Source organism: Suncus etruscus, chromosome 7, assembly GCF_024139225.1.
Source record: "Suncus etruscus isolate mSunEtr1 chromosome 7, mSunEtr1.pri.cur, whole genome shotgun sequence".
NCBI lineage: Eukaryota > Metazoa > Chordata > Mammalia > Eulipotyphla > Soricidae > Suncus > Suncus etruscus.
The window spans coordinates 50,826,712-50,898,800 of record NC_064854.1 but is presented as its reverse complement, the minus strand read 5'-3'; the positions used below and the strand labels follow the sequence as shown (position 1 = coordinate 50,898,800).

The 72,089-nt window shown below is 42.3% G+C and overlaps 1 protein-coding gene and 1 non-coding gene across 2 annotated transcripts; one reads left to right on the top strand and one right to left on the bottom strand.

Annotated features, from left to right (window-relative positions):
* The first annotated feature begins 12,471 nt into the window (after positions 1-12,471).
* Positions 12,472-70,240, top strand: URB2 (URB2 ribosome biogenesis homolog). Its single transcript, XM_049776396.1, is given in 12 exon segments — positions 12,472-12,537; positions 16,015-16,153; positions 21,195-21,371; positions 37,966-41,260; positions 45,279-45,439; positions 47,625-47,735; positions 51,481-51,723; positions 57,362-57,449; positions 63,226-63,365; positions 69,793-69,838; positions 69,841-69,912; positions 69,915-70,240. Coding segments are annotated over 11 exon segments (4,533 nt in total). The 5' UTR covers positions 12,472-12,537; positions 16,015-16,027; the 3' UTR covers positions 69,989-70,240.
* Positions 21,936-22,145, bottom strand: LOC126014950 (small nucleolar RNA U3). The gene has a single exon (XR_007497876.1). It is a non-coding gene; the product is annotated as a small nucleolar RNA U3 (small nucleolar RNA).
* Positions 70,241-72,089: the final 1,849 nt, after the last annotated feature.

The following is a 72,089-nucleotide window of genomic DNA, read 5'->3' as shown; positions in this document are numbered from 1 at the left end:
TCATATCCAGTGTTATTCAGACCTACTCAGGACTCATACAAAACTTTAGTTCTTTTTGTTTTATTTTTGGGTCACACCCGGCAGTGCTCAGGGATTACTCCTGGCTCTGCACTCAGAAATCACTCCTAGCAGGCTCAGGGGACCATATGGGGTGCCAGGATTCAAACTATCTGTCCTGGATTGGCTGAGTGCAAGGTGCCTTACCGCTGTGCTATCTCTCTGGCCCCAGAACTTCAGTTCTTTAATGTGAATCCTAGGATAACTCTGAATTGTTTTTTGTCTATTTCCTTACCTACTTTTCATCTGGCATATGAATGAAATAATCTAATACGTATATTTCTCTCTCTTTTTTTAATTTTTAATTTTTTTTGGGGGGCACACCTGGCAGCGCTCAGGGGTTACTCCAGGCTCTACACTCAGAAATCACTTCTGCAGGCTTAGAGGACCATATGGGATGTTGGGATTCGAACCACCAACCTTCTGCATGCAAGGCAAACGCCCTACCTCCATGCTATCTCTCTGGCTCCTTATATTTCTCTTTAAGGTTAATTTTGCTTAGCATGACACCCTTCAATCCTATTCATGTTGTTGAAAATCATAAGATTTCTGGGGCCAAAGAGATAGCATGGAGGTAAAGCATTTGCCTTGCATGCAGGTCAGTGGTTCGAATCCCAGCAACCCCTATGGTACACTGAGCCTGCCAGGAGCAATTTCTGAGTGTAGAGCCAGGAGTAACCCCTGAGCGCTGTCGGGTGTGACCCCCCCAAAAAAAACAAACAAACAAAAAAAGAAAATCACAAGATTTCATCTTTTCTTCATTTTTTATTTAAGGGCCACACCCAGCAGTGCTCATGACTTTTTTTCTGGCAGGTTAGGGGGCCATATGGGTTGCTGGTGATTGAAACCAGGTGGGCTGTGTGCAAGGCAAGTGTCCTTGAACTGTGGCTCTGACTTTCTCTGTAAACATTTTTTTAAAAGTTCATTTGTATTTATCTACCTGTGATTTTATTCTACATTTTTATAAGGGTCTCCCCTGATAATGATCAGGTCCAGGTCCAGTGGTGCTAAGACATCAGTAGTATACCTGTTAGTATTGGGTGTGGGAAATAGGTAAACCAGTGCCAAGGATTGAACTTGAAGCTTTTTTTTTTTCACTCAGGGGTTGCTATTTTTAGGCTCGGGGGATCATATGGGATGCTGGGTATTGCACCCAGGGTCAACCAAGTGCAAGGCAAACGCTCTATCCACTGCACCATCCCTCTATTCCCTGAAGCATTTTCTTTTTCATAGAATTGAAACATTTCAATTCTATGTGTTATGATGCATGGTTAATAACCAAATATTTTTAAATAGCTGCTTTGTCTAACAATGTGCCCTAAAGTCATTTCCAAATACTCTGTCACTTCTAGATTGATTTCTGGCAGCCCTTTGGCAATAAATCTTAGGGTTGAGGATGTGACTCAAGTGGTAGAGCACAAGAATCCAATCCCCAGTGCTACAACAAATATACCGTATACACTCAAGTATAAGCTGGCCCTTTAATTTTTACCCTAAAAACAGGAAAAATTTAGTGACTCAAGTTAAGCTGAGGTGGAAATGCAGCAGTCACTGGTAAATTTCAAAAATAAAAATATATACCCAAAACAATTACAATAATCGAGGAATCAGTAGGCTAAATGTTTTTCAATATTTATTGCTAAAGAAAAACTGTAAACTAGCAACAATAACTTTAAATAAAGTGCAGAAAACCATAGCTTAACAGGTAATCAAGGGCCCAGATAGATAGCACAGCGGCGTTTGCCTTGCAAGCAGCCGATCCAGGACCAAAGGTGGTTGGTTCGAATCCCGGTGTCCCATATGGTCCCCCGTGCCTGCCAAGAGCTATTTCTGAGCAGACAGCCAGGAGTAACCCCTAAGCACCGCCAGGTGTGGCCCCAAAACCAAAAAAACAAAAAACAAAAAACAAAAAGACAAAAAAACAAAACAAAACAAAACAGGTAATCAAACTAAATCACAAAGGTTAAAATCCTTCAAAACTACATCCCACCTCCTCCCTCAGCTGTATCTGATGTGAAGGCATCAGCACAGACATTGTCATCATTCCTGAGTTCGCAGATATCATCATCACTGCTGTCGGTCTCATACAAAGCACAGAACATTGTGGGTTAAATAGTTCAATGGCATATAGTTCAGTTGAACTGCCAACCTCTTCAGCTCAGCAGGGCCTTGTGGACTGAGCTGAAGCACCTCCCCCTCCAGCAGATGGCAGAAGATGACTGGAGACTGTGCATTTGATTCGGTGTGTGCTACCAGAATATAAACCAAGTTCGGGTTTTTGGCACAAAATTTGTGTCGAAAATTCAGCTTATAATCGAGTATATACGGTAATTCAGGTGGCTGGAGTCCTTCACACTACTGCTTCTGAAGTCCAAGGAATACAAGCCACCCAGGGCCACTAATTCAATACCAGGAAAGTTAGTATAGTTGCACAACACAGAAGTAACACAGAGAATGCAGAACAAGTCCAAATAATGGTTATAAAAATGGTCATTCATTGAAACTGGGAGAATAGATTAGAAAGTTTTAAAGAAATGCAAAATGGAGGGCTGGGGAGATAGCTCAGCAGTAAAGGGTCATGGGAACTGACTTCAAACTCTAATGCCACATGGCCCAAGCAGCTTGATAATAAGAGCCCAACGATTCAGGAACTGCCTGGGAGTTTTGCATCCTTGGTTCTTGTGTCCAGCTGCCTAAGTTGACAGGCTGCTGAGTTATCATTGGAAGTGCCCTAGGGCTTCTCAGAAAGTTTTGGGAGATTCCACACCTTCCCCATGTCATCCACTACAAAATACTATAACAAAATAGACAACAAAGGGGTTCAACAGTAGGCCAAATAAAAACAACAACAGTAAATTATGCAAATTGAAAAACAATGCAATAAAGTTGAACCAGAGTAGCAAAAGAGAAAAAAATAATTAAAACAACATCCAAAACTACCTTGAAAACTCTGGTATACCAAGAGAAATAATATTCTTACTATATGAAACACAGAAGAGTTTTGGACAAAACAAGTATTTGAGAAAACGATAGAAAACTTTGCAAATTTGGAAACAGAAAAAGACATTAAGGTAAAAAGAAGTTCAACGAGTTCCAAATAAAGACACATAAAGGTTAGGGGTCAGAGAACTAGCATAGTGGGAAAGGTACTACTTGCCTTTCATGTACCTGACCTAGTTCAATCACCTGCTATGGTCCCCTGAACTGTGCCAAAATGATCTCTGAGTGCAGAGCCAAGAGTAACCTTGAAAACTTTCAGGCATTTCCCCCCCCCCAAAAAAAAAGAAAAGAAAAGAAGGAGTGGAGCAAAAGTTAAAAAGATATATAAAGGAGGAACTGGAGTGGTTGTGCAATCGATAAGGCATCTGCCTTGTCCGAGCTAGCCTAGGACGAACCAAGGTTTGATCCCCTTTTGTCCCATAAGGTTCCCCAACCTTATTCTTTTTCAACAAAAATTGTAGTGGCTAGAAAGGAAAAATCTTCAACCAAGAATGCTGCCATTTAGTTGGGTTGAAAAATTTTTTGTGTGTGTTTTTGGCCACATATGGCGATGCTCAGGGGGTAACTCCCAGCAGTGTTTGAGAGAACATATAGGCTGCCGAGGTTCAAACCCATGTCAACCTTGAGCAGAGCAAGCACCTTACCCACTGCTTCTGCTCCTGACTGGGTTTACATTAAGAATTAAAGACTAAGAATTTCCCAGATAGGTGCCAGTGAGATAGCATGGAGGTAAGGCGTTTGTCTTCCATGCAGAAGGACGAAGGTTCGAATCCCGGAATCCCGTATGGTCCCATGCCTGCCAGGGGCGATTTCTGAGTGTGGAGCCAGGAGTAACCCCTGAGTGCTGCCGGTGTGACTCAAAAACAAAAACAAAAACAGACAAACAAAAAAAAGAATTTACCAGATAAATAAAAGCCAAAAGAATTAATGACTAAAATAGATCTTGTGAGGGAGTTTCTCTACACTAAAAAGAAATAGTCCTAATATCCAGAAGCCATACATAAAAATAGGTTTCTCTGGAAAAGATGAATGAAGATATAGTAAAGGATCATTAGTTTGAAATAAGGATGTGAAGTTCAACAGTGAAAACAAAGTGGTAATAGCGCAAAATGTAACGTTTGGAATGTGATCAAATAAAGTATTAACTTGATAGAGAACATGAATATGGTAACAAAGCATATATAACAATAATAATTAGTCAACTATTGAAAAAGGAATGAGATCTTTTAATTTTTGGTTAATATGCATAGAAAAAAACAGCAAAATAAGTCACGTGAAGAGGACAAATATCATACATGCTTTTATTCATGTGAAAGATAAGGAAAGCTAAACATCTGAATGATGAAAATAAAACAAAACAAAACAAAAGCAAACCCTTAGATTCAGAACTATAGTTACCAGAGGAGAAGTGGAATAACCAGTGTAAAATGGGTAAAAATCTACTGAATGGTGCTGAAAGGTTGCTTTCTTTGGTGTTATGGTCTACAAAGATGTAATATTATAAGGCAGTAGACCTGAAACTTAAAGCCCATCATTTTTGTAATCACTAATAAGCATTTTTATTGCTCAAGCTTTTCAAGCTATTGTCTATAGTTCTCTAATGTGGCTCTATGTAAGAATTACCTGAATGTGTCTATAAACAACCTAGTCCTAGAGATCCTGATTCAGTGTTAAATTTAGACAAATATAATAAATTGGCTGAACAATGTATCAATATTACTTGAGTATTTTATTTATTTTGGTTTTTGGGCCATACCTGGTGATGCTCTGGGGTTACTCCTGATTTGCACTCAGAAATTGCTCCTGGCTTGGGGGACCATATGAGGCACTGGGGATCAAACTCAGATCAGTTCTGGATCAGCTGCATGCAAGGCAAACGCCCTGTCGCTGTCCCATCGCTCTGGTCCCTTGCAGTATTTTAAATGGATACAGTGATGTGACAGTACTATACCTATCAAATATGGCCCAATGTCAGGACCAGTCAACCTTTCCTTCTTCTTGCCCAAAGTGGGAGTGCTGGAATGATGGAGCGAAAGGTGGTAGCCTGTTGCAAGTGGGGGTGGTGCTATTTACTGGCCTTAAAAAGGGCCATACTGTCTTGGTGTGAGTGTACTGAGTGATTCTTTTTCTAAAAGGGGTAGCAGGCAAATAAGTATGGGAAACTTTGCAAAGAGCACACTAAATTTGCATTAATCTAAACTTCAGAAGCTCCTGCTCTCCAAACTCCTCAACAAAACCAATTCCTCATTTTTCAGCTCAGACTACAACTTTTCCGGATTTTGTACTGCTATGGAAACTGCATGCATTTATCAACCAGTGTCCTTTAATATTCCAAACTAGGGCTGGAGTGATAGTACAGTGGGGTGAGCTTGGCGCTTGTCTTGCATGTGGCCGACCCGGGCTCGATTTTCTGAACCATCCCATATGATCCCCCATGCCCTGCTAGGAGTGATTCCTAAGCTGAGAGCCAAGAGTAACCCCTGAGCACTGCTGGGTATGCAAAAAAATTCCAAACTAAATTGCATAAAATGAGAACACAAATAGTAAAACCTGGATTCCTAGAAACAAGCTGTTCACATTGATTCAATATAGTTGTGATAAGGAATCCTCTCTAATAGAAAGTGAACCAACGAGTGAGCCAAGAATCAAGGGCAGGAATGCAGGCTTATACTCTCAGAATTATACTCGATGCAAACACCAGATAGGATCCAATTGACTTGACTAGATTTGATTCCAACACATACATATTTCAAGCAAAATAATTAACCACAAGTTATGCAGTGAAATCAGTTCTCTTTCCCAAAGAATCTTTCTAGTACTAATATCTATAAATGAACATAGAAAAGAACTTTAAATATGTTTTGGGGGACAGAGTGATAGCACAGTGGTAGGGCATTAGCCTTGCATGCAGCCGATCCAGGACGAACCTTGATTCGATCTCCAGCATCCCATATAGTCGTCGTCCCCCCCCCCCCCCCCGAGCCTAGGAGCAATTTCTGAGCGTATGTGTAGCAGGGGCGTAACCCCTGAGTGTCATAAGGTTGTGGCCCCAAAAGCAAAAAAACAAAAAAACAAAAACAACAAAACTTGTTTTTGGGACACACACGGACTAAGACTTGATGTCCAAGCTACCTGTAGCATTACCCATTTCCTATAACTACAAAAATCTTCAAAATCTCAACCTAGTCTGATTATCCATTAGTTGAAATTTCAGAATTTGTCATAGATTTGTCATATATTTTAATTTTATGTAACCTCTTTGTTTGGTCTGGGTTACCCTGGTTCTGCACTCAAGAATCACTTCTGGTGGGCTCTAAGGGACCATATATATGGATCAAACTCAGTTGCACTTGTACCTGCTGTAATATCTAGCTAGGCCCAACAACATATAAATTTTTGGGTTTTGTTTTTGGGTCATATCCAGTGATATTTGGGGCAAGAGAGTGTTCTAGTCCTTTGAGCTACTTCCCAGTCTCAATATAACTTTTTATTTTTTGGTTTTGGAGACACAACCAACAGTGCTCAGGGATCACTCCAAGCAGGTCTTTAGGACCATATGGAGTGTTGGGTACCTGAACCTGGGTTAGCCACGTGCCAGGCATTTCACCCTACCTATAGACCCAGCTCCCCAGTGTAATAATTTTAAAGTTGAGAATAGAGCACGTATAAGGCCAGTGTCAGTGGGCATGTGGTAGAATGCTTGCCTTGCATGATGCCCATCATGAATTCACATCTCTGGCTTTTCCATATGTTCCTGCAAGCAGTAGTTCTTAGTACAGAGCCAGGAGTAACCCCAGCACCACTTTGTGTGGCCTATTCCCCTCCCCACCACAGATCACCAAACTTTTTCCCTTCAGACACTCATAGTATTTCTGGAAATTAACAAGAGAACTGATATACTTAAGATGCAATTTGCACAAATCAGTAGCTGCCAAGTATTCTATTAAGACTTCAACAAATTTTCTTCATAAAATCAGGATGTGATCTGGCTTGTCTCAAAGTAACAAATTTGCAGGAAAAAGGACACTGTTATACTCTTTTAACATTTAAGTACAGAAATATGGGAAAGCCTGAGAGATGGTAGGCTATCTCTCAAGGATGCTCACTTTGCATAGGGTTGATTCAAGAAACCCACTGGGAGATCCCTGAGCAAAGAGCCAGGAGTAGTACTACTGGACGTGGTCCCCAAAATATAAACCAAACAAGAAAAAATGGTGTGGCGTGCTGGTGTGTGTGTGTGTGTGTGTGTGTGTGTGTGTGTGTGTGTGTGTGTGTGTGGTGTGTGATGTGTGTGTGTGTGGTGACAGGAAGCAAAGATAAATGAAATCCAGGGAAACTCTAATGATAATATAGATAATATAGGTCTCCAACTGAGTAAAACGCCTTATTAGTTACCAATTGCATTCTAACTTATTATCATCCTTGATCCCTCATCAAGTAAACTGAGTGAATATATGGGGTTTGTTTCTTTTACAGTAAATATATTTTTCCAGTTATAAATTTAGGCTTAAATATAAGTATCCACTTTCTTTATCTGCAATTGATTTTTTTTTAGTAAAGCAAGATAATTTCGGGGGGGGGGTGTTTTGGGCCACACTAGTGGTACTCAGGAGTTACTCCTGGCTCTGCACTCAGAAATCGCTCCTGACAGGCTGGAGGAGACCATACATGGAATGCCAGGAACCGAACCTGGGCTGGTCCTGAGTTGGCTGCATGCAAGGCAAAAAAACCTACCACTGTGCTATTGCTCTGGCTCAGCAACAATAGATTTTATTAAAATAAATTTATTTAGAACGATCTGAGGGGAGGAGGAAGAAAGGAAATATGTTTTCAATAGAACACAAGCTTCTCCAAAATGGAAACAAGCCTTTGAGATTCAAGGGAGAACAGGGGTAAGTCCTTTACTTGCATTAGTACATATAAATGGCAATACTACTATCAAAAGATTGTTTTAGTATCTAAAATTTCATCTTTTGCATAACAATGATAAAGCACATTCAATTAGTTTTGTGAAAATATAAATCATAGCTGAAAAGAAGTGACCGACACTATTTTCAGTTTATAGTCATAGTTTCAATTATCATGGCCTTTCATACTTAATACTTTCTCAGAATTCATTGTAAATACATTTGAGCTAGAAGTCCATGCTCTTTTCCATGTTGATCTAAGAAATAAGCAGCATATAAATAAGATCCATACCTGGGGGACTTAGGATGTAATATAGAACCTGGAGAGTATGAGAGGAAGGCTTGAAACAAAGAAAGAGATTTAACTGAAACCTCCCTGATGTTCAAAAGTCTTTTTATGTTTGTCTGTTTTGGGGCCACAACCTGGTGGTGCTCTGGGATACTCCTGGCTCTGCCCTCAGGAATCCCTCCTGGCAAGTTCTGAGAAACATAAGGATGCGAGGATTGAAACCTGACTCTGTCCTGGATTAGCAGTGTGCAAGGCAAATGTCTTACCACTGTGCTATCACTCAACCCCCCCCAAAAGGTTTTCATTGGCTGTATTCTGTCTCTACAGCTAGTTGCAGAATGCTAACAGCCAAGTTCTCTGCCTTTTCTTCCTTTTTTCCAACTGAAGGAGAGTATTTACCACATTTGAGATTCCATAATCCCTGTTAATTAAGGTCTAAATGTCACTTTCCTACACATGGTTTCCAAATATACTTTGTCCTTGGTCTGTTTTTTTGTTTTGTTTTGTTTTGTTTTTGGTTTTAGGGCCACAGCTGGTGGTATTCAAAGCTTTGCACCGAGGCTATGCACTCAGGGTTCAATTCTGTTTGTTTTTTTGTATTTTAGGGAAGGGGGTCACAAAAGGCAGCACCATATGGGATGCTGGGATTCGAACCACCTCCAGTCCCTGAATCAGCTGCATGCAAGGCAAAGGCCTATAGCTGTGCTATCTCTTCGGTCCCTCAGGGATCAATTCTGGCACCACTCAGGGATACTGATTTTTTTTCCCTCCCCCTAAGGGATACTGTTGATCAAACGTAGGTCAGGAGCTGTGTAAGTACACCTACTATAATGTACAGTGTTGCTCCCTAATGGTAGTTGTTATTTTGTTATTGTTTGTTTCTTTTTAAAGAGAAAAGTCTTCATGCCTTCCCAAAGAGCTCTCAAAGTTTTCAGATTTGGAATTGAAAGCTTGTCTCCATCAAATCTTTTCCCTTTTTTTTTTTGTGTGTGTGCGTGGTTTTTGGGTCACACCCAGCAGTGCTCAGGGTTATTCCTGGTTCCAGGCTCAGAAATTGCTCCTGGCAGGCACAGGGGACCAAATGAGACCCTGGGATTCGAACCGATGACCTCCTGCATGAAAGGCAAACGCCTTACCTCCATGCTATCTCTCCGGCCCCAAATCTTTTCTCTTTTATAGTTAAAAGCAAATACAAAGATGCCAGTAGTAGATGGATCTTTCCTAAATTCAACCCATTTCCACACTACTGTAGTCACAATCTTTGCTTATTAAAAATTTCTACTGCCTTCAAATTGTGGTTTAAACAAAATTTAATTATGTTATTTCTCTCAATAACACTCGTTTCTCTACCTGGGTATGACCATTCTACTTTCTCCTCATTTCAGGGGATTTAATCAAAACTAGCAGTAGAACAGATTCCCCCCCCCAACACACACACACACACACACACACACAGCAACTAGAGACACCCTCACAGCTGTACCTCAGTTAATATAGCACTTGCTCCTCACAAAACTCTATCATGGTATTAAGTACTCTGATTATCGGCTTCTACCACCCATGCCAACAGTAAGAAATTATCATCAACTAACATTTAAAAACAATCTATAATGATTATTGTGACTAAGGATGCATGGGATCAGAAAACTTATGAGCTAGACAACATTTTTTTTTTTTTAGAGCAAAGCTGAGGGCGTAAGTCGTGAGAATGTGCTCAACGTTCCAGACTGCTGTGATAAGAACTCAGGGTGACCTGGACTGCGTGTTCCTGTGGTTCCTGTGGCTACATATTAAGTAGATCAAGGCCTTGTTGGAACAAAAATTGCAAAGATTTACAATCGGCCAGTTACAAGATTCAAGAAGCTGTCATTATCAGAAGAGGCTGGAAAATGTATGACTTCAAGTAATCTCCCACTACAGGGGGCTAGTTTAAATCCTTATGACTTCCTTCCAGGAAACAGCCCCCTCCACTATCTCAAAAGATGCCTTCACAGGTGTTCTGAGGAAAACCACCCCCCCAAACAGTCACCGAGTTTACTTAGTTTCATGGTGACAGAAGCACAAATAAACAACCATTTAGATAGGCAGCAACAAAAACTATTGCAAAAATGCACTATTCTGATTTGCTGAAGATGACAAAGAATGCTCAAGGCAAACTACCACTCCTTTAGGTTTTCTAGTTTATCTCTAATTTCCAAGGCAAAAAATGCTGTAAAATAAAATCCATTTGTATACTTCAAACTTAACATAAAACCCAGGCCTCCAGTTTACAGAGGAGGAAAAATGTAGCTTAAAGAAGTTACACAGGGCCCGGAGAGATAGCACAGCGGCGTTTGCCTTGCAAGCAGCCGATCCAGGACCAAAGGTGGTTGGTTCGAATCCGGGTGTCCCATATGGTCCCCCGTGCCTGCCAGGAGCTATTTCTGAGCAGACGGCCAGAAGTAACCCCTGAGCACCGCCGGGTGTGGCCCAAAAGAAAAAAAAAAAAGTTACACGAAGTTACAAGGTTTCAACTTTCTATCCAGGCACCCGGTCCCTACAAGGTAAGTTTTTTTGAGTTTGACAATGTAACACCAACTCCTCTTCCAACTCATTTTCAAGCGTCGCAGTCACTAAAGTCGGCGAAAGGCTGCTGCCTCGTCTCTCAGCCACAACTCAGTGATAAAGCGCATCTAATAGAAGACAAACTCCAGTAGAACACACATCTTAACAGAAGACAAACTCGAGTTTAACACATCTAGTAGGAGACAAACTCGAGTTTAACACACATCTAACAGGAGACAAACTCCAGTTTCTCCCAACTACGACTAGTTAAGTGGGAGTGAACCATTCCCAGATCTTAATCTGCAAGGTCGGGAGTTTGGGTCATTTTAAAAGAAGGAAGGATGCATGGAGACAGAACACTTAAATCTTCGGATCCTAGAACCATACAAGCTAACAAGACCCACATTAGAAGAAAAGGACCCTTTCACACCCGATGAGAAAAACCACAGGACAACTTTTCTGTCCTGTACTTCCTCTAAGTTTAAGACGACGTTCTGAACCGTGAAGCCACTGGGTACCAACCTTTACCTTACAGACTTATTTTTTAAAGCCAAAACACACGTTTGGATCGGCCACACACAAGAAAAGACAAAATGCTGGCATGAATGAGTTCACCGATCTCCAAGGCAATCTTGCAGGCGGGGTGAGGCAGGTGGGTAGGTGGGTTTTTTGCGAGCAACAGCTCATCTAAAGCGGGAGCTGCAAGTCCAATCACCAAGTGCGAAGTTTCCTCGGGGAAGTCGCTCGGAAGACGTTTCCTGGGATTGATGTTCGCAGGTTTTGATCACTCAAGGCTACTCGGACCGAAGCGCCTACCCGGCCGTCCGGTGCTCTGCAGGAGGGGGCCCCTTCCTTCCCTCCCCGGCGGGGTGCCAGGATGCGGGCGCGGGCCTTGCAGAGGAGGAATTGCAGAGTGTGTCTGTCTCCCTCCAGGTGTGGCTGCCCAGTGGAGGGGCCTGGGCCCGGGGCGGGAGGGAGGGCGGGGCGGGAGGCGCGGAGGCCGCCCCCCGCCCGCGCGCCCGCACCCCGCAGCCCCGCCCCCACCGCCCCCGCCGGCGGGAGCCGAGTGCGCGCGCGCCCCCGCCTAGGCCTCACAGCGCGCCGAGGCGCCCGAGGGTGCCGGAGGTCCCGACAGCGCTCCCGGCCGCCCCCCTCCCCGCCCCGCACCGCCCGCGCGCGCTCCCACCTCCCCCCCCCACCCCCTCCCACACTCACTAAACATCCCAGGCGGCTCCCGGCGCCTCCGGCCGCAGCACACCTCCGAGCGACGATCAGGCGGCTCTTCTGCCTCCGTCGTGCCGGGAGGGCCGGGGGCTCGCTCGGGTCCTCCGCCCACGCTCAGCCGCGCTCTCGCGGCCCGCGCCCCGCCACCCCCCGCCACGGCGGCGACTCTGGGCGGCTGCTCCATGACTGACTGACTGGGACTCACTGACTCGGCTGGCTGGCTGACTGACAGACACCGAGCGGGCCGAGCCAGCCGCTCGCTCAAGGGGGCCTGTGACGCGCTACTGGGTCTCCACCAATAGCGGAGGCGCTTCGGCGCTCGATTGGCCGCGCCTGGCGCGCGCCGCGGCCCCGCCACCCTGCGGCGCGCAGGCGCGTCCCCGAGGCAGGAACCCGGAAGTCGGGTCCACGTGTTGGGGCTGACAGGGGAAGCCTGCCTGCTGGAGGGACCTCCGCTCGCGGGCTTGATCCCGCACTGGAAGCCCGCCGTGCGTGCTCCCCCGGGCGGGGTCGGAGGTGAGAGTTTATCCCGAGACCAGTTTTCACTAGATGGTCCCCGACCCCTCGGTCGCCTTCCGCCGCTCACAGCCGCCCCAAACCGGACTGTGCTTCCTCTGCGAACGTCTCGTCCCGCTAGCTGGTCAAGGGCCCGTCCCGCTTGAGCCGAGCTGGCGAGACTTGTGTCTGCTCTCGCGGTCGCCTCGACTCGAGCTCCTCCGAGCTGCCTCCTGGTTTTTCTCGCGGCCCGGTGCTGTCTGCTCCGCCAGGGCGGAGAAGGCGGCCTTGACTTGTGCGTGGAGCTTCGCGCAAGCTTCGGGATCTGCATTTAGGTTCCGTCCCTAGCCCCTTTAGGAAGGGAGGCCGAGATAACGGGACGCTGCTGGCAGTGTCACGGAGCATCTTTGTAGCGGATTCCTGGAAACATTGAGTAACTTGGAGCTGTCGGTGGGTACAAGTCGGACTCAAGATTAGGAAGCGTGGACCCAATTGGCCGGCTGGTAACTGAGAGTGACTGAATCCAGTGTGCACCTCATCTCATGGAGAGTAACAAATACCTGCAGGGCGAGGGCCTTGAGATATTTTGGGTCCCACAACTTAGAAATATACAAATAATTCTGCAGCTGGCAATGCAAAATAGTTTGGTTCGACTTCAGGAATCGCTCCTGGCAGGCTCGGGGAACCATATGGGATTAGAATCACCGTCCTTCTGCATGCAAGGCAAACGCCCCACCTCCATGCTCTCTCTCCGGCCCTGGTTTGACAGTTTATAAGCATGAGACCGCGATGTTCATTTTGAATTTTTTGGATTCCCATTTTGTTTTTATTCTAGCAGTCATTTCAGGTTTTGTTTTTGTTTTGGGGTCACACCCTGCTTTGCTCAGGGGTTACTCCTGGCTCTACGCTCAGAAATCACTCCTGGCAGTCACGGGGGACCATACGGGATGCTGGGATTCGAGCCACCTTCCAGCTGCGTGCCAGGCAAATGCTCTCCCGCTGTGCTATCTCTCCAGTCTCAAGTCATTTCGGTTTTAAAGTAGAAAGAATTGCTTTTGAAGAACAGAGCTTGTTTTACTTTTCTTTTCTTTTTTTCTTTTTCTTTTTCTTTTTTTTTTTTTTTGGATTTCCGGGCCACACCCGTTTGATGCTCAGGGGTTACTCCTGGCTAAGAGCTCAGAAATTGCCCCTGGCTTGGGGGGACCATATGGGACGCCGGGGTATCGAACCGTGGTCCTTCCTTTATAGCGCTTGCAAGGCAGACACCTTACCTCTAGTGCCACCTCACCAGCCCCTTGTTTTACTTTTCTAGAGTGAAGTGATTTCATTATAGTTGCTTCCCCCTTTTAAGAAACTTAAGTACAGTTTTATATAAATTACAGGTAGAATGTATGTTTGCTTTTCTTGGTCATGATTTTATTATATTGTTGTTTTTATTGTGTAAATATTTTATTATGTAAATATAAAGTCAGCAGTTTTGAACAATGTTTTATTGTTTGTTTAATTTTTGGGTCACACCGGCAGTGCTAGGGGTTCCTCCTGCCTCTACGGTCAGAAATCGCCCCAGGCAGGCTCAGGGGACCATATGGGATGCTGGGATTCGAACCACCGTCCTTGTGCATGCAAGGCAAACACCTTACCTCCACGCTCTCTCTCTGGTCCCAGTATTAAACAATGTTAACAACATTGTTGCAGTTGCGATGGAAAGTTACTGTTGCAGTTGAAGTAACTTTTTGTTTGTTTTGTGCTACATTCAGCTGTGTTCACAATGTACTCCTTGCCTCCCGTGTGGTGACAGGGATTATTATAGGTCAGCTGCGTGTAAGGCAAGCAGTATCTGGCTGGCCCCAATAACAATATTTCTATTAATATTGGTTTATATTGTATTGCTCTTGGAGGGGACACACCTGCTGTATACAGGGTTTACACTTATTTTGGGGGGGTGCCGAGAATCGAACTGGGTCTGTCCTGTGTTGGTCTCGTGCAAGGCAAACGCTCTCCCACTTTGCTATCTCTCGGGCCCCTAGGGCTTACACTTGACAGGGTTGGAGGACCGGGCTGAATCCTGTTGGTCACATGGAAGCAAACCGTCCCACCTGCTGTGTTTTTTCTCTGACCCCGATATTTATAAGTAATTTATTTGGAGGGTGCTGGCTTTGTGGTTGTTACTCCTGGATCTGCACTCTGGAATTACTTCTGGCTGTACTCAAGGGACCAGGCTACATGGAATGAATGGGGTCAAGATCAAACTTGGGAATGCAAAACAAACATTCTAGCTGTTGTATTATCATTCCAGCACCATCGGGGCCCAATATTATATTATTTGTTTACTTGGAGTAATAATACTTTTTGTAAATATTGTTTATTCTTTGAATTATTTAGTGGAACTGGTTTTAATGCATAATACAGAGTATATTTGGGGGGACTCTGGGGTGGTTAATACCTGGCAGTGCTCAGGGAATCAAGTATGGCTCTAGGGATTGCGCCCTAGTCGACTGTGTTTCACTTTTTTTTGGGGGGGGCACACCCTGTGATGTTCAGGGGCTACTCCTGGTTATGTGCTCAGAAATCGCTCCTGGCTTGGGGGATCATATGGGACTCCAGGGATCGAACCTAGGTCCGTCCAACGCAAACGCCCTACCGATGCTCTCTCCCTCCGTTGACTGTGTTTTAAGGCCAGAACCTTACCTGCTGTAGTATCTCTTTGATCCTACAATGCCAAAAGGTTTGTGCAGATATAACTTTTTCAGTTAAAATTATGTATAGCTGAGAGGCCGGAGAGATAGCATGAAGGTAAGGTGTCAGAAGTCGGTGGTTCGAATCCCGGCATCCCCTATGGTCCCCTGTGCCTGCCAGGAGCGATTTCTAAGCACAGAGCCAGGAGTAGCCCCTGAGCACTGCTGGGTGTGACTCAAAAACAAAACAAAACAAACAAAAAAATTATCTATAGCTGAATCTCATTTCTCTATTCATCTGAACACTTTAGGTTTTGCCCAAGTGAGTTCTGTCATTCTAACTTCTGGGAATATGATGTATCATGATAGCAGGAATAGTTGCACATAAATGTTTGTAATCCCCCTTCAGCCTGATTTTTGTCTAAATTTTCTCCAAGAAGTCATGTGTTAGCATTTATTTATGAATCTGTGTCCAAGTTTGTTCATATGATTTATTTAAATTATTTTAAAGGTATATATATTTATGTATATATGAATATAGTTTCTTCTTTTCAGGTCACACCAGGCAGTGCTTAGGGATCACTTCTGGCTTAGTATTCAAGGGCTAAGGCTAGATTCTAAGGTCCATGCAATACTAAAGATTCAACCTGGATCTCTGGCATGCAAAGCATGTGTCCTAGATCTTTCAACTATCTTCCCCTCCCCTTAAGAGAATATAATACTCTGTTGTGGTATGATATAGATATTAAGCTACATAATATTCATTTTCTGCTACAATTTGAATTTGATCTCAATAGACTTTTTTCATTGTTTTAAATTGTAGATAAAGTACAACAATGGCTGCTGTTTATTCTGGCATTTCCCTGAAACTTAAAAGCAAGTCAACTTCATGGGATGACAAACTAAAACTGGCTCACTTTGCTTGGATTTCCCACCAGTGTTTCCTTCCAAATAAAGAGCAAGTAAGTTGTTTTGTTTTGGGGTCACATCTGGGGGGTGTTCATGGGCTACTCCCCACTCTGTACTGGGTGGGAATGGAGATTTACTTCTTGTGCTTGGGGATTGAATCGAGGCCTTCTATATGCAAAGCATGCATTCCAGTCCCTTGAGCTCTATCATGCTCAGAAGAAGTAAGGTTAATGTGAAACTTACAGATATCACTTGTATAAATTTTATAGTAACATTTAGTTACATTACATTTGTTTTGTTTTAAACCTCAGCATTTTATTTTTGGAAATATCACTTTCATGTTCATCTCAATTGGAAATAGGTTAGTTTGCTGGTAACTCTTTTTATTTATAAATAATGAAATTATGCTCCATAAGTTAAATATCTTTGGAATTTGATCATTGAAAATTGGGAAGTAGAGGAGATTTTTTTTTCTTTTTTTTTTTTTGGTTTTTGGGCCACACCCGGCAGTGCTCAGGGGTTACTCCTGGCTGTCTGCTCAGAAATAGCTCCTGGCAGACATGGGGGACCATATGGGACACCGGGATTCGAACCAACCACCTTAGGTCCTGAATCAGCTGCTTGCAAGGCAAACACCGCTGTGCTATCTCTCCGGCCCAAGTAGAGGAGATTTAATATTTGTATTGTTATATGGAAATAGAAACAGAACCAAGAAAGAGGGCCCTCAAATATTTCTCAAACTTGAGTGACTGAAAAAAATCATTGGTAGAAATACCACGATGGGGCCAGAGCGATAGTACAGCAGTAGGGCATTTGCCTTTCATGCAGCATACCTGGGATGGACACGGGTTCAGATTCCCAGAACGGATTCCCAGCATCAATTCCTTTTTTTTTTTTAAATAAGGAAGTATTACTATTCTAAACTCAAACACATTCAATGCTTAGTATAGTACATCAAAGGTATATCTTGTTCTTTACAGTAAGTTCTCTGAAAACATAACATAATTACAGGATACACACAAAATTAAATATATCAGCATGATGCAACTATTCAGTACTGCTTACAGTGCATTATTTATAAGACACCACAAGGACACAAATTTTATAAATTAACATGGATTATTGTTCTCAGGTTTGTGCTATTTATACCTGTTAGTGATAGTGACCATCAACTTTTTTTAAGGTTTGGAGTCAAAGGAGCACTGTAAAAACAATGTTAATGTGGCAATTACCGTTTGCATGGGCCCACCAAAGTATGGGGGTCATGGAAAGGAAAAACTTTGGCCTAAGTACAAAGAGACCCTACCCCTGAAGTTTCCTGACAGAAGACCATTTCTAGGCTCCAGGCAAACTAGTTTGTCCAATCCTGGTCATTGTCTGCAGTGCCCATTCAGTTATATCTTTCACGGTCTCTGTTGTTGATCTCACGCCTCTGCATTAAAGGTCCTGGAATCTGTACATCCCACAATGAAATTAGGATGGTGTAGAGCGGCGTCTAATTTCATCTCACAATTAACGAGCAATGCAGAAAGCCCTGTCCACTACGCAAGTCGTTGTTTTTGTTTAAATCTTCTCAGTGTTAAGGGAAGACTCTTTTGAGTAAATCGATGTCAGAGCAGCAGTAGGATCTTCCCCGGTAGAGGATTGCTTCCAGGTGATGTCATAAACAACGTTGAATATTTCATAGATGGCTTCCCTGGTTCAGGGGTGACTGGGAAATGCCCAAATCCTTGAGGCCTGTGTCTGTGCCAGGTCATCATGTCAATGTTCAGGGTTCATTGCACCACAAGATTAGTGTGTTTCTGTCTCTTAGATAAGAACTTATTTGTATGTATAGTATTTTCCATTTTAATATGCCCATGCAAACAAGGAATAATGCCACCTGGCGAATTCAGCACATAAGGGGGCCGCAAGAACAAGTCCAATAATCCTCGTAACCTGATTCAAACATAAGCATTAAACTGGGGGACTCTTTCACCAAAATTTCTTATTGAACAGTTCCCAGCAAGATTGGTGCCTATGGGGATGCTAGAACAAGTCCAATAATCTAATTGACTTGGTTCTTATATATACGTTAAATGGAGGGACACTTCTACAAACTTCCTTATTTAACAATGAGCCAGGTCTTTAAGACAATGTTCAGGGTGTAAGGTCCTACTGCATTACAAGATTTGTGTGTTCTTATCTGTATAAGATAAGAACGTGTTTGAATATAATTTCCCATTTTAATGTGCCTATGCAAAGGAAGTACAGTATCACATGGCGAAATTGGTGCCTATGGGGATATTAAAACAAATCCAACAATCGAATTGACTTGGTTCTTATATAAACTTTAAATGGAGGGACACTTCTACTAACTTCCTTATTTAACAAATAACAAAGGGATAAAAAGTGGGGAAAATAAACAATCTAACTTAAGACAGTGGCTCAATAGTCACCGTATGTGGGAACTAATCAGAAACCTAGTATGGTAGCAAACACAGTTACACAGTGAAGAAAGGAAGAGACCAAGAAGCTGCTGAGAGTGAACAAGTAGAAAAAGAGTACTGGCCTCTTCCCAGCCTGAGAGTCCATCCTTTCATTTTTATTTTGAATATATATGGTACCCTCACACAACGTGGTGTCCTCCCAGACTGAGAGTTCATCCTCCCATTTTTATTTTGAATATATATGGTACGCACGGGGACTCTAGCCCCCCCCGCATGGTTTTTAAAATGGAGACCAATGAGAAAAAAAAAATACCAGTGAATGTCAAGACATACACCAGTGCTGCATTGGCCTGCCCTCCACTCCATGCATCCCCCCATTAGTGTAAGGAGACAAATGTGGAAAGACTGAGGACCACGGTAGAGTCCACCTAGGCTGGCAACCAGGAAATACCTGGAATAAAGGGGAGATAGTTAGGGAGAATGCCATCCGGTATGGGGTGTCCCTTAACCCCAATACCTGGGAAGAGCTGGCCTCCAAGATCAAGGCACCGGAAGCCAGCTATCTGCCCGGCCTCTCCCTTTGCTCCTCCTCCCTAGAGTAGGGAAGGAGAGGAAGCCTGGGGACCCGTAATAGAGTCCACCTGGAACCCACAGCAGGCCACCTGAGGTGGCACTCAGGCCAGGCCTAGAGTCCAGGGGGAAATAGGGGAATGGCTGAAGGCCTGCCAAGCCTCCCAGCACCCCCAAGCTAGGGAGAATGCCATCCGGCATGGGGTGTCCCCTAACCTCAATACCTGGGAAGAGCTGGCATCCAGGATCAAGGCACCGGAAGCCAGCTATCTGCCCAGCCCCTCCCTTTGCTCCTCCTCCCTAGAGTAGGGAAGGGTGGGAAGCCTGGGGACCCCTAATTCTCTGCATCAATTCCTGTCATCTCATATGATCCCCCTAGCCTGCCAGGAGCAATTTCTGAGCACAGAGCCAGGAGTAACCCCTGAGCACTGCCAGGTATGACTCCCAAACCAAACCCTTCCCAAAAAAGAAATACCATGGGCCCGGAGAGATAGCACAGCGGCGTTTGCCTTGCAAGCAGCCGATCCAGGACCAAAGGTGGTTGGTTCGAATCCCGGTGTCCCATATGGTCCCCCGTGCCTGCCAGGAGCTATTTCTGAGCAGACAGCCAGGAGTAACCCCTGAGCACCGCCGGGTGTGGCCCAAAAACCAAAAAAAAAAAAGAAATACCAGGATATACTACTAATAAAATTGGATTAGTTTACACTTAAATGCTAGTATTAAAGATGCAGCACAAGATGTGTTCAAGATGGCTTATGTCTGTTTACTGAAGGCGAGATATAGGATGGAGAACACTAACATATTTAATAGTTTCTAAACCTGTTGTACTTGAGCATTGACTTGGCAGTTTAACAATCCTTGGCAAATGCTCTCACAGGGTGTGTGTCTGATCATAAGGGACAGGCAGTTGGATCAAGTCTATATCTTTCTTCTAAATCTCTATCCTCAGGTATTTATTTCACATCTGTTGCTGTTCATGTATTATTGAGTTCTCTTTTATGAACTCTGCCTTTATCAACATTTTTTATGTTTATGAGTAAGGAAATTATTCTATTTTCTTTTTGTTGTTGTTTTGGGGGGCCATACCTGGTGATGTTTAGGGGTTACTCCTGTCATTGTGCTCAGAAATTGCTCCCGGCTCGAGGGACCAGACCATATGGGATGCCGGGGATTGAACCCAGGTCTGTTCTGGGTCAGTCACATGCAAGGCAAATGCCCTACTGCTGTGCTATCACTCCGGCCCCCAATTCTGTCTGTTTTCATAAAGTTCTTATGCACTATTTCACAGAGCACTGCTATCTAGGGAAGGTTATTACATTCAGGGGTTGATTTACAAGTTGCATGGAAAGTCAGGATTGAACCTTGAATTTTGACTCTGTATTTTGCTTTTGCATATGAATCAATTTGTGACCATTCGATTGTTGTGCTTGTGACATAAATTTTTACAGTAAAATTTTAGAAAATTTAGTAGAAACATAAGAGTTTTGCTTGGAACTTTTCATTAGCACAGATAAAGAGAAAATTAGTTTCTTTTTATTGATTTTTTTTTTATTTTTTTGGTTTTTGAGCCACACCCAGCAGTTCTCCGGGGTTACTCCTGGCTATCTGCTCAGAAATAGCTCCTGGCAGGCACGGGGGACCTTATGGGACACCGGGATTTGAACCAACCACCTTAGGTCCTGGATCGGCTGCTTGTAAGGCAAACACCACTGTGCTATCTCTCTGGGCCCTGATTTTTATTTTTAACAGTAGGCTTTTTGTTTTGTTTTTGGGCCACACCCAATTGTGCTTAGGGGTTACTTCTGGTTCTGTGCTCAAAAATCACTCCTGGCATGCTTGGAGACCATATGGGATGGCTAGAATTGAACCCGGGTCTGTCCCTGTCAGTGATTTGCAAGGCAAATGCCCTTACCCCTGTGCTATCACTCCAGTCCAACCATAGTTTTTAGAGTTACCAAAGGTAGGCTTGACAGGAGTATAATCCTTTCCTCTCTCCTTGCAGTTGGATTTGATTATACTTGGAATGACCCTATAAATGCTTAGTGGATTTATTGATTTTAAAAGTGCCTTTTTTACAAGTTTTTTTTTAATGTAGGTATTACTTGATTGGGCGAGACAGACATTGGTTGCATTTTATAAGAAAAAACTTGAACTGAAGGAAGACATTGTTGAAAGACTTTGGATCTATATAGATAACATTCTGCATAGCAGAAAATTGCAGACTCTTCTCAAGAATGGAAAAACAGTTGACCTTCAACTTTCTCTCGTCAAGGTAACTAATGATTTTCTGTATTGTCCTGAATGTTTTAAATACTTCTTTTATTTTATATTTTTTATTTTTTTGGTTTTTTGGGGCCATTCTTGGCAGTACTCAGAGTTTATTCCTGGCTCTGCATGAATGGCAAGCATCTTACCTACTGTATTATCTCTTTTACCCCAGTGTTTCATATATTTCTGTTGAGTTCCTACTAATGCTGTAGGCTTATTGTTGTTTATTTGGGGGGACTTATAAGGGTCCTGCACTATTGGGGCTCAGCTTACTCCTGGCTCTGTCCTTAGGGATCATTCCTGGCAGATTTGAGGACCAAATGGGTTCTAAGCATCCTACCTACTGTACTAGTATTGCCCTAGTCCCTGGAGGCATTTTTTAGGATTAAATAATGGTAAAGTAATAGTATTTATAGTGATTTACAGTGCCGAAGTGATAGTACAGCGATAAGGCGTTTGCTTTATATGCGGCAAATTTGGTTGAGCCTCCCAAGTGGTTCTCATAATAGCAATTCTTGGTCAACTGAGCTGTGGTTCTTTGTAAGGACCTGAGAAATTTTTTTTTTTTACCACTCAGACTGCATCCTCTCCCTCTAACCCTTCCAAAGGAAGGGAAGAACGATCATCACTGGCCAAAGACAGTCGCAGAAGTGACACCTAGAGCCGGCTTCACGCTCAGAAGAGGATGCTCTGGCTCCTCCTCGTGGCTTCGGGTGCTACACGATCAGAGACTTCTCTAGTCACATACTATAGAAATGATCCCTGAAAGTATAGTCTTGGTGACCGGAGAATTAATTGCTATTTGGTTCTTTGGTGCAAAGGTGGTGCTTGGGGAGCTTAAGGAGAGGGCCAGTGATATAACGAGGATCATCCACATTGCAAGGATGCCACCTATCTTCAGTATGTTTTGTTTTGTTTTGTTTTGGTTTTTGGTTTTTGGGCCACACCCAGTAACGCTCAGGGGTTACTCCTGGCTATGTGCTCAGAAGTTGCTCCTGGCTTGGGGGACCATATGGGACACCGGGGGATCGAACCGCGGTCCGTCCAAGGTTAGCGCAGGCAAGGCAGGCACCTTACCTTTAGCGCCACCGCCCGGCCCCCCAGTATGTTCTTTTTGACCCCTGATTGGAAAAGTTAGCTTGAAAATTTTACTTTGTGATCTTCCCACCCTACTTTCTTCAGACCTATCTGTTGACTTGAAGGGAGATCAAAAGGCCAATATCTAAATATGGGATATTTGCTTAAATATTTATTTAATTAAAATTAAATAATAAAATGCTTACTTAAAAATTAAAATGCTTTTGTTTGTTTTGGGGGGCCACATTCGGTGACTCTCAGGGGTTACTCCTGCTATGTGCTCAGAAATTGCTCCTGGCTTGAGGGACCATATAGGACACTGGGGAATCAAACTGAGGTCCATTCTAGGCTAGCATGAGCAAGGCAGACATCTTTTTTTTTTTGGTTTTTCGGCCACACCTGTTTGATGCTCAGGGGTTACTCCTGGCTAAGCACTTAGAAATTGCCCCTGGCTTGGGGGGACCATATGGGACACCGGGGGATCAAACCGTAGTCCTTCCTTGGCTAGCGCTTACAAGGCAGACACCTTACCTCTAGTGCCACCTTGCTGGCCCCATCTTTTTTTTTTTTTTTTCAAGGCAGACATCTTACCAGTTGGGCCACCGCTCCAGCCCCTAAAATGCTTATTTTGTCTGAAAGAGATTTTGATATATCAGAATTATGAATATAATTGTCAAAACTTCATTGAGTGTTTCTTGTAAGGTATATATAAAATTAAAACCTCACTGAGTGTTATAACGATTGATAATAAACACTAAAATGAGTACTTAGTTTGTGCCAGGCTTAAAGAAGTTTAGTGACGTGAAATTCAGAACTGGTATTGTATCCTAAATTTGTCAGGTTGCAAAGTATGTTTTTAATGTACTACTTTGGCCTATGAAAGTCTCTTTATTTTTTCTTGGGTACCTCACCTTTAAGTTCTTGTTTTTCCCCCATTTAATTAGGTCATTGTTATTTACAAAATTATTTATAGGTGAATTTTAGGCTTTTGATGTTCCATCATGGATTCCACCATCATTGTCAATTTCCATTGCTAATGTTGCCAGGTTTCTTTCCTTAGCTCACCAGCCTCAGCCTACCATCTTGACAGGCATCTTTGTAAGTTTAGTTGTTCAAGTTTGAATCTCATGATTTCAGTGCTGTTGACTCTGTTCTGGGTATTCAGATGTATCATTCCTTAATATTACTAAGGTACCTGAATTCCATTGATACCTGCCCCCCCCCCCCATTGCCTCTCATCTGTCTTGTCTACCTATTTCCACTTGGATTCTTTTTAGTCTATACTCTGGGGCAAGGGTGATTTAGGCACCCCACGCCTTTAAACCAGTACATTTCCTCATCCAGTTATGCTAAGTACCACAAATAAGTGATAAACTTTTTCTGACTTTCATAATATGAGATCTTCTAGTTCTATACATGTTGTAGTGAATTGCATGATTTCATCATCCCTTTTATTCTGTTTTGTATATATACACATACTCACGACATCTTCATGATTCACTCCTCTGTCATTGTACATCTAGGTTGATTCCAAATCTTACCTATTGCACTAAGTGCTGCAATGAATAATGATGTGCATATATTCTTTTGAATGAATATTTTTCTGTCCTTGGGGTATGTACCCTGAAGTGGAATTGCTGTCTAAGTTTACTAAAATCTCTTTATACTTTTTTTTTTTTTTGGTGGTTTTTGGGTCATACCCGGCAGTGCTCAGGGGTTACTCCTGGCTCCATACTCAGAAATTGCTCCTGGCAGGCACAGGGGACCATATGGGACGCTGGGATTCGAACCGATGACCTTCTGCATGAAAGGCAAATGCCTTACCTCCATGCTATCTCTCCGGCCCCTCTTTATACTTTTTTTTATGGGAGTTGAATCATACAATATACCCATCAGCAGTAGATGAGAGTTCCTTTATCACCACATCTCTCAATACAGATTATTCCCAGTATTTTGATACCAGTGGTATTCTCACTGGTATAAGATGATATGTTATTGTTGATTTGGATTTTCCTGTAATACTGAACATTATTTTCATGTGCCTGATAGCCATCTGTTGATCTTCAGAGAAGTCTCTTGATTGTCCCCTCTCCATTTTTGCATGGTTTGTAAGTTTGCTTGTTCTGGTTGTGGCAGTGATCGTCAGTTACTTTTGGCTCTACACTCGGGAATTACTCCTAGCATGCTCAGTGTATAATATAGGATTCTACAGATAGAATTTGGGTCAGCTTAAAAAAAAAAAAAAAGAATTTGGGTCAGCTGCATGCAGGACAAATGCCCTACCCTATCAACTGTACTGCTCCTGTCCCTTTGATGATGTTTTCAGAAAATTTGTGGCTGATTTTTTGTGGAGAGAGAGATTGTTTTTTTTTGTTTTGGGAACACACCTAGTAATGCTTAGGGGTTACTCTGAGCAAAAGAATCACTCCTGGGCCCGGAGAGATAGCACAGTGGCGTTTGCCTTGCAAGCAGCCGATCCAGGACCAAAGGTGGTTGGTTCGAATCCCGGTGTCCCATATGGTCCCCCGTGCCTGCCAGGAGCTATTTCTGAGCAGACAGCCAGGAGTAACCCCTGAGCACCGCTGGGTGTAGCCCAAAAACCAAAAAAAAAAAAAAAAAGAATCATTCCTGGCAGGCTTGGGGAATAATATGGAATGCTGGGAATCAAACTCATGTTGGCCACTTGCAAGGCAAATGTCCTACCTGCTCCTGCTGTACTATTGCTTTGGCCCCTTGGCTTTTTGGGGGGGGCACACCGCAGTGCTCAGGGATTACTCCTGGCTCTACACTCAGAAATCACTTCTAATAGGTTTAGGGGACAATATGGGATGCTGGAAACTGAACTTGGGTCAGCCATGCACAAGGAAAACTCCCTACTGGCTGTGCTATCATTCCAGACCTCATTAATTGGTTTTTTTATTTAAATAAAATTTTTATGCCCGGCAGCGCTCAGGGGTTACTCCTGGCTCTGCACTCAGAAATGCCCCTGGCAGGCACGGGGGACCATATGGGATGCTGGGATTCGAACCACCGTCCTTCTGCATGCAAAGCAAATGCCCTACCTCCATGCTCTCTCTGGCCCCTGATTTTTTTTTTTGAGTACTTTATATAGCTTGTATATCAACCCTTTATCTAATGGTTTTATTTATTTATTTTGGTTTTGGGGTTACACCCGGTGACGCTCAAGGGCTACTCCTGGCTCTGCGCTCAGAAATTGCTCCTGGCTTGGGGGACCATATGGGATGCTGGGATTGAACTACAGTTCATCCTGGGTCAGTCAAGTGCAAGGCAAACGCCCTACCACTTTGCTGTCACCCTGGACCCTTTTATCTAATGTTTTGAATGAAAATAGTTTCTCCCACTCAGCTGTCTTTCAGTTTTAGCCTCTGTTTCTTTTGCCATGCAGAAATTTTAATTTGATGTAGTTCCATTTGTTTAGTTTTGATTCTATTGCCTTTGCCAGTGATACAGTATTGAAAACTCCTTTGAGGTTCCAGGTCTTGGAGCTTCCTCTTATATTTTCTTTTTTTTTTTTTTTTTTTTTTTGGTTTTTGGGCCACACCCGTTTGACGCTCAGGGGTTACTCCTGGCTATGAGCTCAGAAATCGCTCCTGGCTTGGGGGGACCATATGGGATGCCGGGAGATCGAACCGAGGTCCGTCCTATGCTAGTGCTTACAAGGCAGACACCTTAGCTCTAGTGCCACCTTCCCGGCCCCATATTTTCCTCAATGTACTTATAGATTCTGGTTTGATCTCAAGGTTTTTGATTCACTTTGAGTTGGTATTTGTATTCAGTTTGAGATACAGATCCAGCTTTAATTTATATGTGTAGTGTGATTCTGGCTTTTTGGCATATTTTATGATTCCATTGACACTTTATTATTGATAGTTCTAAGTCTTTAAAGAATGTTGTTTAAATTTGGATAGGGATTACATTAAATCCATATAGTGTAGGTAGGATGGTCATTTTGACAATATTGATTCTTACAATCCACAAGCATGGACTATTTATTTATTTTCTGAGATCTTCAGTGCCTTTCTTAAGATATTTTGAAGCTTTCATGGTATAAGTCTATCACTTTTTTGTTAAGCTGATTCCTAAGTCCTTGATGTTTTTGGGGAGTTCTGTACTTTTTTTTTTTTCTCTTTGGTTTTTGGGTCACTCGGCAGTGCTCAGGGGTTACTCCTAACTCTATGCTCAGGAATCGCCCCTGACCGGCACAGGGGACCATATGGGATGCCGGGATTTGAACCACTGTCTATTTCTGCATGAAAGGCAAAACGCCTTACCTCCATGCTATCTTTCTGGCCCCAATTCTGTCCTTTCTTCTTTTTTTTTTTTTTTGGTTTTGGGGTCAACCGGCAGTGCTCAGGGGTTACTTCTTGCTCTACGTTCAGAAATCGCTCCTGGCAGGATCAGGAGACCATATGGGATACCAGGGGGTGAACCGCCATCCTTCTGGATGCAAGGCAAATGCCTTACCTCCATGCTATCTCTCTGGCCCTGTTCTGTCCTTTCTTTTTCTTTTTTTATTTATTTATTTTTTTTTTTTTTTTGGCTTTTGGCTTTTGGGCCACACCTGGCGGTGCTCAGGGGTTTCTCCTGGCTGTCTGCTCAGAAATAGCTCCTGGCAGGCATGGGGGACCATATGGGACACCGGGATTCGAACCAACCACCTTTGGTCCTGGATCGGCTGCTTGCAAGGCAAACGCTGCTGTGCTATCTCTCCGAGCCCTGTCCTTTCTTAACACCAACAATACACCTGAGACCTCTTGGCCCCTGTACTTCCCTCCTTTTTTATATTTGTGTTTCTCCTCCTTCAATTTCTTTCCTTCTCTCTATATTTTGGGGCCTGAGTGTTCTCAACAACTCCATTTAACCCATGAAGAAATGCTTCTTTGTGCAGTTATTCTAAATACCACATATAAGTGATATCATTTTGTATATATCCTTCATCTGGCTTCATTTAACAATTTTATACTATTTTTTTGTTTTGTTTTGTTTTGTTTGATGTGCCACACCTGGCATAGCTCAGGGGTTACTTCTAGCTTCGAGCTTAGAAATCAGTCTGGAAAAAAAAAAAAAACCAAAAAACTCTGGGGCCGGGAAGGTGGCGCTAGAGGTAAGGTGTCCGCCTTGCAAGCGCTAGCATAGGACGGACTGTGGTTCGATCCCCAGGCATCCCATATGGTCCCCCCCCCCCCCCAAGCCAGGAGCGATTTCTGAGCTCATAGCCAGGAGTAAGCCCTGGTTTACGGGTATGGCCCAAAAACCAAAAAAAAAAAAAAAAAGAGAAATCAGTCTGGGCAGCCTCAGGGGGCCATATGGGATGCCAGGGATCAAATCCAGGTCGACTGAGTGCAGGACAAATGCCCTATCCATTGTGCTATGTCTCTCTGGCCCCTGTATACTATTTTAAAATTTTTATTTAAAGAACTGATTTACGGGGCCGGCGAGATGGCGCTAGAGGTAAGGTGTCTGCCTTGCAAGCGCTAGCCAAGGAAAGGACCACGGTTCGATCCCCCGGTGTCCCATATGGTCCCCCCCAAGCCAGGGGCAATTTCTGAGCGCGTAGCCAGGAGTAACCCCTGAGCATCTAACGGGTGTGGCCCAAAAAACCAAAAAAAAAAAAAAAAAAAGAACTGATTTACAAAATTAGTGATTATTGAATTTTAGGCATTCAACACATATATTTGTGGGGTTTTTTTGTTTGTTTTTTTTTGGGGGGGGGTTGGGCCACACCCAGTGGTGCTCAGGGGTATTCCTGGCTCTACGCTCAGAAATTGCTCCTGGCAGGCTTGGGGGATGGGATATGGGATTCCGGGAACCGAACCCAGGTTCCTCCTGGGTCAGCTGCATGCAAGGCAAATGCCCTGGTGCTGTGCTAGTGCTCAGGCCCCCATATATATTTGTATGTTTTATTATTTTATTTAAACACAGTGATTTATGTAGTTGCTCATATACATTTTTTTCTGGCATTTCATGTTCCAATACCAGTTCCACAACCAGTATAACATTTCCTCTACCTTTACCTCCATGCTATTTCTCCGGCCCCAATAATTACATTTTTACAACCAGGTTGTAATGGAATTATTAAAACAACTTCAGCAAAAGAAAATTTGTGAAAATTGTTATATCTTACAATGAGGTCACTGTCATTGTCCGAAGATTTACTAAACTGTTGTTAAATTGATACTTTGTGTTACTGGTTTAGTTTGTTATCTTTAGGTGGCTTCTGTGCTACTTTGACATCTAATTTGATGCATTTCTAATGAGTGTATGGAAAAATGCTTGCTCCAGGAATCCCAGTTTCTAAGGCTGACATGGTGACACCTGTGGGACATGTCTGTGGCTGCCTTAGCTTCTAGCAGAGTGGAAAGATGTGGGTGGGTTTTTTTTTTTTTTTTTTTTAATTCCAAAAAGTCTCTGGTATGCCAAATATGGGCATACCTGAAATTTTGGTCATTTAGGTATCTCTGCAGAAATTTGTAAAGCAGTGAAGTTGAACCTGTGACTTGGCAGTGATTATAGGTTGTGAGTGCAGCTGCTGAGGCTTTGGCAGGGTAAGGACTTGGTCTGCCTCTGCTGCCAAGAGTGCCTCTGTTTTCAATTGCTAGGCCTATGTACACATGATTTTTTTTTTTTTTTTTTTTTTTTTTTTTTTTTGCTTTTTGGGCTATACCCTGTGGCACTCGGGGTTACTCCTGGCTATGTGTTCAGAAATCGCTCCTGGCTCGGGGGACCATATGGGATGGCTGGGGATTGAATCAAGGTCTGTCATAGATCAGCTGCATGCAAGGCAAACGCTCTACCACTGTGCTATCACTCTGGTCCCTGTACTCATGATTTTTCCTGGCTTAGTTTATATCTCTTTGAGAAAAAAAGAGTTCAGAGTTGGCTGATGAGCAGACATGACAATAGCTATGGAATGTGACTAGACATATAATTTTTCAATACAACTCCCACCACCAGTGTCAACTTCTATCACCAGTATCCCCATACTCCATCATTGTCCATCCCTCTTATCCCCTGACATCTTGACAGACACATTATGAAGTTTGGTGGTTGCAACTAGATCTCATGTTTTCAGTGTTGATGAGTCTGTACTTTCGATTTATAGCTATGTCACTCTTCCATATCACCTGTATGTAAGATTCAACCCCTGTTCTCCTATTGCTTCCCTCTCTCATCATCCTTCCTGCTTTGTTAATATCTTTCTTTCTTTGTTCTTCTTCATATGTTCTAGGTGATTAAGCATGCCCCCCTGTGTTATTGCTCCACCCCATCAGCTTTCATTTCTTACATGTGTCTATCCAATTGTCCAATGCTATTTGTTGAAGAGGCTTTCTTTATTTCATTTCTTGGCTCCTTTGTAAAAACTTGATTGACCAGGGGTCAGAGTGATAGCACATCAGTAGGGTATTTGCTTTATAAATGGCTCATCCAGATTCAATCTCCGGCATCCCATATGGTCCTCTGTGCCTGCCAGGAGTGATTCTGAGTGCAGAACCATGAGTAATGCCTGATTATTGTTGAGTGTGGTTCAAAATAAAAAAATAGACCATATATTTGAGGGTTTATCATTGGATTCAGACCCATTGGTCTGAAAGTCTCTCTTTGTTTCAGTATCATGATGCTTTGATCACTATGGCTTTGCACAACAACTTCAAGATAGGTAATGAGATGTCTCCCAGTTTTTTAATTTTATTGTTTTTTGTTTGTTTTTGTTTTGGGGCCACACCCAGAGGTGCTTAGGGGTTACTCCTGGCTCTGTGCTCCTGGCAGGCTTGGGGGACCATGTGGGATGCCAGGAATCAAATCTGGGTTTGTCCCAGGTCAGACACATGCAAGGCAAATGCCCTACTGCTGTGCTATCTTTCTGGCTCCCAGGTGCCTCCCAGTTTCTTTTTCAGTATTATCTTTTACTATCCTAGGTCATTTTGTGGGGGGGGAAGCAGGGGGGAAACCTGGCAGTGCTCAGGGGTTACTCCTGGCTCTATGCTCAGAAATTGCTCCTGGCATTCTCGGGGGACCATATGGACCATATTCGAACCACGATCCTTCTGCATGCAAGGCAAATGCCTTACCTCCATGCTATCTCTCTGGCCCCTATCCTATATCTTTTAAGGTTCCAAAACAAACACCTTTATAATTGGTTGTTATAAGTCCTTGAAGAATGTTTTCTGAATTTGAATGGGGATTGCTTCGAAAATATATAATAGTTTAGATAGGATGGTCATTTTGATAATATTTTATTGATTCTTCTGATTATGAGCATGGAATGTTTTTCCATTTCCTTGATTATCGCGAATGACATTCCACTCTTTTCTTGCCAATATTGCTTCATTTGAGAAATCTGGTGTGATTGTTTTCTTTTTTAAAAAACCATTTTTTTGAAACAATTGTGACTTACAAAGTCCTTCATAGTTGGAATTTAGACATATAATGAATCAGGGCCAATACCATTGCCAGTGTTGACTTCCTTCCACCAGTGTTCCCAGAGTGTATCCTATACCACCACTCATTGCCCCTGGCCTGCCAGTATAATAGGCCCATTTTAAGTTTAGATGGGTAGAATTTGGGTCTCTTTATTTTATTGTTGTTGACTTTGGATTGGATATTTAGTTATGTCCTTTTTTTATCTCCGCCAATGCACCTGAGACCACTTGTCACTTGGCCCCCACCCTTTCTTTTTATTCGCCCTTATTCATTTTATAAAACTGCAGAAATATGAGGTAAAACAAAGTAATTCTTGTCCCAAGTTTCACTGAAAAAGGAGGGAGCCCCTATCTAAAAGATAAAAATGACTGGTAGTTATTTTCATAGTCACAGCAAAAGTTGAGGCCTAAAAAACAGGATTTCCCTACCCATGAAGCATCTTGCTTTAAGACCAACTACAGGATCTGGGCATCTAAATTGTCTGACCCCAAAGTCTTTCTCTGTGGTCTCAGTAAACATTCCCTTTACTCATGGTTGTCACAGTCAGGCTTCAGTAATTAGAGATCGCACAAATCCTATGTCAAAGTCAGGGTGTCATAAAGTATCTTCTAGTTTAATCTCACTGTTGGGTGGCAAGATAGGGAAAATCACCCTGAAAGCAAGTTGCTGTTTTCAAATCATCAGGATGTCATATGAGCCCATCGTGTAGCGAGTTGGTGCCAGGGCAGCATTAGGGCCCGCTCATATAAGTGATCCTTAGATTGCAATTGAAAAACTGACTCAGGTGGAATGGGTCAGAGCATTAAAAAAATATTAAGCTGGCAGATCAGTTAGGAAGGTTTTCTAATTCCTAGAAATTACCACTGGTGAGGGTAAACGTTGCTGAAAAAAAAAAAAGGTCTTCCTGGGGAGTGTGCATAGAACATTCTTAAAACAATCATAATTTTCAAAAAAAATTATAATTTTCAAGTCTAGAATACTAATATGGTAATGAGCACTGTAAAAGGAGTTTACAATATGAATTATTGTCAAACAGGTATTTAACATTTAGGTTCTTTCCTGAATGTATACTGACAACACAGGCTAAATTATGATATAATAGTAACCAGCTTGAATTAACAACAACCACCTGTTTACAGGACAGGGTTTCCTGCATTGCCCTTTAATGGTGAGGTGAAACGAGAGGGCGCTCTACATCCTGACTTCAATGTAGGACATGCAGATTCCAGGATCTTTAATACAGAAACATGATACCAACAACAGAGACTGTGTGAAAAATAGAATTGTGTTGGCACTACAGACAATGTCTTGGATTAGACAATCTAGCTTGCCTGGAGCCTAGAGTTGGTCTTATGCCAGGAAACTTCAGGGGTAGGGTCTCTTTGTATTTAGGCCAAGGTTATTGCTTTCCATGCCTCTCATATTTTGGTGGGCCCACGCAAACAACAGTTGCCACTCTAACACCATTTTTACTGTGCTCCTTTGACTCTAATCCTTAAAAAAAACCCACTTAAAATTTGAGGTTAACTTATGCTAATATGCATGTACATGGAAATGTAAAAAATACTATGCCTCTAATGTTTAAGGAGTTACGTAAGTTTTATGGCTTTAGATTGCCTTGTGTGCTGTTAAGAAATATTATAATGTGTTACAATCTGGGGACTTGAGGAACAAAGTAACTGTACATGGATTCTGTTTTATTTATCTTAATGTTCTTTGGCTGAAAGTTCAAAGTTAAGATATCAGCAAGGGGACTTCTTCTGAGAATTATGTTATGGGTGATTGTCCTTCCACTGTAACTTTACCTTGTCCTCTTTCTTTGCATCTTTGTTCTCATAATTAAAAATAAAAAAATTTAAAAAAATAGAAAAGAAATTGCAAAAACATAATGAATGAGAACTGTAGCAAGAGCCTATTGTATACAGTTGAATATTCCAGTGATATCTGTGGACACAGCATTAGATCATACTAGCAGACATAATCATTTGGAAAATAAATATAGTAAAATGTTTGTCAAGACATTATCATAATGTGCACTGTATTTGGAGTGTCATATTATAGCACTATAATGTGAATCTGGAGCGACCAACATATATCTCTAAGAACCACTGTGAACAAAAAGATGAAAAATTTATTATAGGCAAATTAAAATTTACACTAAAACATTCTTATAGTGAATTCTATTGTGAGAGTTCATGGCTTCCATTCTGTACCTCTTTCGGTGAATAAAAGCATTACATGATTATAGACTTCTAAAAAGAATAGATAATTGAACACCTGCTCAATCTGAACAGCTGTATCTGTTGCTGCAGGTCCTCTTTGAAGTATTAAAGAGAATATAAGCTTTTGTGTTTTTCCACTTTCTCTCAGTTTCTTTCCTTCTCACATTACCCTGGAGCCAGTGGTGCTCAAGACAACTACCATTGTGTTTCTTCATGCAGTTATTCTAAATACCACATATAAATGATGTCAGTTATATATTCATCCTTCTTCTGGCTAACTTTATTTAACATAATATCTTCTAATTCCATCTATGTTGCTACAAATTGCATGATTGTATCATTTTTATTGCTATATAGTATTCCATTGTGTATATGTACCACATCTTAATGATTTAATTGTCTGTTGTTGGACATCTAGGTTGATTCTAAGTCTTAGCTATTGTACTGAGTGCTGCAATGAATAGTGGTGTACATTACATACTTTTGGATGAATGTCTTTCTATTCTGGAAATAGATACGCGAGAGAGGGATTGCTGGTGATAATCATGGAGGTTTAGATTTCTTTTTTTTTTTTTTTTTTTTTTTTTGGTTTTGGGGCCACACCTGGCAATACTCAGGGGGTACTCCTGGCTGGCTGCTCAGAAATAGCTCCTGGCAGGCACGGGGGACCATATGGGACACCAGGATTTGGACCAACTACCTTGAGTCTTGGATTGACTGCTTGCAAGGCAAACACCGCTGTGCTATCTCTCAGGCCCCTATTTCCAATTTCTTGAGAACTGATCTCTTTCAGAGGTTACTTATATCTGCTGTTCAGGCTATTTTCCTTACCGTGTGGTATTATTTGAGAATGACTAGGGGATTTTCAACAGGGGATTTTCTTTTAACTAAGATTTAAAATTGTATACAATTTGAGATATATGAGTGCTACATTTCCCATGCCAGCAAATGTAAGAGATAGATATGGACCATGTGGTTTTGGGTTTGGAGTATAGATTGTCTTGTTGGTTGTCTTGCAGAGCCAATCCCTGGCCTGGGGTGGGGTATGGCACAGGGAAGGAGGATTGGAGTTCCTGGAATTTTGGGCACATGGTTTATCAGGGCTTGAGGACTCCTATAATTATAAACTATGGGGTTAACAGTATTTTTAATAAAGATTTAAAAATAATAGACCAGGGACTGTACTAGAGAGGTAATACAGTGGTATAGGTGCTTGCCTTGAATGTGACCAACCCAGACTTCAACCCTAGTTTGGTCTCCTCAGTCCTATCAGGCAGGAGATCCCCTAAGCACATAGCCAGGAATAAGCCATGAGCGCTGCTAAATCTGACCCCAAAACAAAACATAATAGACTAGTGAAGGCTGAATTAGGTTATTCAGAATATATCCTTGGAAGTGTGGAAAGACTTTAGAAAAAGGCCTGTGTTTGTTGTTGTTGTTGTTGTTGTTGTTGTTGTTTTGTTAAGAAATGATAATTTCAGGGCCCGGAGAGATAGCACAGCGGCGTTTGCCTTGCAAGCAGCCGATCCTGGACCTAAGGTGGTTGGTTCGAATCCCGGTGTCCCATATGGTCCCCTGTGCCTGCCAAGAGCTATTTCTGAGCAGACAGCCAGGAGTAACCCCTGAGCACCGCTGGGTGTGGCCCAAAAACCAAAAAGAAAAAAAAGAAAAAGAAAAAGAAATGATAATTTTAGGGCCAAAGAGATAACATGGAGATAAGGCATTTGCCTTGCGTGCAGAAGGTCAGTGGTTCAAATCCCGGCATCCCATATGGTTCCCTGAGCCTGCCAGGAGCGATTTCTGAGCATGGAGCCAGGAGTGACCCCTGAGTGCTGCCGGGTGTAATCCAAAAACCAAAAAAAACAAAAAAGAAAAGAAATGATGATTTGTTATATGCTTTATAGTGATATAAAATATGAATATCACCGTGCATATACATAATAAAAGTAAATATTTATGTGGCATAAATGTAGGCATAAATTATTTTATTGATTGAGGTACTGTGATTTGCAATATTTTTAAAAATGTTATTGATTGATTGATTGGGTTTTGGGTCACACCTAGTTGTGTCCCGGCCCTGCACTCAGAAATCACCCCTGGCAGGCTGGAGGACCACATGGGATACTGGGAATTGAACCAGATCCCTCCTTGGTCCGACACATACAAGGCAAATGCCCCACTGCTGCATATCTCTCTGGCCCCTGTGATTTGCAATATTATTAATGATGGATTCTCATCCAACACCATACCACCTCCCTCCCACAAGGTCCCCAAAGCCATTCCCTTTCATATTTCCTCCCTTTTTCCTGACATTCTCTCTCTCTCTCTCTCTCTCTCTCTCTCTCTCTCTCTCTCTCTCTCTCTCTCTCTCTCTCTTTCTCTCTTTCTCTCTTTCTCTCTTTCTCTCTTTCGTGGATTAGTTCTCCCATTGTCTCTGACCTTTTGTTTCTACCATGCTGTAAATGTGGAAATACTTTGTAGATGAGTTGTATAATTGAAAAAAATGTGGAAATCACTGTTGTTTGGCATTTAATTTTTATTTCAGCTCTTCCGGGCCCAATATCTGCTTAAATGGAGAAACTCATACCTGTACTATTTTTAGTAATTTTTTAAACAGGATAAATTTGATTCTCAGATGCTTATATAATAAGGGTAGGAGCAAGTCACTTAACTTAGGAGTGAACTTGAGGATCTACTTGATCCTCAAAAGTTCTGTTGTTCTGAATTTCAGGATTAAAAAAAAAGTAGATTATAGGCGTTATATATAATAGTTAATGGAAAAATTTGCTTTCCCCTTTTAAAAATGTATTTTTATTTAGATACCATGATTTATAAAGTTTTCATAGTAGGGCATCAGGCAATATTCCCACCTCCAGTCCCACCATCTTGTGGCCCCCAGCATTATACTAGTGACCTCAGGTTTCCTCCCTTCCCTGAACCTGAATACTTGGCAGATATATTTTATTTTACTTCTATTTATTTATTTATTTTTTTATTTTTTTATTTTTGGTCATACCAGGTGGCAATCAGGAGTTACTCCTGGCTCTTTGCTTAGAAATCACTCATGGCAGGCTCGGGAAACCATATAGGATGCCAGGAATCAAACCCAAGTCTGTCCTGGGTCAACCGTGTGCAAGCCAAATGCCCCACTATTGCATCGCCCTTGACAGATATATTTTAAATGTAATTATTGTAGGCTGGATTTCATTTTTTCAGTAGTGTTAGATTTAGTGATTTAGATTTAGTGCACCACAGAGGAGCAGCCCAAGGCCCCTTTCTCTTGCTACTTCTAGACCTATCTTGTCCCAGCCCCATTTGTCATCCTCCTTGGCATTTTTGTGGGGTTTTTTTTGTTTTTGTTTTTGTTTTTGGGCCACACCTGGTGGTACTCAGGGGTTACTCCTGGCTCTCTGCTCAGAAATAGCTCCTGGCAGGCACGGGGACCATATGGGACACCGGGATTCAAACCAACCACCTTTGGTCCTGGATCGGCTGCTTGCAAGGCAAACACCGCTGTGCTATCTCTCCGGGCCCCTCCTTGGCATTTTTTTTTTTTTTTTTTTTTTTGGTTTTTGGGCCACACCCGTTTGACGCTCAGGGGTTACTCCTGGCTAAGCGCTCAGAAATCGCCCCTGGCTTGGGGGGACCACATGGGACTCCGGGGGATCGAACCGTGGTCCGTTCCTTGGCTAGCGCTTGCAAGGCAGACACCTTACCTCCAGCGCCACCTACCCGGCCCCCTCCTTGGCATTTTTGATTCTGTAATGTCAACCTCAAAACATCAATGATGTTTTGCCATCATTGATACTTTCCATCCCCTTTACATATCATTCTTTTTTGTGTGTTTTTTTGGGTCATACCAGGCAGTGTTCAGGGGTTACTTCTAGATCTGCACTCAGAAATCACTCCTGGCAGGCTCAGGGGACCATATGGGATGCCAGGAACTGAACCCAGATCTATCCCGGGTTGGCTGCTTGCAAGGCAAATACCCTGCCACTGTGCTATTGCTCTGACCCCATTTACATGTTATTCTTTAAAGTTAAACCATAGATTAGTGAGTATACTTATTATGAAGTACAATCATATTATGTACTTATTATGAAGTATATATCCAATTGTAGCTGATTGCATGATTTCATCATTTCTGGTGGCTGTTTAGTATTAACCCATTGTGTATGTTTACCACATCTTCATTATACACTTTTTTGGACAGTCATGTGGGTTGTTTTTCATGGCTTGGCTTTTGTACTGAGTGCTAGTTACAGTGAACATAGGTGTGCATAGTTGTTTTTTTTTTTTTAAATGAATGTTTTTGTGTCTTGGAAATATATAAGAAGTAGTAGGCTTGCTGGGTCATAGGAGATTTATTACTATTTTTTTAAGGGAATCTCTCTATATTCATAGGAGGTGAACTAGACAATAATGCTTGCCTTTTAAGAGAGCCTACTGCTTTACCTTTTAACTACAGACACTATAAAAATGTACTTGGACCAAAAAATCCTAACCAAGATCCCTTCCCTCTGCCTGTAGCCTCTAAGCTGAAGTTCAGGTTTTGGTCTAAGAAAAGTGATCTTTTAAATTTAAGCTTTATGAAACCTAACTCTTTAAAAAAGTCACAGTAGATTAACAAATGCACTGAATTTGTATTGTGGGAGTATTTGTAGATGTGTGAGAAATTAAAATAGATTTTGCTTAATTTGATGAGTTAAGCAAATGCCAGACTCATTTAAATAATTTGGGTTTTTTTTTTATATAGATATGAGGATAAAGTGTGTTCATTGATTCTGTTTTGTTTTTTTTTTTTCATTTATGTGTGGGTTTAAAGATAGTAATGGACTTTCTTTCCTTAATATTCAGGTCATAAATGAGAGAATAACTGAATTCTCACTTTTGGGATCCCAAAGAAACATCTGTGCTGTGCTGAGCTGCTGCCAGGGTATTCTCTCCACACCTGCCCTTGCTGTCATCTACACAGCCAAACAGGAGCTGATTGTGACTTTGCTGAGCCAGCTGTGTAGGTTAGCCTGTAAACAGCCAGAAGGACCCATGGTAGCCCAGTTATTTGAGGTTATTCACCTTGCTCTTGGCCATTACCTTTTGATCCAGAAGCAGCAGGTCAATCCAAGACGTACCTTTGGGGAGGTGACTGGGCACCTGCTTCAGCCTTGCTTAATTCTGAGGCACTTACTCTTATCAGGCACATGGACACAGTCTAGCCAGGGTCAACGGTGGCAGGCATTAAGCAAGGACATTAGGAGTCAGATTGAGTCTACACTTCAAAATGGAGTTTTTCAGCCTGAGCTGCTCTCATCTTACAGAGAGGAGCTTTTGGATCACCAACAAGATGACTCAAAGATGGGGGCTATGAAGACTCTTCTAACTCCAATGAGTACTGTGATTGCTGCTCTGGTAGATACTAGTTACTGTGAACCATCCCTTCATGCTGCTGTTGTAACCAGCTCAGTGGCCTTGCTTTATAAGCTCTTTTTAGATTCTTATTTCAAGGAAGGGAACCAGTTTCTATGTTTCCAGGTATTCCCTAGGCTCTTTGACTGCTTGAGGATTTCACACCTGCAGGAAAAGCAAGAAAATTCTCTGTCTGTATCAGATTGGACTACAGAACTACTTATTGTAGAACAGCTGCTAAACTTTGTAGACAACAACAATATCTACAATATAGCAGCTGATAGGCTCCGTTATGGAGAGGCTCAGTTTCACTTTTATCGGCGTTTGGCTGAACTGCTGTTAAACCATTCACAAGCATCTGTGCCAGCCTGGTTCCGTTGCCTCAAGATCTTGATGTCCCTGAATCATTTGATTTTGGAGCCAGATCTGGATGACCTGTTGACCTCAGCTTGGATCGATGCGGAAGTAACAGAGTATCGTACCAGAAAAGCCCAGGAGGTTCTCATTCATGCTCTTTTTCAGACATATGCCAGGCTCCGGCAAGTGCCCCGTTTGTTTGAAGAGATTTTGGGGGTGCTCTGTCGTCCAGCTGCTGAGACACTGAGACAGCCTGTCCTGGCCTTGGGCCCCTCCACAGTCCTCTGTGAGTGTCTCCTAGAGTTGCCTTTTAGTCAGATCTTGGACACATGTTCCCTCCTGCTAGACAAGTTCCAGTCTCTGGTCTTGCCTTACTTGCAGGATGATACAGACATGGCCTTGAAGTCACTGTCTTTGAGTTCATTGCTGCACTGCATCATGTTCAATATGAAGAGTCTGGATAGCAACACACCTTTGCCCGTTATCAGACGAATGCAGTGCATGATGGAGAGAATGCTCAAGGAGCTTGTGAATCCCTTGCTGGACCTTCTCTTAGACTCACAAGTACCAGACTCTGAGCTGTGGCTACAGAAGGTTAGTGATTCTGCACTCCTGCTTGCTTACACCTGGGCCCAAGTTGACATCATGTTCAGTTTAAACTGCAGCCAGTATCATTCTATGTCATGTGTGGCTCAGAAAAACTCAAACTTACCGTTATTGCTCTCAGGTGTAGACATACATTGGGAGAAGATTGAAAAATTGACAGCTCGGTTTAACTCTCTAGGGAAATACTGTTTAGAACAGCTCTACTTGCAGAAAATGAAAAAGACTTTAATGCAAAATACTTTCCAGTCTGAAGAAGTCCTCTACATATTGAAGTGTGATACTGCTTTCATTCTTGATTCTGGCAAAGAGAGCTTTAATCAAAGGTCAACAGCTTCCTGGGATGGCCAAGTAGCAACGTTGAGTCCACATACATATTCAGTTGCACACTGGCACTTGATTATGTCAAATCTTACAATTTTAATACCCTATCTGTGTTCAAATGATGTGAGATACTTAGCCAATGTCCTGCTAAACACTTTGCCAATGAACCAAGCCCAGGAAGACTTGGCAGAGGAAGAACCACACATCACACTTGAAAATATATCTAAGGGCATTCTTTTCAGCCCTCTTTTCCCAGAATTACAATCCTTTCATTCTGCTTTCTTAATGTGCCTGTCTGTGAAATGTTGTAGCATCTTGTGTTCTGGTGTCCAGAATGAGTCCTCTCTTCACCAGTTGTTGCCCTGGCTCTTTGAAAAGGACCACACAGTTGTGGCTTGTTGGGAAAACAGATTTGCTGGACCTGAAGAGGTAGAACCAAAAGGAGAACTTGCTCAAAGTTTAATATCCTTGGTAAAGACTAATTTTCCTATCCAGCTGGAGGAAGAACAACTAGAAAGCATCCTGGAACTTTTGGAAATTATTTCTACTCTACAGCTAGATAGCCTCTTAACTCCTTACCATATACATTATTTTCTTTTATTATTGTCTATGATTATAGCTGAAGTAGGGTGCTTTTGCTCTTCTTCATTGACTCTCAAATTTTTAATAACTTGCTATAAGCTTCTGGGTTATCTTCAAAGGGGAAAACGTGCCCAGTCAGTGTTCAAAATCCTGTATGTAAGTGATATTTTTGAAATCATACTGACCTCATTGTTCAAAGTAAGTAGCAAATTACTCATTGATATGAATGATCCCTCTTGGATGGATTTCCTCCAAGTCATTGAGTCATTCTTAGAACAACTATTGCAGATGCTTATCCAGTTTAAGTTGAGTTTGGTGCTCAATTTTGGGAAGATCATCACATTTCTTTCACAGTCCACAGAAGCAGCTTTCAGCAAACATTTGGAAAATCACCATCCTTTGTGTGGGCAGCTTCTTCTTATGTCTTTTACCAAATTATGCCAAGTCTTGGGGCCTTTTGTCAGAGAACGGAAACAGCAGCACGAGGTACCTGAAGCTCTGCAGGAGCTGTTAGAGCAATCCATTCTCCAGACAAGATCTGTGCTCCAGCTCTGCTTGAAACATGGAACCCAGGACCAGCACCTTTCCTCTGCTTTCATCTCTTCAGTAATCACACTCTTGAAAGTGGATGTGCACCAGAACTCTAGTCACAAGACAGAGCTTTCTCCAGCTACTGACAGAGTGTTGCTCCCTCATACTGTTCTGTGCCAAGACATTTACTCCCAAATCCTTTCACAGTTGCCATCCCTAGCCAGAAAAATCCCATCTTTCCAGGCAGCTGTGCAATTTTTAACTGTCTTCATGTTGACTCCAGAACTACATCCAAAGAAGGATTCTTTATTTATCTCCATCTTTCAGTCAATGAGAAAAGTTCTTACAGGTAAGATATGTTCTCAAGCTAATTCTGTACTGTTGAGCTTTTAGTAGAATATATCTAAATGCCCACAAGATGAATTGCTGCCCTTGCTCCCTTTTTGGAATAGATGCTTTAAGAGATAAAAAAAACACAGTGAATGATATGGAAATCTTGTGCCCAGTGCCAACTTTCTCTGTACATGTAAATGGTGATCCTTGGAATTGTCTTTTTTTGTGCTTTTTTGTTGTTGTTGTTGTTGTTTGTTTTTGTTTTTTTGGCGGGGCCACCCCAATGACACTCTGAGCACCTAGCCAGGAGTAACTCCTGGCTAGGGGGACCATATGGGACTCCAAGAATTGAACCAGGTCTGTCCTGGATATGCTGCATGATAGGCAAATGCCCTCTGTGCTAGCTGGCTCCTTATTCATTTGTTTTTGTTAGTTTGGGCCACACCCAGTGGCTCTCAGGGGTTACTTCTGGCTCTGTGCTTAGAAATCACTCCTGGCAGGCTTAGGGGAACATATGAGATGCCAGGGATTGAACCCCAGTCAGCTACATGCAGGGCAAATGCCCTTCCTGCTGTGCTTTCGCTCTGTCCACCTGGAATTGTTTCTTGACCCTAATGGTTGCTTGCTAGGTATATTGTTTATATTTTGAGGAAGTGGTAGAGTCAATGCTCAGGGATTACTCTTTTTTTTTTTTTTTTTTGGTTTTTGGGTCACACCCGGCAGCACTCGGGTTACTCCTGGCTCTATGCTCAGAAATCGCCCCTGGCAGGCACAGGGGACCATATGGGATGCTGGGATTCGCTGTCCTTCTACATGCTATCTCTCCGGCCCCCTAGGGATTACTCTTGGCTCTGCCCTAAGGAATCATTTCTTCAGGCTCAGTGAATCATCTGGGATTTAAGGCAAATGCCCTAACCTTTGTAATATCACTCTAACCTCAAGGTATATTGTTTAGTAACTTTTTGTTTATTTGTTTGTTTTTCTTGAGTCACACTTGGCAGCACTCGGGTTACTCCTGGCAGGCTCGGGGGACCTTATAGGATGCTGGCGTTCGAACCACGGTCCTTCTGCATGCAAGGCAATCGCCTTACCTCCATGCTATTTCTCCGCCTCATAACTTATTTTTTCATTATTTTAAAATATAGTCCTGATTTGGGGGTGATGAGGTGGCACTAGAGGTAAGGTATCTGCTTTGCATGCGCTAGCCAAGGAAGGACTGCAGTTCGATTTCCCAGCATCCCATATGGTCCCCCCAAGCCAGGGGCAATTTCTGAGTGCTTAGCCAGGAGTAACCCCTGAGCATCAAACAGGTGGCCCAAAAAACAAACAAACAAACAAACAAAAAAATATATATATATGTAGTCCTGATTTGTAGTTCTGCAATCTACTTACTCTTTGTTTTTATCTATCTTGTCCCAAGGCCATCAACGTAGATAATTTCATTATTTAATCTGGATCAGGATTTCAATGCCTTCTTTTGACTTAAGATAAATATATAGGAGGCCAGAGATATTATCACAGGAAGGCATCTGCCTTGTTGTGTGACCAATCCGAATTTCATCCCCGTATCACATATGTTCTCCAAATACCACACAAGTAGCACAAAGTCAGGAGTAGATCCTTACCATCACCCAAGGGGGGAAAAAGATATATAAAAAATCTGCTTACTTTTTGAAAAAAATGTCAGTAATTTATTTAAAATGTAATGTAATTCATAGGAAACCTAAAACACCTTGAGGTTAGGATTTCAGTCTCTAGATTTCAGTGGTGCCTGAATGAGTACCATCAACATCAGAGCTCTGGGTACTGATTGAGCAGAGTTGGCCCATTATCTGGACATAGTAATGTTTTTTCATGTTGGGTTTTGGGTTTTTTTTGTTTGTTTGTTTTTGGTTTTGGGGTCACACCCGGCAGTGCTCAGGAGTTACTCCTGGCTCTACACTCAGAAATTGCTTCTGGGAGGCTTGGGGGACCGTATGGGATGCTGGGATTCGAACCACTGTCCTTCTGCATGCAAGGCAAATGCTCTACCTCCATGCCATCTCTCCAGCCCCTCATAGTGATGTTTAATCAGATCTCATCCTTCCAAGCCAACTTAGCATGGTTTGGCCAGTACCTTTATTCAAAAAGACCAAAGGGCTATCTCATAGGTTCAAGTTAACAGGCCAAATTGCCTCTTTATTTCAACACTTTCAGCATGTTGGCATGTATTTGTACACAGTTCTTGTCACATTTGCACATGAGAGATGGTATCATCTTGCAAATGTTGTGTTTTCTGCATTGTGCTTTTAATTTTCATACAGTGGTGGCTTCTTTATATATATATAAACACACCTTGATTACAAACATGATTATGGTTGTGTTTCAGTCATAAAGAACACCCCCCTTCACCAGTGCAACATTCCCATTACCAATGTCCCAAATCTCCCTCCTCCCACCCCACCCCCACCTATACTCTAGACAGGCTTTCTACTTCCCTCGTTCATTCTCATTGGTTTTTGTTTGTTTGTTTGTTTGTTTGTTTTTTGGTTTTTGGGTCACACCCGGCAGTGCTCAGGGGTTATTCCTGTCTCCAGGCTCAGAAATTGCTCCTGGCAGACATGGGGGGACCATGTGGGGTGCCGGGATTCGAACCGATGACCTCCTGCATGAAAGGCAAACACCTTACCTCCATGCTATCTCTCCAGCCCCTCATTCTCATTGTTAAGATAGCTCTGAATGTAGTTATTTCTTTAACTACACTCATCACTCTTTGTGGTGAATTTCATGATGTGAGCTGAAACTTCCAGCCCTCCTCTCTTTTGTCTCTGAAAATTATTGCAAGAATGCCTTTCTTTTTCTTAAAACCCATATATGAGTGAGACTATTCTGCGTCTTTCTCCCTCTGACTTATTTCACTCAGCATAATAGATTCCATGTACATCCATGTATAGGAAAATTTTATGACTTCATTTCTCCTGACGACTGCATAATATTCCATTGTGTATATGTACCACAGTTTCTTTAGCCATTCATCTGTTGAAAGGCATCTTGGTTGTTTCCAGAGTCTTGCTATGGTAAATAGTGCTGCAATGAATATAGGTGTAAGGAAGGGATTTTTGTATTGTATTTTTGTGTTCCTAAGGTATATCCCTAGGAGTGAGTGGTGGACTTCTTAAGATTAAAAATAAGGGGGCTGGAGAGATAGCATAGCGGTAAGGGAATTGGCCTTGCATGCAGAAGGATGGTGGTTCGAATCCCAGCATCCCATATGCCCCAAGCCTGCCAGGGACAATTTCTGAGCATAAAGCCAGGAGTGACTCCAGAGTGCTGCTGGGTATGACTCAAAAAATTAAAAAAAAAAAAAAAAAAAGATTAAAAATAAGGGGCTCGGGGCCGATGAGGTGGCGCTAGAGGTAAGGTCTGCCTTGCAGGTACTAGCCAAGGAAGGACCTCGGTTCGATCCCCCGGTGTCCCATATGGTCTCCCCAAGCCAGGGCAATTTCTGAGCCCTTAGCCAGGAGTAACCCCTGAGCATCAAACGGGTGTGGCCAAAAAAACAAAAAAAAAAAATTTAAAAATAAGGGGCTGGAGAGATAGCATGGAGGTAGGGCATTTGCCTTGCATGCAGAATTACAGTGGTTCAAATCCTGGCATCCCATAAGGTCCCCTGTGCCCGCCAGGAACAATATCTGAGCATAAAGTCAGGAGTAACCCTGATCACTGCCGGGTGTGACCCAAAAAAAAAAAAAAAAAAAAGCTGAACAAAAAAAGTTTAAAAATAAATTCTAAGTTTGTTTTTTTTTTTTTTTTTTGAAATACCATTTCCTGTGGTTTTTGGCTGATGGGTGTGATTGGGGGTAGTACTGGAATATGTACCAGTGAATTGCAACTCCTGGACTGCAAATTGGTGCTACTCTGTAGGTCTAAAATGTTCTGAAACTTCTGCTTTGTTTAGTAGTGGCTTTCAGTGATGTCCCATCATTCATCATAACTGAGCTTATTATTTCACCTTCTCAATACCTACCACATGTTAACAATTTTTTTTTTTTAAGATTCTGCAATTTCAGATCAGGTAATTCAGGATATTGAGCCTCATTTGAAAACTTTGTTCACCCAAATGTTAGAGGTTGGGACCACAGAGGACTTTAGGATGGTGATGCAATATATTCTACAAGGACTAGACATCAGTAACATGTGGAAGGCAGATCTACAGGTGGGTAACTTCTTTTTCTATTGTATATCAGGTAAATGAATGATAGTAACTTTAAATGAGGAAAACTTATATTTTTCCTAGTGTAACCAGTAAAATTCCTCTGGAAAGATCTGGGAATTTAGTTTGTGGTTTACTTACCAATGGGAAACTTTCACATTTTGATTTGTTCTATGTGAAATTCTAAATATACTCATAGTAGTGATAGAAAAATGTTAAATTCTGTTTCTTCTTCCCTCATAATTTTCTTGCTTTGGTCACACCATCTGGATCTCATTTGAAAATCAGATTAGCTACTGCCTTCATTCTTTGCCCTTTAGTTTATTTGGTAGTTGCTAATTAAGTCCTGTATTTGCTTTAGCCTTACCTGTTTTGAAGAACTTCTTCATTGGCTCATACAATGGATGAAGTTTGGTTAACTGCTGGATTAGTTAGATGTTGTCCCTGCCTTGCACAGGAGGAAGAAGGGGGTCAATATTTTATACTTCAGGATTCTTGGTTCTGAATTTTTTTTCTGCCTCACAAGTGACATGTTGACTTCTGGTTTTAATCTGCATAAGATTTGAGTGGGATAATAAATGATGATGATAATGCAGGTCAGAGTAGGGCATCCTGGAAATCTCTTATATCCTTCATGAATGCATGAAACTAATGAGGCTGGGCAAGACCAACTGATTTAGCTCTTTCTTGCCAGCCCCTTCTCTGCTAATCTTGGCACTGCCCTCATTCCTAGAAGTTTTTATTTATGCATGGTTGTGCCATAGCTTTGAGAAGACCTCTGGGTTTTGCTTCTACAAAGCAGGAAAAACAAGTCATACTTTTTTTTTTTTTTTTTTTTTTTGGGCCACACCCGGTAATGCTCAGGGGTTACTCCTGGCTATGTGCTCAGAAGTTGCTCCTGGCTTGGGGGACCATATGGGACACCGGGGGATCGAACCGCGGTCCGTCCAAGGCTAGCGCAGGCAAGGCAGGCACCTTACCTTTAGCGCCACCGCCCGGCCCCAAGTCATACATTTTTTATTTAAACCAGTTAATCAGGGAAGATTCATGGAGGAGTGAGGCATTTGAACTGAATGTTCAAAGCTGGAGATGTGTGGGTCCTGGAGTTAAGGGACATTGCTATGGAGACAGGGAATATAGTGAGTATGTTAGGTTGTTTGAAGTAGAGGATATGTGACTATGAGAGAAAATGGATAGTCAGGAGATACGGGTACAGGTTCTTATAGGGTACACAGATCTTGTAATTGGGTGGGAGAATGGGACCTGAGCTGAAAGGAGAGGGGAGTCAGGCAGGGCTGCCAATGGGTTAGAAAGCTTAGGGTTGTGTGTAGGGATGTGTTTTAGAAGGAGTGAGAAAGAAAGTGAAAGCAAAGGGTAGAAACTAGAATTTTTTAGGTCTGAACTATTATGGGAGGAAGAGATTGATATGAGGTTGAAATTGTGGGCATAATGTGCTCAGCATAGAGTCAGATAGTTATTGATAGATGCTCAGTGCATACTCAAAACCCTTCCTATGGTTTTCAGCCATGGCTTGTCATTTAATCTAATGGTTTTATTTGACTTTTTACCTAGCACCTCCTTTTTTGATAAGCATATGTTCTTGCGCAAGTAAGTAAAAACCAGCCTGCTTCTTTTGACACTATCTTTTTTTTTTTTTTTTTTTTGGTTTTTGGGTCACACCCGGCGGTGCTCAGGGGTTACTCCTGGCTGTCTGCTCAGAAATAGCTCCTGGCAGGCACAGGGGACCATATGGGACACCGGGATTCGAACCAACCACCTTTGGTCCTGGATCGGCTGCTTGCAAGGCAAACACCACTGTGCTATCTCTCCGGGCCCCTTTTGACACTATCTTGACAAGACAGGATCTCTATAATTAGATTCCTAGGTACATATGTTACCTTGTCTTTCCTGTCCTGCCATATCTATGTTCTCTTTAGTGATTTGCCTCTGAAAAGACCTTTATTTTGCTATAGTTATGCTCATTTTACTCATATATTCTCAGAGTACCTGGTAATATAAAGAGAATTACCATTACAATTTAACTCAACCCTGTTTTTATCCATGCTTGTTGTACCAAGTTTACAGTGGACATAGCAGTATCATTTCTGCACCAATGACTAACCTTCTCCATAGGTAGACTTTTTAGGGTGGTTCGCCTTTATGCTGACATGTTTTTCTTTTCCCTTAGACTGTTTTGTCAACTGTTACTTTGCTCAGGTTGCTGTTGAACTGCCCATTTAGTGGGGAGCAAGCAAGTTTGTTCTGGCGTGCAAGTCCTCAGATCATCACAGCTTTAACTGTGAGTATCCTCTGGAGTTGGTTTTGGTTTTGCAAGAATACCCAGTGTATCCAGGCTTACACCTGGCTGAGTGCTCAGAATCACTCCTGGCAGGACATGAGGGACCCTAAATTGTGCCAACTTAAGTTGGCTGTGTGTAAGGCAAGTGCCTTAACCATCACTGTTCAATCCTGGAACCTGTAGTTGTGTGTTCCCAATTCCCTCTTTCTCAAACAAGATGCTTTTTTGTTTGAAAAAACATTGCATTAGAACAAATACTAGATTGTATTGTGTCTGTCTTACTATTTCTGTCCTCTAAAGCTAAAACAGGTTCTTCAGTCTTCTGTTAGCAGTTCTGCATACTGGTCACTGGACATAACCTAGTCCAGTATTTTTTAACCTTACTGTATGTATCTCAGGATTGGCACTGACCCATGAGTGAGCAGTTGAGCATGGCTTTGATGAGTCAGGCATCATTTTTCTTTTTTTTTTTTTTTTTTGCTTTAGTTTTAGTTTTTCATTTTTGGGTTACACTCGGCAGCGCTCAGGGGGTTACTCCTAACTCTGCTCTCAGAAATTGCTCCTGGCAGGCTTGGGGGACCATATGGGATAACGGTATTTGAACCACCATCAGATCAGCTGGCTGCATGCAAGGCAGACACCCTCCCACTGTGCTATTTCTCTGGCCCCCATCAGTATTCTTGTATTCTAATTTGAAAGAACATTATCTATTTAGCTCTAATCTAGTTTATGCTACCATGGTTTAGCATATTTTTAAGACTAAGAGTGTCAAAAATATGTTTCATGTTTACCTTTATTCTGTTTTGTTGCTTTATCATTTTCCTGGACTTTTGTACTAATGTATGAGTCCTCTCTTTAACCTAATGCATGTAGTGTGCAAATGAGGGAGAAGCAAATGAAGGAGAGACCTGTGTGGTGTGTGGTCAGTATTGGCAGTGTGCATACTAGATCTATATTGATATAAAAGCCGTGTGTGAGGTTAGAAACTGCTTAGGTAAATCTAAGGAAATTAGTACAAAGTCATCATAACAGAGTACCATGCACTCAGAAATCACTTCTGGCTTGGGGGATCGAACCAGGGCTAGCGCCCAGCAAGGCAAACACCTTACTACTCCGCACTACTGCTCCAGTGCCATAGTTGAATATTTTAACTAGTGCTAATATTTTTCCCCAAAAGGTTTGTCACAATTAAAGTACAATTTTCAATACACCAATCTAGATACTGAACCATATATACATTATTTACATAAATATTCAGACTGACACCAACACTATTAAGTACAGAGCAAAGATAAACTTTAGCTATTAGCTATTAAGTAATAGTGCCTAACAGGAGTTTTTGGGTCACACCTGGTGATACTCAGGGGTTACTCCTAGCTCTGTGCTCAGAAATTGCTCCTGGCAGGCTCGGGGGACCATATGGGATGCCAGGATTCAAACCACCATCTTTCCTGGATTAGCCGCATTCAAGGCAAGAGCCCTACCGCTGTGCTGTCTCTCTGGCCCCCTAACAGGAGTTTTTTCACCTTATTATTTGAAATGACAGAAATTGTCTATGTTACAAGGATAGGGAAATTACCAAGTGTAAATGTAAACCCCATATTTTCTTGGAGATTTTATATATATACAAATAAATATTTATATATAAATATACATATAACATACATAAATAATATATATTTATATATATATAAAATCTCCTGCTTGGAGATTTTAAAAAACAGGAATGGGGCCGGGCGGTGGCGCTGGAGGTAAGGTGCCTGCCTTACCTGCGCTAGCCTAGGAGACGGACCGCGGTTCGATCCCCCGGCGTCCCATATGGTCCCCCAAGCCAGGAGCGACTTCTGAGCGCATAGCCAGGAGTAACCCCTGAGCGTTACCGGGTGTGGCCCAAAAACCAAAAAAAAAAAAAAAAAAAAAAAACAGGAATAAGGGGCCAGAGAGATAGCATGGAGGTAGGGCATTTGCCTTGCATACAGAAGGATGGTGGTTCGAATCCCGGCATCCCATATGATTCCCCTGAGCCTGCCAGCAGTGATTTCTGAGCATAGAGCCATAAGTAACCCCTGAGCGCTGCCAAGTGTGACCCAAAAAAACAAAGAAACAAACAAAAAACAGAAATAAGGAATAGACAAAGTCAGTAGGCAAATCAACAAGAAGAAGTTGGGGCCAGCGTGGTGGCGCTAGAGGTAAGGTGTCTGCCTTGCCAGCGCTAGCCTAGGACTGACCACGGTTCGATCCCCAGCGTCCCATATAGCCCCCCAAGCCAGGAGCGACTCCTGAGCGCATAGCCAGGAGTAACCCCTGAGCGTCACCGGGTATGGCCTAAAAAAACAAACAAAAAAAATAAAAACAAGAAGAGGCACCTAGCTTATGGGAAGAATTTTATTGGGTCAATTAACTACATTTCAAGAGTTTTTATTTAGGGTATTGGGTGTGTGTGTGTGTGTGTGTGTGTGTGTGAAGAAAGGAGTTTACTTTGTTGATGGCACTTAAGTCAATTTTCCTGTAATGGATTTTTTTTGGGGGGGCCACACATGGCAGTGCTCAGTGGAGTTACTCTTCGCTCTGCACTCAGAAATTGTTCCTGGCAGGCTAGGGGGACAATAAAGGATGCCAAGGATTGAACCTGGGTCAACCACATGCAAAGCAAATGCCCTACTCACTAAAGAGTGACTCAGAACTGTTAAAGTTAAACTGATCACAAATGGAAGTGACCCCATTTTAACACTGTAGGTTGTTGCAATCTGATTCAAAAGCCTCTGGAAAAGATAGAGCATTCTCACTTGGTTTTGTAGCCAAAAGGGCATCTCTGAACCCAGAATCTGTCCTGTTGTCTGGAAGGGATGCAATATGGTATTCCTGCTGCTGCCTGGTGTCGGCGTCTCACAAGACCTGACTGGAGTCATTGACAGACAGACGGACAAAACAGACTCATTTTTCTCTGAGCTGTCTCATGTTCACAGGTTCCTGGCAGCAGCACATAATGTTTTCCATATTTCCATAGGTCATTAAGTCCTTTCTCCACTCCAGGTTGTGAGATGTGGCCCCCGTTCTGCAGGCCTGGCCAGAGTCACCTTAGCATAGCCGTGTCTCCTCTGATGCCACCAGGGGCTGCCAGTGCATGTGGTCCTGCTGCAGCTCCTCATGACTAGTGCTAAATTTTAAGAAATGTAACAAATTGAGCGAGCTTTAGTTATATGTTGTGCTACATGTAGAACTATTGATCTCTGTGAATATTATGTATATATGATACAAACTTGAAATTAGATGAGTCTGTTATATAGCAGTTATTTCTCTTCATGGTAGATGAACTCCATCGAAAGTGTAGGTCAGAACAGTCAAATTTTGACAGCAGATTTTTGGGCTAAAGAGGTAGTATACTGGGTAAGGTGCTTGTGGCCAGCTCAGGTTTGATCCCCAGCATCCCATAGGGTCTGGTCCCCTGAGCACAGCAAGCAGGAGTAACCTCTGAGCTTTGCTGGGTATGGCCCCAAAACAAAAGCAAACAAGCAAGCAAGCAAACAAACAAACAAAAGATTGTCGTTAGAGGTTGAGTTCTGTTTTGGTGTCTTTCAGCTGTCATATCTGTTCACTTTGGAGTCTGGACATTTTTACATCTTTCACAATGGTTTTTTTGTTTTGTTTTGTTTTTTCTTTTATGGAGCACATCTTCTATCTGCTTTAGTTTTTGTATTTTTCTTTGGAGATTTACCTTCATTTCTTTGTCTTTCTTGCCCTGTAGCTGCAAAATCGAGAGGCTTGTCTGGAACAGACTGTGCTCTTCAAGGTGACTGTACCCATTTTGGATGTGCTGGCCCTATTGCTGCGGCAGGGAGAAGAGTTCATCAGCAACCCACACCATGTCAGCCTGGCCTTTAACATTCTGCTTACAGTCCCTTTGGACCACTTGAAGCCTCCTGAGTATGGAAGCATCTTCTTGAATGTACACAATGTGCTTTTCACAATTCTGCAGTGTCATCGGAAGGTGAGGGGAAGCAGAGCATTGGGTGGTCCTTGTTTTATTAGTGGCAGGAATTTAGCTTTCAGAAAGTAGCACAATGGAATGAAGGTGAAGGCGATCTGACTGCGACATTGTCACCCCATTGATTGCCAGGGTTGATTTTGCTGATCTGGCTGCCTTGGCGGTTGTCCTCTTCCTCACTGCTCCATGTGTGTCCCTCTCAAAGATGTATGCTGAAAGAGGATGGCCTTTCCCAAATAGAGACTTACCATTCTTCCATTGAGGGTATATAAGTAGTTGTGCTCCCCCACTCAAACCTCCAAAACAAGCTCTCAATATCTATTTGTAGGAAAAGTAGGGTTGTCAAGCTTCCAAGACTCCAAATGAGGCAATGCACATGACAGTCTGCCTTCCACCACCACCCCCCAAAAAAGAAGGAAAGCAACACAATAAAGTATAATAGGATAATTAAAATAATGATTTGATAAGTACACTTTTTTGGTTCCAGTAATTTCTGGGGCCCAAGTAGTTTCAGATATGGAAACAGAGCAAGGAATTCTGAGTGCCTGCCTTTTTTTTTTTTTTTTTTTTAGTATATTAAACTGAAACTAAGAAAAAATGGTTATACATTTCACTGTGTTTTCATTTCACTTTCTTTTTTTTTTTTTTTTTTTTTTTTTTGGTTTTTGGGCCACACCCGGCGGTGCTCAGGGGTTACTCCTAGCTGTCTGCTCAGAAATAGCTCCTGGCAGGCACGGGGGACCATATGGGACACCGGGATTCGAACCAACCACCTTTGGTCCTGGATCAGCTGCTTGCAAGGCAAATGCCGCATCTCGCCGCTGTGCTATCTCTCCGGGCCCTCATTTCACTTTCTAACAAGTATGTGAAGGTGATAGTAATTCCTGAGGCTCAGAACAGCTAAATGTGTCATCTGAGTCTAAACCTTAAAAAAAAAAAATTTGCACCTGTTCAGCAGTGTAGTTTTTTTTATCATTTAATTTACTTTATTTAAAGAGCATGTATCAATCACATAGTTGATCATAATACATTTGTTTCCAGGTAAGTGGTAGTGACATTATTAAAATAAAAAAAAGAATACAGAAAAAAGCATACAGCAACAAGATTTGTGAAAATTAATGTATCTCACAATTTATTATTTATTTATTCATTTATTTATTTTGGTTTTGGGGTCACACCCGGGAGCGGTTACTCAGGAGTTACTTCTGGCTCTATGCTCAGAAATCGCTCCTGGCAGGCTCTGGGGACCATATGGGATGCCAGGGATTGAACCCAGGTCCATCCCAGGTTGGCAGCATGCAACGCAAAGGCCCTACCACCGTGGTATCACTCTGGCCCTTAACCTGAGTTTTTGTTTTTTTTGTTTTGTTTTGTTTTGTTTTGTTTTTTTTGGGCCACACCCGGTAACGCTCGGGTTACTCCTGGCTATGTGCTCAGAAGTTGCTCCTGGCTTGGGGGACCATATGGGACACCGGGGGATCGAACCGCGGTCCGTCCAAGGCTAGCGCAGGCAAGGTAGGCACCTTACCTTTAGCGCCACCGCCCGGTCCCTTAACCTGAGTTTTGAGTAGGACAGTTACACTTATTCTAAATTTCTTGGCAAGGCATCATAATCATTGCAGACATAACTATTAGTTCTTACACTTTACCAGACAAAAATGTGCAGGGCAAGTTGTGCATGGCATAGCTTTCAGCTTCTTTGCTTCTTCAGCAAGGTCAGTTCTCAGAGACTGGTCTATTGTTTTTTCCTTGCTCTAGTTTATATATTCTGAGCTGAGGCCTGAAATGTTAACCCTTAATTTGACTGTACTTTGGCTAACAGCCTAAGAATTACTTGAGTATGCCACATCACCTTTTTCCAGAGTTTGTCATGGACAGGTGACCAAGGTCTCTTGGTGCTTTATCTGCCCTTTTATGGGCATAGGCATCTCCTCCACCAAGTGCCCTCCCTGGTGGGTATAAGCAGCTAGGGCCTCTCAAGCTGATTTTCTCCCTTAACGGTACAGGTGGTTATGGCCTCTTGGGCTTGGTGCCCTCCTTTGGTCTTAGGGTCAGAGTTCCTTACACAGGGGTAGATGTAGCACTAAAACTGTAGCTTATTCTGTTGTATAGGTATACCACAGTGTTTTTAATCCATTCTTTTTCTTGGGCACTTGGGTTGTTTCCAGATTCTGACTATTGTGATTAGTGCTGCAATGAACATAGAAGTGCAGAGGGCTTTTATGCATTGTGTTTTGGGGCCCCTAGAGTATATTCTTAATAGTAGCCCAGATGTAGGAATTTATTGTGTCTGTTGGTCTGTCTTAAAGTCTTTTAAGGCTGGTTTTGAGTCTGTAATGTTTCTGAGCTATTGTTTATTCATGAAGCTGTGTATCCTTCCTTCAAACCTAGTTGGGTGTTTTTGTTGTTGTTGTTGTTATTGTTTTTTGGTGGTGGGTGAAGTTTGGGTCACACCAGGCAGTGTTCAGGCTTTCTGCTAGTACTGAATTATTCCTGATGCAGTTCATGAATTCTGGGCATTGAGCCTGGGTTAACTGTACGCAGGGCAAATACCCTACCCACCTCTTGCTCTGATTTCTTTAATAAGCCTTCCAAAACTGGTTTCAAGGTCATGAATTCCCTATGTTGTTGCCTGTGCATGAAGCTCTCTCTTGTTTTCCTAAAAGTGAGCCATAATATACCTGAGTAGAATATTTTAACAAAAATCACTTATTTATTTCCTTCTGGTGATGCTCACAGCTTACTCCTGGCTCTGCTCTCAGGAATTACTTCTGATTGTCTGGGGGACTATATGGGATCGAACATGGGTCAGCTGCATGCAGGCAAAGTACCCTAACCACTGTATTCCTGTCCTCTAAGTTTTGTTTGTTTTGTTTTTTTGTGCATTTTTTTTGAGTTTTTGGGCCACAGCCGGTGATGCTCAGGGGTTACTCCTGGCTAGGCACTCAGAAATCGCTCCTGGCTTAGGGAACCATATGGAACGCTGAGGGTTTGAACCATGCTCCATCCTAGGTTAGCGTGCGCAGAGCAGACACCCAGCGCCACTGCTCTGGCTCCTAAGTTTTTTATTTTTGTTTGTTTGTTTGTTTTATTTTTTTCTTTTGTTTTTTTTTTCAGGCCACACCTGTTTGATGCTCAGGGGTTACTCCTGGCTAAGTGCTCAGAAATCGCCCCTGACTTGGGGGGACCATATGGGATGCCGGGGGATCCAACCACCGTCTTTCCTTGGTTAGCGCTTGCAAGGCAGACACCTTACCTCTAGCGCCACCTCGCCGGCCCCTGTTTGTTTTCTTGATGCTTTCAGTATTCTATTTCCCCTTTGGCTTTTGGTATTCTGATTATAATATGCCTTGGAAGTTTTCTTTTTTTTTTTTTTTTTTTTTTTTTTTTTTTGGTTTTTGGGTCACACCCAGCGGTGCTCAGGGCTTACTCCTGGCTGTCTGCTCAGAAGTAGCTCCTGGCAGGCACGGGGGACCATATGGGACACCGGGATTCGAACCAACCACCTTTGGTCCTGGATCGGCTGCTTGCAAGGCAAACGCCGCTGTGCTATCTCTCCGGGCCCACCTTGGAAGTTTTCTATTTGGGTTTATTATGGTAGGGAACTTTTTGGGTCTCCTGGATATGGATGCATGAAGTGTTCAACACTCGATAGAGTCCCTCTAAATCTAAAGACTCAGCTACCAGGGAAGGTGAGGCAGGGAAGGGGGCAGGAAAGGCATCAAGAAGCAGAGGTAGAGAAGATGCAGGGAGTGCTTCTGATCCTGCAAAGCAGCTACTATGTGGTAGGAATTTTGACATGTGTGATTAAGTGGGGATGGGGATGGGATCTCTACCTAACAGCAAAGATGCATGGTCAGACAACTGATTCCCAGCCAGGATTTAAGCATGCATCTACAAGAGGAGGATGAATGGGAATAGTCAGTGATGCCAAGAAGAGGTGATCAGCATAATACCCTTGATTTTAAAAGGGGACATTTGTGGGGTAGGCTGAGTCTATAACGACTCCCTGTGGTTTTCTAGTAGATATATATGATGACATGAATTTGCTCCCATGTAGTTCCAGGGAAGGAATTCAAAAACGACTCAGAGCAAGGTTGTTGGGTTCCTTCTTTTAGTGTATCTGGACAGGGAGGCCATGCCAGCTTTCACCCAATCCAGAAAGCTACACATTGTGCACAGAGAGGGAACCTGGAACATTACAATCCACTTATGAAAGCTGGAAGTGAGTTGATCAATTTTTTATAAAAATGAAAGTGAAGAAAGACTGGAAATATGGTTTAGGGTTAAGGTACTTTGAATGGAACTATCTGGTTTTTTACTTGTTTTGTTTGATTTTGGGTCAAACCCAGCTTGCCTCAGAGATTACTTCTAGCTCTGTGCTCGGGAATCACTTCTGGCAGCTCTGGGTACCATAATGGGATGCTGGAGATCGAGCCCAGGTCAGCCGTGTGCAAGGCAAATGCCCTGCCAGCTATACTTGTCGCTGAACCTGAATACTTGGCGGATATATTTTATTTTACTTCTATTATTTATTTTTTATTTATTTATTTATTTTTTTGGTCATACCAGGTGGCAATTAGGAGTTACTCCTGGCTCTTTGCTTAGAAATCACTCATGGCATTTGGTTTTTGGGCTGCACGCGGTGTCATTCAGGGATTTCTCCTGACTATGTGCTCAGAAATTGGGGGACCATATGGGACACCAGGAATCAAACCGAGGTTCATCCTGGGTCAGCTGCGTGCAAGGCAAATGCCCTACTGCTGTGCTATTGCTCTGGCCCCATAAAGTTATTTATTATTGGGTTTTAGGCATAGTGTTTTTTGGGGGGGAGGGGGTTGGGGTTCTTTTTGTTTGTTTGTTTTTTGGGGGCCACACCCATTTGATGCTCAGGGGTTACTCCTGGCTAAGTGCTCAGAAATCGGCCCTGGCTTCGGGGAACTATATGGGACACCGGGGGATCGAACCGCGGTCCTTCCTTGGCTAGCGCTTGCAAGGCAGACACCTTACCTCTAGCGCCACCTCACCAGTCCCAGCATATTGTTTTAACACCGATTCTTTCACCAGTTTACACTTCTTTCCACCAATTACCACTCAACCCACAACCCCATTTTCCTTCTACTCACCAGTATGCCTCTAGTAGGAGGCCTTAAAAAAATTTTAGTAGCTGTGGTTACCAAGTTATTAATAGTTGAATTTTAGGCATATAGTATTTCAATGTCTATCTCACCACCAATGTCAAATCCCATCACCAGTGCTCCATACAGGCGTGTGCCTGTCAGCCCCTACATCCTGCATTCCCCAAGGTGCATTTTTTATTTTTAGATTCTGCATTGTGGTTTACACTGTTATTACTGATAGGGTTTTGGACATGTCACTTTACCTCTTTTCAGCCCCACCTCCTTGAATGGAGCTAACTGAGCTAAGAGTAAGCCTTTAGTGCGGTCTAATTCAAAAAATAAAAAGTTACCTTTTTATGTAGACAGACACCCTGAATTCTATCTCACACCATTAAAATTACTCTTGTGTATGGAGGAAGAGATGAGAGAGGACACACATAATTTAACTTTGGGTGATTTATAAAGTAGAAGTTGTTGAAATAATTACATTTTTAAGATGTATTTTTTTTCTACTATTACAGGTAATGCTGAAAGCCATTTCTTCTTTCTTAAACTGTTTTAATAAATTGGTGTTTTCAGTTGTTCATGAAGGACGGCAGAAAGACAAAGGTAAATTGGAGAAGCATATACATAGCTCCAAGTATGTTGAGCATGTGGCTCTGACCACATATTCACTGTAAATATAAGCCATTCTCTTGAAGTAAGAGAAATATTTAGATGGTGCTCAAATTTAATACTGGATATTGAAAACAGCCTGAAAAAATTTCAGAGTTGCATATTTTTATATGCAAAAAATGAATGTGTATAATATCACCTAATTGATGTTTTTCTTCTAGAAACACACATATAGTCAAGGGGATATGTCATTCTTCCTTTATGCCTTAAAGCACTTGCCTTGCATGTGATAGACATCAATTTGATACCAAAGCACAATCAACAGTGGTCTCCCAAGTTCAGAACACAAGTTTTTCAGATTCAAACTTGTAGATTTAAGTCCCAGCTACTTGAATGAATTAACTTCTGAGAAAGGAGAAAAAGATAGTTAACATTGGGTGTGATTCTCAAATAATTTTGCCTTGTTTGAGAATTAGTCAGTGACAGAATTAGGTGTTCACTTCTCATGCCTGATGCAGAGAATAGGTCAAAGTAGTATTAGTATGTCAGTCAATATATTTAGGAGCAGGATTGAGCAGTAGGTTCCATTTCTTGCTCCACTTATTTGGTGGTATTTACCTATATTTTCTGAGACCTCTAAGATCACTTATGAACTCAACAAGAAGAATCTTTCTCTGGCCAGTGATGCCTGCCTAAATAGAAAATGGAAATAGCAGTGTTAGAGGTAGCCTGTTCTAGGCCTTTCTGAGCATTGATGGAGCAGAGCCCTGGTCACACACATCTAATATGTAGTTGTGAAAGCAGATCCTTTGCCATTCTTCTGAGGGATATGTTCTGAGGGGAAAGTAAGAAGATAACATGTTCCTCGTTTGTGTATCTGTGCTGTGTCTGTCAAGACTTGGTTGTCTGATATAGTCATGCCTAGTTAAATTGAATCTTGATTATTTATCATTGTTTTGTTAGTATCTAATGTGCTCTTTAGAGATCCATATTAAATTGATGGCTGTAATAATAAAAGCCAGGTATTTTTTTGAAATACAAGTTGAGTAGTCTCAAGAGAGAATAAATGGTTTATATTGAATATTAAATAATAATAATGAATATTAATAATGTTACATGACTTTTTTTTTTCGTCCACACATGGTTGTACTGAGGGCTTACTCTAGGCTCTGCACTTAGGAATCAATCCTGGCAATGCTTGGGGAACTAATGGGGTTCCAGAGTTTGAACCATTTGGCCATGTGCAAGGCAAGTGCCTTATGTACTGTACAAACTGGCTTATGTTCAGTGACTCTTTTTTGTTTTTTGTTTGTTTTGGGGGGTTTTTTGGGTCACACCCGGCAGTGCTCAGGGGTTACTTCTGGCTTTACGCTCATAAATCGTTCCTAGCAGGCCCAGGGGACCATATGAAATGTCGAGATTTAAACCACCATCCTGCATGCAAGGCAAATGCCTTACCTTCATGCTATTTCTCCAGCCCCTCAGTGACTCTTAATTTACATAATTTCACAAAATTGCGTGGGGTTATAGAAGATGTTTGTTTGTTTGTTTTTTGATTTTTGGGCCACACCCGGTAATGCTCAGGGGTTATTCCTGGCTATGCACTCAGGAGTCACTCCTGGCTTGGGGACCATATGGAACGCCAGGGGATCGAACCGTGGTCCATCCCAGGCTAGCAATGGCAAAGCAGACACCTTACCTCTAGTGCCACCACGCTGGCTCCAGAAGATGTATTTTTTTTTTTTTTTTTGGTTTTTGGGCCACACCCTGTGACGCTCAGGGGTTACTCCTGGCTATGCGCTCAGAAGTTGCTCCTGGCTTCTTGGGGGACCATATGGGATGCCGGGGGATCGAACCGCGGTCCGTCCTAGGCTAGCGCAGGCAAGGCAGGCACCTTACCTCCAGCGCCACCGCCCGGCCCCCAGAAGATGTATTTTTATTACAAGTCTTACAAAAGACATTGGAAGGGCTGGAGAATTAGTACAGGAGTTAAGGAGCTTGCCTTGAAGGTGTGGCCAACCCCAGTTCAATCTCTGGTACCACATTTGTTCTCCGAAGCATTACTAGGAGTGATCACTGAACACAACTGGGTGTGGTTACAAAATTAAAAAAAAAAAAAAATGGTACCGTATGGGGCACATGACTTACCTTGCATTTATAAGGCTCATGCAAGTGTGAGGCTTTGTTCTGGCAAAGCCCCACCCCAAAAGAAATTAATATTTTTGGTACTGGTTGGTTTTGGCAGTTCTCAGGTTTGGGGGATTGAATATATCTAGGTCTCCTGCATGCAAAATATACTCACGAGCCAATTTTTCTTTTTTTTTTTTTTTTAATTTTATTTATTTAAAGAGAATGTATCACGGGGCCGGGCGGTGGCGCTGGAGGTAAGGTGCCTGCCTTACAAGCGCTAGCCAAGGAACGGACAGCGGTTCGATCCCCCGGCGTCCCATATGGTTCCCCCAAGCCAGGGGTGATTTCTGAGCACATAGCCAGGAGTAACCCCTGAGCGTCAAACGGGTGTGGCCCAAAAAACCAAAAAAAAAAAAAAAAAAAAAAAAAGAGAGAGAATGTATCACATAGTTGACATAGTTGATCATAAAACATTTGTTTCCAGATAAGTGAAAGCAGTTATTGAGAAAAAAAATGGAAGGAAAAAAAAAAGTAGAGTAGAAGCTCATTTGTGAAAATTATTGTATCACCAATAAAGTCATTAATGCAATGGCAGAAGGTTTAGTATGCTCTTGTTATATGTCCAGTCTATTAATATGGGGTATTCCTTAGGGGAGACAGCATCAAACAAATGAAGTTGTCCAGAAATTCAAAGCTATAATACCGCAAAATGTAGGGGTATATACTCAGCTTTAGGGCTTCCTGGAAGAAGGCCTGGTTTGAACATGTTAACTATTTATGGACCTGGTTACTGCTGCCAGGTTTTCCGAGAAGAAGGAAGATATGGGAGAAGGTATCTGCACTCATTCCAAAAACAAAACCCTCATCATATCAGCCCAAAACCCTGAGTACCTGAAGTGTGGTCAAATCACCATCCCTGCAGACAATCATAGAGGGTCAATGATGAGACAGGGCCATTGGGGAAATGGTGTTTGTGTGTGATGGAAGCAGTGTTGCTTTGGCAGGGTGGGAGCTTGGCCCACCCTCTTCTTGAGATGGCCATCTCAGATGTGCTGCATGGACAAGTATAGCCATACTCTTTCACACTCACACAATTTTTCTGTCCCTCCACAGACCATTTTTATTTGGTTTTGGTGGCATATTCAATTATATGTGGGGCTATTGACTTATTGTTCAGGGTTATTCCTGCTGGTGCTCCAGGAACCATGTATTCAACCTAAAGTATCATGGATCACAAACTAAAATATTCAAATAAATGAGTTTTGCAGTGTAGAGAGTATGGAAAATCATTTCCACAGTCAAAACAGAGCATGGTACAGTGAGATAGCTCAGCAGTCAGGGATTGAGTTTTTACCTTGGCACCACATGGCCTCTTGGGTACTGTGGAATATAATCCTGGATGCCCCCAAAGGCAGCCAAGGTACCCTACTGGTCTCCAGCATTGCAAGAGTAAGCAATTTTGTATCCTCACGTACTTAATTATCTGATCCACGTGCCCAAGTATCTTTAAGAGTGTTCCCTGGAGCCCTCTACTTGCCTTCACCCCAATATAGAAACTTTCTCAGCTATTGTCAGGGCTTCCTCCTGGCTCTGTGATCAGAGATCACTCCAAATGGAGCTCAGGGACCACAAGTAGTATTGGTGGTGCTTAAACCATGATTGGCTGCATGTAAGGCAGGTATCTTACCTTCTGCTATAGTATTTTTCTGGTCCCAATACAGAATACTTATATTTACCTTAAAGAATCGTATTCATTCATCCTTCTAATCCCAGCCACAGACAAGTATTGATTTCCCCCCCCCCCTTTTTTTTTTTTTTTGGTTTTTGGTTTTTTAGTCACACCCAGCAGCACTCGGGAGTTACTCCTGGCTCTACACTCAGAAATCACTCCTGGCAGGCTCTGGAGACCATATGGGAAGCAGGGATTTGAACCTCCATCCTTCTGTATGCAAGGCAAATGCCCTACCTCCATGCTATCTCTCTGGCCCTGATTTGCTTTATGTGTCTAGATTTGTCCTCTAAAAATACTTCTATCACTGTACTAAGTTTACAGTCACCCAGTGGGGGATGGCTTTCTAGAATTTGTGCATTTTACCACCAGGTTCTTTTGTAACTCTAGCAGGGCTATGGATATATTTCAGGTGGTTAGAGTTTTGTTTTGCTATTTTGGGGTTACACCTCCAGGGTGCTCAGGACTTATTTCTGGGTCTGCATACACATTCCTGAGAGTGCTCTGGAGACTGACTATATATGGTGCCAGGGATCAAACTTGGGTCAACAAGGTAAGCACCCTCTCCCTTATACTATTGCTCTGGTTATATTTTTTTTGTTGTTTTGGTTTTTGGGCCACACCTGGTGACACTTAGGGGTGACTCCTAGTTCTGCACTCAGAAATCGCTCCTGGTAGGCTGAGGGGACCATATGGGATGCCGGGGATCGAACCAAGATTGGCTGTGTGCAAGGCAAACACCCGCCAGCTCTGCTATTGCTTCAGCCCCAGCAGGTGATTACAATTCTTAAGAGCAGTTAAAAGTCAGGATGGTACTTACCTCTTAAGATTTTTTTTTCTAGTAGTTTAATTATAGCCAGCTCATCTCTATTTGCTTATAAGAATTTTTATAAAATTTATAAGACTGGAGATGTAGTTCAGTGTATGAGATGCTTGCCTTATACATGGCCAGCCCAGCTTCGATCCTCCCAGCATTTGTCCTATAAGGTCCTCCAAGCACCATCAGGAATAATTCCTAAGTGCAGAGTCAGGAACATCACCTGTGTGGTCCCAAGACAAAAACAAAATCCCCACAAAACTGAAACTTTACAGGGATGCAAAAAAAGTATCACCATTTCATTTTTAAAATCTGATGTCCCCCAACTGCCTGGAGTCTATTCTTGGGGTTGTGCTCATTGGCTCCAGCATATGAATATCATATACTCCAACTCTTTGACCATTCTTTCCAGATCCGAAATTAGGATGTCTTTTAAAAATTGTTACCTTTTTTTTTTTTTTTTTTTTTTTTGTTGTTTGTTTTTTTTTGTTTTTGTTTTTGGGCCACACCCGTTTGACGCTCAGGGGTTACTCCTGGCTATGTGCTCAGAAATCGCCCCTGCTTGGGGGGACCATATGGGACGCCGGGGGATCGAACCGCGGTCCGTTCCTTGGTAGCGCTTACAAGGCAGGCACCTTATCTCTAGCGCCACCTTCCCGGCCCCAAATTGTTACCTTTTAAATATTTTATTTTTAATTTAATGCAACAATCCTAAACTTTTTTCTTAAAATTATTATAGATAGGGAGCTGGAGTGATAGTACAGCAGGTAGGGCACTTGCCTTGCACAGGTTTGACATCCTGCACCACATATGGCCCCTTGCACTGCCAGAGAGTGCCCTGAGTAAGCCTTGAGTATAGGCAAGTGTGGCCTAAAAAGCAAAAATGTGTTGTAGTTAGACTTAAAAGAATACCCAGGAAATCTTGAATATTTTAAGATTTTTTCCCTTTGTTATAAATATAAATATGTGTCTATATCTTGCCCTGTCTGCACAAAAAGATAAATTCTGAGAGGCAGTGGAAGGTTTTGACATAAGCATAAAAACTTAAACTTAAAATGCACAGATTTGAACTAATAAACATACTTCTTCTGTAGGAAGCCCTGATGACCTGCCAGTGATCCTGAAGTGTGCCCGCTTGGTAGAAAGGATGTATAGCCACATTGCAGCTCAAGCTGAAGAGTTCACAGTGTTCTCCCCATTCATAGTGGCTCAGTATGTGAGTCAGTTGCAGAAGGTAAACAGAACTGTCTCCCTATTTCTTTCATTTATTGTCATCTGTAGCAGGATTTCTTTACCCAGCACTTCTTTACCCTTTTGGCTTATCCTATTTTATTCACTCACTGTGGTGGTGGGCTGCTAGGGTTTTTGCAGGTATTTCTCATTCTCCCTGCAGAGTTATTAAGAGGAATAAACCAAGTGATATTCAAAGTGCTGCAGACCTGGTTTGTCCATAGGAGCTATCCAAGAGCTTATTTTTTCATATGTAAGCACAAAACTCTGGGGCCTGTTTAATTTCATTTCATCATTAGTAACTGAGGTGAAATATTACCTGTGCCCAAGAATAGGAAAAAGAAATTCTAGGGTTCTGCACTATAGGAACTTTTGGATCATTATTCTTGGAGTCTTTTTTCCAATCTTCCTCAGGCATTCAAAGTAGATGACATGGTAAAGATACTGTATGTTTAGTTAGCTAGGTTAGGCAAACTAGGTTTGCCCCTATTACTTTGACTTTGAATAATTTATTGTTTAATAATTACTATGGAATGTTATTATACTTGTTTCAAAAATTTTTTTAATTTTAAAATTTGCTTTATTTATTTTGTTTTTGAATTACAAGTCTTTCACAGTTATGTTTAAGGTACATAGTGACAGTGAATTAGGTCAGTTCCCACCACCAATGTTGACATTCCACTGCCCCTGTTCCCAGTATGCATTCCATACTTCCACCCTTAGCCCCCTGGACTGCTTGTGTAACAGGTCCCTTTTGTGTATAGCTTGTTGTAGTTTGGGTCTCTTGATTCTATTGTCATTGCCTTTGGGTTGGGTATTTAGGTCTGATCATTTTTTATTTCCACTCAATGTTCATGAGATTGCTTTGCCTCTGATACCATCCACTTTTTTTTTTGTAAGACCCTATGTGACCTATATAGTAACTGTACTCAGGACTTAATATTTTTCTTTGTTTAAATTCAATGATAATGTGGTTCAGAATGTAGTTTAGTGGTAAAGTATATGAGTTTCTGGATTTGATCTCAGGCACTACTAACAATAAATAAAAGAAAGTTGAATGTTGGAGCTTATATTGTTTATATTACTCTGCATGGAATATCCCACCCCTATGCTTTGTAATCTTTTAAGAATAATGGAAAAAGTACTGTTGGCCAGTCACATTACAGATTTCAGCATATTTCAAAGGAATTTAGCAAAATGGGTATCGTCATCAAACCTAGCTTTTATTAGCTTTTATTCAAACTCCTGAAACTACAAAAATATTTTAAGATCCACTGTCCTGTTTGCCTCAGTCAGCATAGCTGTCCATCATATGGGCAGATAGTTGGGCAGATGCTAAACTGGTGAAATGCTGACGGATAGTATGGCCCCAGGAGATGTGGTGGACTGGTACTCTTCCAAGCACAGTGTGTGTCCAGCCTATGCATCAGGTTATTTCTTTATATCACCTTTGGATGAGGTGTGTTTTTGTTTTGTGGGCTCCACCGAGGGGATCCCAGGGCTTAACCCAGAAGCTGGTGGGGCTCAATGGATCAGAGGGGTTTCAGGATAGACCCAATTGGCCACATGCAAGGCAAATGCCCCACCCTTTTTACTATTGCTCTGGTTCCATGAATGAGATCTGGACTTAGAATCTGTTTCCTTGAAATTATTTTCCATTTTTATAGAATCTTGATATCTCCCAAACATTCTAGTCATAAACATGCAAGAATTGTTTGCCTAAAGAAAGCTAGATTTGGGCCCAGAGAGATAGCACAGCGGTGTTTGCCTTGCAAGCAGCCGATCCAGGACCAAAGGTGGTTGGTTCGAATCCCGGTGTCCCATATGGTCCCCCGTGCCTGCCAGGAGCTATTTCTGAGCAGACAGCCAGGAGTAACCGCTGAACACCGCCGGGTGTGGCCCAAAAACCAAAACAAAACAAAAAAAAGAAAGCTAGATTTATTTTCAGTTTCACTTAACAATTTAATGTGATCTCTGGCAAGCGGCAGGACGTTTGCCTTTCATGTGCTAACCTAGGACTGACTGTGGTTCAATCCCCAGCGTCCCATATAGTCCCCCAAGCCAGGAGCGATTTCTGAGTGCCTACCCAGAAGTAACCCCTGAGTGTCACTGAGTATGACCCAAAAAAACAAAACAAAACAAAACAAAAGAATAATTAATGGCCAAGACAGCAGGCAATAATTAAATGTTTAAGTTCACTAACTACCATTCTGAGATTTATGTACTTTGTGAAAGGTCTGTTTTCTTATCTCATTATTCGTATTTAATTTATGCTTATCAGGATTGGTTTCTTTTTTTGTGTAGAGATTTTTTTCTTTAACTTTTGCTCTTAAAAACCAAAGTTTTGTGTAATCATTTGAGGCTATTGTTGTATTCCAAAATCCATTAACAAGACAGTTTTATGTTTTATCCATTTATTTTTAATTTGGCAACAAAGAAAATATTCCAGATTGCACTGGGGTTTTCCTCTTAGGAAGCCAAAAATCTCTCTAGACCAAAAAGACATTTTTGAAGGTTAGATAGCAACAATAATTTAATTTCTTTCACATTGCCCCCACCATTTTGAGTAGTGAGGCACTGGTGAATATCTATTAGAGAATAGGATAGGTGGTCTGATGGGACATCAGTAAAAAGCGGGGACTCCTGTAGACTCCTGTAGATCTTCTCCATACAGTAATTTGGCACAGGGAAGGCACATCATGGAAATGATGGCCACTGTTACCTGTTTTGACCTGTCGACCAAATTTATAACTGTTGCTTTATTTTGATAATTTAGAATACTATGCTATCATTCTATCTAAGGTTCTTTGAAGCTATTTAAGAAGTGTTTTGATTCATTGGCTTTAGTGTTATAGAAATCAGCCTTTTCTGTTTTTGTTTGTTTGGTTGGTTGGTTGGTTTGGTTTGTTTCTTTTTTTTTTTTTTTTTTTTTTTTTTTTTTTTTTTTTGGTTTTTGGGCCACACCCAGTAACGCTCAGGGGTTACTCCTGGCTATGTGCTCAGAAGTTGCTCCTGGCTTGGGGGACCATATGGGACACCGGGGGATCGAACCGCGGTCCGTCCAAGGTTAGCGCAGGCAAGGCAGGCACCTTACCTTTAGCGCCACCGCCCGGCCCCCCAGGTTTGGTTTGTTTCATTTTGGGGCCACGCCTGGTGGTGCTCAGATTATTCCTGCACTCAAAAATTACTCGTGGCTGGTTCAGGTAATCCAAATGATATGCCAGGATTGCTGTATGCAAGGCAAGTGCCTTACCCTCTGTGTTATTACTCTGACCCCTTTTTACTGTTTTTGTTTTTCCTAAACCTAGCAGTGCTCAGGGCTTATTCCTGGTTCTCTGCTTGAGGGATCATTTGTGGTGCTGATGATTGAGTTGGTTTGACCATGTGTAAGCAAATGCCTTACCCTTGTGCCATCTCTATTGCCTTTTTCTTTTTGTTCTTTTGGGTCATGCTAGGTGGCACTTCGGCATTTGTGCTCTGTGCTCAGAAATTATTCCTGGAAGGCTCTGAGGACCAGGTGGGATGCTGGGCATAGAAACAGATTCAGCTGCATGCAAGGCAAACATCCTACCTGCAGTGCTATGGCTCTAGTCCCTCCTGTTTTTGTTTGTTTGTTTGTTGTTACCCATCTTTATGTTTTAATGGAATGATGTTTCCTTTTCAGGCTACTTTCAGTGCAGGTTAGGGGCTACTCATATCAATGCACTTAAAAGAACATCTGGTAGTAGGGTTTCAACCCAGGCCTTCTGCATGTATAAGCATGCACTTCAGACTTTTGAGCTATTTCCCTGGTCTTGACTATTTACTCTCTACAATTGGCTTTCCCGAGTCTAACAGAACTCTTGTGCTCTAGGTGAACTTCCATTTTATAAGACATAAGGAAAGATGTATGAAGAATGTGGACTCTGGATTCTGCTTCAGACTGCCTGCATTCAGACCTTAGTTGCACCATTAGGAAGCCTAATTCTCTCCCTTTTTTTTTTTTAATCTTTGGGAGTGAAACTGTTTTGTGATAGTTGAGTGAATGCAGTAACTTAAAATTTCTTACCCTGCTAATAAGATAAGGTTTGCTCCTAAATATATTTTTTCCCTAATGATTGCAGTATTATACCATTTCACCATTGGTTTATTGAGTGGTTTTTTTGTTTTTTGTTTTTTTTTAATTTTTTGGTTTTTCAGGCCACACCCATTTGGTGCTCAGGGGTTACTCCTGGCTAAGCACTCAGAAATTGCCCCTGGCTTGGGGGGACCATATGGGACACCGGGGGATCGAATCATGGTCCTTCCTTGGCTAGTGCTTGCCAAGGCAGGACACCTTACCTTCTAGCGCCACCTCGCTGCCCCCTTTTGAGTGTTCTTACGGCCAAAGTTGAGTCAGATTGCCTATTCCCTGACTTAGTTAAAACTAGATTTTGTGTATGTGTGTGTGTGTGTGTTTGTGTGTGTGTGTGTGTGTGTGTGTGTGTGTGTGTGTGTGTGTGTGTGTGTGTGTGCCTAGGGTTTACTCTTGGCTCCATGCTCAGAAATCACTCCTGGCAGGCTCAGGGGATCATATGGGATGCCAGGATTCCAACCAATGACCTTCTGCATGAAAGGCAAATGCCTTAGCTCCATGCTATCTCTCCAGCCCTAAAACTAGATTTTTATAAAGGACATCTTTAGGATCCAATCCAACTATACCGGGTCACTTGAGAATGTAAGACCTATGTGCTATTGTTGGACAGATAAACATTGATCAGGCAAACATTGATCACATAGATGATGGGTGATGAGTTCTCATTAGTCATTTTATAATCAGGATCTGTCTCTTGCCCACTGTCTTGCTTGGAATGGGGAAGTAGGCTGAGCAGCAACTACATTGTATTACACTTAGAACATAGTGACTGTTGGTGTCAATATCCGAGTTAGTATTGTTTGAACTTGGTCAGCCATGTGGAAGAATTTGACAGGTGACTCAAACTACAATGTTTTTAAATATTGAAATCTAAACATTGTAGTCTTTAAGTGCCATTGGTAAATACATAGAATCATTTTACTAAGTTATCCTTGTGAATTCCTTTTTTTTTTTGGGGGGGGGGGGCCACACCTGGTGATGCTCAAGGGTTACTCCTGGCTATGCACTCAGAAATCAACCCCTAGCTTGGGGGACCATATGGGCCGCCAGGGATCAAACCCGCTGTCTGTCCTAGGTTAGTGTTTGTGCAAGGCAAACACCTTACCGCCTGTGCCACCGCTCAGGCCTCCCTTGTGATTCTTAAATTTCAAGTTTTTGTTGCATGAGTGACTTCCGTATTCCTCAGATAAAAATGTAGATTTTGAATTTAAGATGATATGCAACATGCTTAATATATGTAATTTTTTATTTAGGTGATGCCAGTTAGTTTTTTGTTTTATTCTGGGGGTCCCTAGTCTTTGTTAATTTTTGGTTTGTTTTGGGGCCATCAGGGATTACTCCTGGCAGGCTCAAGAAACCATACAGAATGTTAAAGATCTAACTGAGTAGGCTGCATACAAGACAGACACACTGGGCCCAGAGAGATAGCACAGCAGCGTTTGCCTTGCAAGCAGCTGATCCAGGACCTAAGGTGGTTGGTTCGAATCCCGGTGTCCCATATGGTCCCCCATGCCTGCCAGGAGCTATTTCTGAGCAGATAGCCAGGAGTAAACCCTGAGCACCACTGGTGTGTGCCCAAAAACCCAAAAAAAAAAAAAAAGACAGACACACTATCTGCTGGGCTATCACTACTAGCCCCAATGACAGATAGTTTTTTATTGGAGCTTATGAGGGGACAGAAAGTGCAAAGTGGATATTAAAGAGAGAATACAAGCTATTCCAGAGTACAAAGAGGCAAGCAAAGAAAGTATCAAGAGAAGTAAGTGAAATGTATATTTGAGGAAGAAGATAGCCTTGATTTTTTTCTTTTTTAATTTTGAGCCACACCCTATGATGCTCAGTGGTTACTCCTGACTCTTGCGCTCAGAAATAACTCCTGGAGCCAGAGCTATAGCACAGCGATAAGGCTTTGCCTTGCATGCGGGCCAATACAGGATGAACCCTGGTTCAAATTCCAGCATCCCATATGGTCCTCCGGAGCCTGCCAGGAGACTTCTGAGCACAGAGCCAGGAGTAACCCCTGAGTGCCTCTGGGCGTGACCCAAAGACAAAAAAAGGAAAAAAGAAAAACTCCTGGCAGGCATCAGGGGATCATATGGATGCCGAGGGATGAACTTGGGATCAAACCTGGGTCTGTCCCAGGTCATCTGCATGATAGGCAAACACCCTACTGCTGTGCTATCACTCAGGCCTCTGGCCTTATTTTTTAAAAGGATGTCTTTTCTTAGGTTGGAAAAAAAATGAAATTACTAAATCTTCCCAGAGCTTCCTATGGTAGCCCATTCATTCTCATAAAGGCATATCTTCTTTCCCCCAGGTTACCTTGTATCCAGCGATAAAAGGGCATCTGCAGGAAGGCATTTACCTATCCTGGACCTCTGCATTGAGCGTGATATTCAGTTCTTACGGGTCTCACTGCAGCCAGGAGTAAGAGAAGTCTTAAGGAGCTCTACAATGATTACATGAAGTACCATAAAGCAAAACATGAAGGAGAGAAAAGATACACTGCTTAAAACTAATTGCATTTCGTACCTGTGGGATGTCTTTGGCTTCATAGTCTGTGTGGAAGAATGAAAGACTTCCATGTTTTTGACTTACGGTGATATATGAAAAGGCCCTTTGGACTTATTTAATGTTATTGTATTTTACAATAAGTTTTAGAGTGTTTTTTAAAATTATTTTTTAATGTAGTATTGTAATAGAACCCCAAAAGTTGACCTCTGAATTGAAAGTGAATTCAATAAAATATTGCAGAAATTTTGGCCCAGGGTGTAGTTCTTGTCTCAGTTCATATGGATTCTCCCCACTAAGAACTTACACTTTTTTTATTTTGGTTTTTGGACACACCCGTGACACTCAGTGGTTACTCCTGGCTACTGTGCTCCAGAAATCGCTCCTGACTTGAAGGGACTATATGGGACACCAGGGGAAATCAAACCACAGTTCGTCCTGGGTCAGCCTGCATGCAAGGCAAACACCCTACCGCTGCGCCACACTCTGCACCAAAACTTGCTTTTTTTTTTTTAATAATTTTTTTATTTTTAATTATGAGAACAAAGATGCAAAGAAAGAGGACAAGGTAAAGTTACAGTGGAAGGACAATCACCCATAACATAATTCTTAGAAGAAGTCCCCTTGCTGATATCTTAACTTTGAACTTTCAGCCAAAGAACATTAAGACAAACAAAATAGAATCCATGTACAATTACTTTGTTCCTCAAGTCCCCAGATTGTAACACATTATAATATTTCTTAACAGCACACAAGGCAATCTAAAGCCATAAAACTTACATAACTCCTTAAACATTAGAGGCATAGTATTTTTTACATTTCCCTGTACATGCATATTAGCTTAAGTTAACCTCAAATTTTAAGTGGGTTTTTTTTTAAGGATTAGAGTCAAAGTAGCACAGTAAAAACGGTGTTAAAGTGGCAATTGTTGTTTGCATAGGCCCGCCAAAATATGAGAGGCATGGAAAGGAATAACCTTGGCCTAAATACAAAGAGACCCCTAACCCTGAAGTTTCCTGGCATAAGACCAACTCAAGGGCTCCAAGGCAAGTTAGATCGTCCCAATCAAGACATTGTGTCCATAGTGCCAACACACTTCATACAAGTCTCTGTTGTTTGGTATCATGTGTCTGTATAAAGATCCTGGAATACGCATATCCTACATAGAAGTCAGGATGTGGAGTGTCCTCTCATTTCATCTCACCATTAAAGGGCAATGCAGGAAGCCCTGTCCTGTAAGCAGGTCGTTGTTGTTAAGTCTTCTCAGTGTTAAGGGAAGTCTCTTTTGAGCAGGGTCGATTTCTGAGCAGTGGTAGAGTCTTCGGTGGTAGAGGATTGCTTCCAGGTGATGTTATAGACAAACCTGGATGTTTCGTGGGATGTCTTCTCTAGATCAGGGGGTGAATGAAGAATGCCCATTCTTCTGAGGCCTGTGCCAGGTCATTATGTCAATGTTCAGGGTGTAATGATCCCTTTGCACTACAAGATTTGTGTATTCCAATCTCTATTAGATAGGATCTTATTTGTATGTATAGTATTTTCCTCATTTTAATGAGCCTATGCAAAAAAGGAGCAATGCCACATGGCATTATTGGTGCATTATGGGGGCCATAAGAACAAGGTCCAATCATCCCCATGACATGGTTCAATCCATAAGCATTAAACTGGGGGACTCTTTCACCAAAATTCCTTGTTGAACAGCTCATAAAGAGAAGATAAAAAGTGGTTAGAATCGTCACTGTATAAGAGAGTATTTAGTAAGACTTATAGTTGTCAGGGAAAAACACAAAATATTCTAAAGACAAAAGTGTCCCATTTTATGTCTTTTGAAACAGTTCGGGGGTAGTTACACACAATGCACGGCTTTGGTCTGTGATTAGAATTGTGCAATACTGAAGTTAAAAAGAGTAATGTGGGGGCCGGGTGGTGGCGCTAAAGGTAAGGTGCCTGCCTTGCCTGCGCTGGCCTTGGACGGACCACGGTTCGATTCCCCCGGTGTCCCATATGGTCCCCCAAGCCAAGAGCAACTTTCTGAGCGCATAGCCAGGAGTAACTCCTGAGCGTTACTGGATGTGGCCCAAAAACCAAAAAAAAAAAAAAGAG